This window comes from Miscanthus floridulus, chromosome 14, assembly GCF_019320115.1.
Source record: "Miscanthus floridulus cultivar M001 chromosome 14, ASM1932011v1, whole genome shotgun sequence".
Classification (NCBI taxonomy): Eukaryota; Viridiplantae; Streptophyta; class Magnoliopsida; order Poales; family Poaceae; genus Miscanthus; species Miscanthus floridulus.
Genome location: NC_089593.1, coordinates 79143093 through 79210996, shown reverse-complemented (window position 1 = coordinate 79210996; position 67904 = coordinate 79143093). Strand labels below are relative to the sequence as shown.

Sequence of the window (67904 nt, the reverse complement as noted above, 5' to 3'; positions counted from 1 at the left end):
TCCACGTCAGCCATGACAGCATCACCAAAGACAGCGAAACCGCTGAAGAGCACGAAGCTCATCTAGCGAAGAACGCCGATCGCCAACATCGCCAAGATGCAGAAGTAGCCCAAGCGGCCGACGAGGATGGTCACGGCCCACCCCGCCATCAATGTAATCTAGAAGAAGCATTCAACATGGTGGGCGACCAGCCAGTCTACCAGACCCCGAACGCCAATCTAGCCGTCGCTTTCAACGAGCTCGACAAACTCCCTCACACTCCAGAAGTCGAGAAGGTCCGAGCACATATCATAGCTGCGCAAGTCCAAGTCAACAAGTTCCAAAACGATGCCTCGTCTTACTCTACCGCATCAACTCATAGCCGCCACTCTCACCATGATGGAGGAAGCCAGCAACACGGTGCCGATGGCCCTCGACCTATGGCCGAAGGTCCCTACCTCTATAGGGGATCCAGAGGCAACTATGAAGCTCATTCATGCCATGACGACCGCCCACCACGCCACCAGGGAGGTCGAGGTGGCAACCATAATCAGGAGGTCAATCAACCCCTCTCCCGTGACCTTCGTGACCACATCAACGCCGGTGTAGATGTCCGTGGCCGCATCGAAAACAGTAGGTCCACACGCTATGAAGCAGAGATGGAATGTCACCGGTAATTCAACACTGAACATGAGGGATTTGTTGCCCGACAATTACCACTTCCTATCGGCGTATCAGGACTTTGCCCTTTCACTGAAAGGCTTTGAGCCATTCGGTGGCCTGTTGGTTTCAAGGTCGTTGGTGTTAACACCTATGACGGAAAGGCCAACCCTGCTCAGTGGCTAACTCTATACGAGATTGATGTGAAAGCTATGGACAAAGACGAAGACGTCATGGTAAACTATCTTCCCATCATGCTTAACCAATCTACAAACAACTAGCTCCTCAGCCTATGGGAGAACTCCATCCGATCTTGGGACAACCTCAAGAAAGTCTTCACTAACAATTACATGCCCACATGCGAGCAGCCAGGCACCAAGTATGACCTAGAGAAGATTCATCTGTCCTCCGAGGAGCCCTTGTTCTTCTCAGTGCAGAGACCGAAGATGGTCAGGGTGGAGAAAGTTGTGCGGCGACTTATGAAATAGAAAGTTGTTTCATAGCTATTTTAAGGGAGATAGAAAGAGGGGGTAAGTTTCTTACTTATTTCAACCAAACAGCTTACAATTTTTGCACAACACATACATCATAATAGTTTTTTCACAGCTGATAGCTTTAGATTCGCTAGGCATCATTACATACCTGAAAATAATTATTTCAATGGTGATATATAAGCAGCTTTGTGGATCATTTATGCCTTTGCAGAACTCGGACAGCCTAATACGGTATTCACTAAATATGGCCAACGCGCACAGCGGTGTTTCTCGTCGAGATCACTTTCGAGATGATTTTGAAAATGCTCACAGAAAATCAGAAAATGAAATCAGAGAACTCAAGATGCTGAAAGATTCTACTCAAGTCCTATCTATTTTGGTTCGGTTCTCGTAGTAACTGTGACGTTTGGGGCAAATTTTGCGCTGCCAGGTGGCTATAGAGCTGATGACCACACTGACGGAGGCTCGCCAACACTTGACGGGAGGTATGCATTCCTTGCGTTCGTGATGGCCAACACTGTAGCCTTCATTTGTTCCTCAATAGCTACTGTTGGCTTCATGTATTCGGGGTCTCCTATGGTTCATCTGGAGATCCGCACCAAGTACATCGACGCATCCATATATTTCATGCAGGCTTCGATCACATCTTTGGCCGCTGCCTTCGCGCTGGCCATGTACACGGTGCTATCTCCAGTCGCTCCTGCGACAGCCACTACGATATGCGTCGTTGGCCCTCTTCTAGTTGCATACAGCACGGCAGAATTCTTGTTTAAAGCGGCTTTTCTTGTCAGAGCGTTTTGGGTTAGAAAGGGGCCACTTTGGACTTTAGTATGCACCATGTTGACAGTGGTAGTGTGCTGCCTGGCTTTCTTCTGGCCAGTGATATTCATCTTCGGCTGGGCCGCATATCAAAGGGATCACCCGACCCCAACAATGGTACCAGCGGCTCAACCACCGATGCCGTTTCCTTGAGCTTGAAGAGGAATCAAACATGGAGCAGTGAGGACTGAGGAGAGGACAGGAAGGAAGCAAGTCAAAATACCTTCCTTTTTTTTCTTTTGGTTTTCAGTGAGTGGACTTCCATCAGTGTGGCACAATGCCTGGGATTTGATACAATAATAATCAGGCTGGTGCTTCTGTATTTTAATTTCCTTCTACTTTACACGAATTATCGGGCATGCATCTGGCTTCTGTCTTAAGTGAATACTACTCCTGCATGTTATCGGGGTGTACTGTATTTTTACTTTTTGGCAAGAATCGTCGAGCATTACTATATTGTATATCAAAGGGAGTGTTCGGCTGCCATTATAAACAGACTTATAAGTCATGGTGCAGTATTTTTCTCTCCCAACAAATTAGGACAAGCGGCTTTACGAGCAGCCGAACAGAGCCAAATAGAGCAGGGGTTACATCAACCTACACGATATGTGTGGCAAAATCTGGTATGTGTTGAAGTCAGACCACTAACGACATCTCCATATAGCCATGTTTTGCTAGAGCATGAGCTACCCTATTGCGGTCCCTGTTAGTACAATGTAAAGTCTCAAATGATGGATTTAATTTGAGCGTGCCTCATTTTTATTTTAACTAAATCAAATAAATCCTAAGGCCCATATCAAATACTAGGTGCAATACAGTTTTAGTTCTGTACGGGATTCTTAAAAAGACACTACAACATGACACCTCCTTTTGGAACGTAAATATACATTGCTAAAAGTCCATATATGTGTTGATAGGGTCTATACCGACGTATCTAGTATGCGTTGCCTAAAATGGCGTTGCAAGGATCTATTGCAACACTTATCTATGTGTTGGTAACCCATACTAATAACCGTTGTAAAGTTGCAACGCATAATAATGAGTTATGACAACATTTATATGTGTTTGTATAAACCATGGACGAAGGACCTCTATGGATTGTAGCAACATATAGATTTAGTTTTTCATAACACTTATATGTGTTGCAAGGAATAAACAGTTCAGTCATTAATAACATAATTATTCAGTTTTTTAGACAAATATAGAGATAATGCATCCACAATTTAATGAGAAATGCAAGACCATATGACACATAGAAAATAAAAGTTGAGAGAAACGATGGACGTGCCACTGCCACCTAGCTGTGGCGTGCACGGGCTCAGACTCGGGCGGTGCCACAACATGATGGTTTGTTTCGCTACTTGGGCTGTTTGATAAAGGCATCAAGTGAGGAGTTAGCGGGAGGTGATTCCGTCGCTCCTCGGTCCCAATAACTCCACGGTGTCTCGCGTGTACGCTTGAACACCAGAAACCACACCCCTCTCTTCTCTGATCTTCCTAGTTATCCTTATTCCAGCCCTTGGGCTCACAGGCGTTGCAAGAGCAGGCACCTGCTCGGATGTGCAGACATTCATATTTTTTTAAGAGCGCACAGCGCGTTCCTGTTCCTGGCATCCAGTACCTCTGCGACGTCTTCTTCCAAGCGGCATCAAGTGAACAACAACTTCGTCTACTTGCTGGTGGAAGTTTGTCAGACTGCATTATGAACCTCTTCCTACATCGCCTATGATCCACTACTTCACATAACGTACTATGTCGACTAATATGAATAGCGCCGCCGGTGCCTTCGGCCCTTGTCGCGTCCCTAGGTATACTGTTGTACTCACATTATTTGGTGTTTTCAGCACTATATTTGCTATGATGAGTATGTTCATCATTTATGCTTCTGTGAATAGAACACAGGTGCACATATATATTGTCACAAATCTATTGCTATTTTTACATTAAAATATACATTAGATTCTTAAATTTCTAACATCAACCTCTCTAAGCTCATCAATAAACACTGCTGTCTCTTCGTCCAGGAAGCAAATCAACCCTGGATCGGTTCTCATCGCCCTTTAGAAGCACTTTCACTTACACTTACTTATGGCTGTGCAAACCGTCAAGCAATCAAACTCAGTCCCTATTTGGTTGAGCTGTGATTTTTAGAAAAGTAGCTGTGAGCTATGGACTGTGGAAAAGCTACCGTGAGATATGAGCTGTGAAAAAGTTGAAAGCCGTTTGGTGGAACAGCTATGGCTTTTGTAAAACACTTAATAGCGGACCCCACATGTCATTCTCAGTTCACCCCACTCAACTCTCCCCCTCTATCACTGACGAGCAGATCCCACTCATCATCTGCTTCCTTCTTCCTCTCGGCTTTTTGCATATGCCTTTTCCATTTATTTTGCCTGGCTACTAGTACTAGATAACAATTTGCCGCAAGCAAATTGTTAAGGTCATACACCACTAGGAGCTTAGACATTCGAAACAAAGGGGTGAGGGGGTGACAACACTCGGTTGTGGGCGGTGGGACGAAGGGCAGAGGAACCATTCAATGCCTTGCTAACAATCTTAATGTGTTACTGCATAAGCATTGCTAATGTCCCATACATCATAGCTCACTTACAGACTTATTTAATTTGATGCATTGCTAACAATCTTAATGTGTTGCCACAATATTTTTCAAACTTGTATCTCATCTTTTCTATAAGTATTGATAGTATATATTCATGTCCAATGATAATAGAAAAATATTTAGGTCCACTCACACTATCTATTGAACTAATAAAATTATGATTTTAGGTGAAATAAATCGATCCATTCATCCATACATGATCCCAAAAATTAACCTTGAGATCACAGTGACAGGACAGGACCGGATCTAAAGGCAGGACCCCGGTCGGCCCATCCCATCCCTACGAGGCTACGAAACGGAGGCGAGGGAGCGTCGAGTCGAGTGCGAGAGCACACTGCAACAGGCATCAGGCATGGCCGCATCTTGTTTCCTTACAGACCTGCTAGTCAGTTGGGCTGCAGTGTGTTTCTGGCCCATATTTACCTATTTCCCTTGGATCCAGTGAAGCCCATTGAACCACCACACGTCCCACAATCCAAGAGGTCCGGAGCCGAAGGTGCCGCTGCCGGTGATTCCTGGTTCAGCCATGCCAGCGCCCGTCCGTCCGACGTCCGCCGCACATCTGCGTCTGCACTTCATTTGGCGCGCCCCACGCGTAGGCCTGCGTCGCCCAACGTCACCAGCATCGAGAAATGGAGGAGGGGGCGGCGCCCACATGTGCCTATGGTTCGGAAGGACCCGCGGTGTGCCTCGGCCGTGGCGTCGTATCAGATGCCTAGTCAGGCGCCGGGAGGAGGAAGAGACACTGAGACGAGGCAGCGGAACGCGAGGAGGGATATGCAACGTCTTATCTACTTTTGAATCATCCAGATATAGTATTTGCAACATACGTCTGAAGACAGATAAAACACTTGCAAAAACACCCAAAAAACTTGAAACCATTATAAACATACGCAATATCCATATAAAACACTTGCAACATATGTGTGAAACATATGTAACATCTAGGTAAACACACTTGCCACATACGTCTAAAAACAGATGAAATATTGGGAACAGAAGGTTGCAACATACGCGTGCAACCATTGCACCATATGCAACATCCCGATTTACTTTTGCAACATCTATATGAAACACTTGCACCATACCTATGAAACACTTGAAATATACGCTTGCAACATGCGTTTTTCACCCTTCTTCTTCTTCCGTACGACGCAGCGCAAAGCGGGGGAATGGCCAGTTCCGGCGAGCCGGCGGCCGAGGATGGGGGCGCGGCCAGCTGTGCTTGCGCTTGGCCTAGGCCCGAACAGCGACAGCCCCCTCTCCTAGCCGCCTGGCCACACGTGGTGGGCGACGCCTGCTCACCTACGCGGCAGCTGCTGGCTTGGCCGGCCAGCCAGCTGCAGTGGCAAGCGGTTAGACCCCGGCGGTGGCGAGGAGGCGCAGCGAGGCACGAGGAGTGTAGTGGCACGGCAACTCGGGCCTCTGCTCTCCCCAACCATGGCGGACACAAAGAGAGAAACGAAGAATGAGAGAGATACCGGTTGGGGGGGCGCACGGCGCACCAGAGGGAGCAGGGGCGTGGCCGGAGCGAGGAGCGAGAGGCGCGGGTGGGGCTCACGACGGGCGGGGGCGAGGAGCGAGCGGCGCGGGATGGGGCGCACGGCGGGGGAAGCATGGCAACAGCGAGGCAGAGTGGGCGCGTGGCGTCCGGATGGACGGACGCCTGCGTCCTATCATTATCGTTCCCGGTTCTCCGTCCAAGCGCTAAGGTATGTATGATCGTTCATCGAGATGAGCAAAAAAATGACAGGGGCTGTTCTGAGGCTCGTTGTTCGGTAGCTGGGGCGACCCTCCCACCTCGCCTATAGGGATTGTAAGGCCAGTGCAGTTTAATCAAAGTTTTGCTTATACTTAATAAGCTGTCGTATATTCTCTCCGTCCTGAAATAAATGTCGCTACGGTATTCATGGCAGTCAAACTTTCTTAAGTTTTTTATGATGGGTAAGTTTGACTAGCTTTAGAAAAATATTAGCAACATTTATATTTTTAAATAAGTTTATTATAAAAATAGATTCAATTATCTATCTAACAATACTAATTATGAATTATTATAAATATTAATATTTTCTTATATATATTTGGTCAAACTTGAAAACGTTTGACTCCTCAGGAAGCCTCAGGAAGCAAGAACGACACCTATCTTAAGACCAAGGGTGTAAGAGTTTTTGATGATGTGATAACGTTTTTAAAAAGAGAGAGAAGAAGTGAGTTTTATGGAATGCATCATAAAATTAAATGTCTATGTAACCATATAACGAAACTTTCCATTAAGCAGGTGTTTCATCCATGTTTCCATTCTATATGATATGGACCAGACCTAATATCCTGTTTTGATGCATATGGACCAGGACATTGTCCCTCAAACTAAAAAAACAGTTTTTCAATCGGTTACACTAAAAGGTCAGCTTCTACTTTCCACCTAGCAAAAAACAATAAAAACCACTCCTAATAGCATTTCCGACAAATCATCAATGCAACTCTTCCAATAAAGTTGTACCTGCAGGGCGCACCAATATTATTTTTCAGACTTATTAAAGAAAACAGATCACCAATATGTTAGTTGGGTGAATGAGAGGTAGTAGGGTAAGGTCCATCTTTTCCTCTACTTCGGGGGTGGAGGGGATTAGGGCATATATTGGTGATCAACATTAAAAAGATGGAAATAAGCATCTGTTAAAAGTAAGAAGAAGAAACCTTAACTCCAATTTGGTAGTTTATTTTTAAGTAAAGAGGATCCGATAGTATTTGCATTTTATTGGATTTATTATTGGGATTTAATGGTATTCTTCTAATGTGCCCTTCGAACAATGTTGTTCTTGTAATGATAGACGACATGCTCGTTGTTAGTGTTTCGAGTAAACACCAACGAGTAAATTTGTATTATTACACGTCTGGCTCGGATGGTGTGCTAAGAAGACACGAGGTTTATACCGGTTCGGGCATTATGTCCCTACGTCCAGTTCGTTGCTGTTGCTCGTGTTACTAGCACTTAAAAGTTCGTAGTAGGGGTTACAAACGGGCGAGAGAGGGACAGGTCCTAAGTCTCTGATGGAAAGAACGAATGGGAGCCCAGAGCTTCGTCACTGCTCGACTGTATGTTCGAGGTTCGATGCTAGTGGTTTTGAACTGATCTGATGCGGTGTGATCAGTTCTTGTGCGATGCGATGCGATGCCCCTCTAAGGGACGCCATGCTCACGAGTTACAACGGGAGAAAAGAGAAGAACGAGGGGGAGAGGAAGTCCTTCAGGGTCGTTGGGCCTTTCCTTTCCCTTGTGTGGGCCCTGCTGACATGGGCACCGGTGACAAGGACAGCCCCACACCGGGCGCCTATCCTCCTGATGATGCCATGCCCTGGCGTTGTCAGCGGGTTGCGACGTCCCATCCCGCCCCTGCGGGCGACGCGGTGAACCGGCGTGCTGATCAGCGGCCATACTGGGAGTAGGCAGCATAGTGACCACGCGTCCGTCACTATGGGCGATGTGAGTCCCCTGGAATGACATGTGACGGGGATGGGTCGTGTTGAGACATGACCGCTCCCTGCACGATGCCGAAAGTTTGACCTTGGGTTGTACTTTCTGGCCCGTAGTGGTTGGCGACGACATGAGCTTCCGTCAGGTGCCATGCTCGAGGGATTGGGCGAGGCGGAGCCAGCCCTCAGACGTCGGGCAAGGCGGAGCCAGCCCTCAGATATCGGGCGAGGCGGAGCCAGCCCTCAGACGTCGAGTGAGGCGGAGCCCGCCCTTGCGAGTCGGGCGAGGCGGAGTCAGCCTTCAGACGTCGGGCGAAGCGGAGCCCGTCCTCAGACGTCGGGCGAGGCGGAGCCCGTCCTCAGACATTGGGCGAGGCGCAGCCCGCTCTCGGGGGTCGGGTGAGACGGAGCTCGCCCTCAGGCGTCGGGCGAGGGGGAGCCAGCGGCCTCGGTATCGGTTGGAGCTATAGTCGCACCCTTGACTGCCTGGAAGGAATTAACGTATGACGACCATTAGCCCCTCCTCTTTGAGTACCCTAGTATTGGTCCCTAACACTCATAGACAACGAGGCATCTACGAAATTAATTTTGAGATTTGTCGCCTCAATGTTTAGGAGGTGTTCTAATGAGTATGGTGTGTATATATCCATAAGAGTGAGTATGCGTACATATAGTTTATATCTACACTGTGATTCGGAAAAATAACCGCCGGAGATGTGGTTTGAAAAAAGAACCTTTCGAGATGTTAAAATATTAAAATATGATAATAGGCAAAGGCAGCTTCTGCTTTCCATGTCAGCAGCACAGAGCTCAGCTCATGGTTCGCCCCATCCCTCTCCTATCCCTCTTCAACCAAACATAAAATAGAGTCTTTCTGTTTCATAAACCAGAGACAGGACCATCACATTCCACTTTAACCTCTAACCAAACGCTACCTTATGACATGTTTGGTACAGCTTATGGAACAGCTTCAAAAAGCTGTTTTTCAGCTTCTCCTACCAAACGATCTTTTTGAAACAGCTTCTCCCTAAAAGATGTTGTTTAGCTTTTCTCACATGTACAAGAAGCCTGGTGAAGCTCAAAATACTAGTCTCTCCCAGCAGAAGCTGTTTTACCAAATATTTTTTTAAACAGTTTTAGCTTCACTAGGGAAGCCGCTCATGGAACGGAAGCAAAAAAAAAATGCTTCACTTCCTTATCCTGACAAAGCTCAGCTCAAAAAAGAAATCCTTTTGACCCCGTTCGCTTCACTGAAAAAATAAGCTAAAACACTGTTCCGACTGATTTGTTGTGAGAGAAAAATACTATTCTGACTAAAAAATAAGCTAAAAAGTACGAATTATAAGATAAACGAACAGGGCCAAAGATCAATCACTGGATGCTAACATATATGCTGGAGCGAACTTACGTCAAGACAGTCTCATTCTTGCCCGATTTCAAATGCGCCAATTCTTCTCTAGCCTCTTTTCCCATTTGAAATCCGTAAATACTTATGTAAGAACATCTCTGTGTCCTCTAAGGTAGTGTTTGGTTCTGAGGATGGGGTAGGATGGGGATGGGATGGATCCGCTTTTTGACTGTTTGGTTGAGATATCCCACCTAGAGCATATCCATGAAATATTCGGTAAAATCGGGACCGAGCCCGTTCTAGAAAAAAACGCGGATGGGTCATCCTCTTGCGACGGCGTGGGATGGCGTTAGCATCTCCAGATGATGACGAACGGGCGCGCGGCCTCCTCCGGCGCGGCGTGGCGCGGCCCCAGCTCGCGGGCTCCGGTGCGGCAAGGCAAGGCACAGCCCCAGCTCGTGGAGCTCCGGTGCGGCGCGGCCCCAGCTCACGGAGCTCCGACGCGTGAGCGAGTCCGACGAGCAGCAGCCATGGCGCATGCGAGCGTGAGGGAGTTCGACGAGCAGCAGCCATGGAGCGTAGGAGCGTGGGGGAGTCCGACGAGCAGCAGCAGCCATAGCGCGTGCAAGCATGGGGGAAGCCATAGCCTAGGCGAGCGTGGAAGAGACCCATCGAGCGGCGACCGTGGCGCTTGCGTGCGAGCGTCGGGAGGCTATCACGGGGAAGAAGATAAGGCATCACGCCTGGAAAGAAGATAGGAAGAATAAGAAATAAAAAATTAAAAAGATTATGACAAGTGGGTCCCACTAAACAGTAGCTGACGTCATCAAATTCACCCTCATCCCATTCTTATTTATCCCTTCAACCAAACACAAAATGGGTTGATCCATCCTTATCAACCAAACAGAAAATAGAGTCGTTCTGTCCCCGTCCTATCCTAGAAATTAGAGACAGAACCGTCCCACCCACTTTGACTCCCAACCAAACTGCTACCTAAGGGTCCAGACACGAATTTGTATGCCCACGATTTTCACAGAATGCAACAGTGTGTAACGTTAGGCCTCCTACTAATCTCTGTAATAATAAGACAAGGGGAAAAAAAGGCTTTTCATTTCAGTACAACTGCTGGAGGAAGCAGCCTTTGTCATAGATGGTTTTGTCCCGTTGTGAAGACCTACCGGAGCGGCGCGCTTGACCAGCTTCCCAAAGCAGGCGGCTCCTCCGTCCGGTCTCCCCCCTCTGCAGCTGCCTCCCAACAGCCCAGCTGCAGCTTCCATTCCTGGCTAACCACCACCACCCCCAAAGTCCGCTGCAGCACTTTGGTCACGTGGCCACTGCACACCTGACACTGACATGCATGGCCGCCATGTCACGCCACGACCACGACCACGACCACGACCACGACCCGACCCGCTTCTTTTCTCCTCTTCTCTTCTCCTTCCTTGTCAAGACTCGAGACAAGATCAAACCGACGCGCTCCCTCTCTTGCACAAGCAGAAAACCCCGCAGGCCGCAGCGCGCGCCAGAGGAGGGGGAGGAGACGCACGTACAGACACCCACCCGTCGTTCCGCCATGGATGGACAAGGAGGAGGATGGCTTCCGCTCGACCTGTCCCTGGCCACCGCGGGGCCGTCGGCGTCGGCTGGCGAGCAGCGGCCGAGGGCGCGGCCGAACCGGCGCACCGTGTCCTCCCTCTACGCTGAGCTGGGCGCGATGCTCCCCAACCTCCCCACCGACCGGGTGAGTTCGTCCCCTGCCCTCGACGACCCTGCTTCTTGGCTACGCCGGCGCCGGCGCGTCCTGTCGCAAGATGAGCTCTTTTTTATTTAATCACCGCCTGGGCGTTTTGTTTGACCGACGTCGTTTCCTGGCAATCGTCGACGGCGCGCGCGCAGCCGGCGAGCAAGGAGGAGATCGTGGAGGCGGCGGCGGCGCGGGTGAAGATGCTGGAGGACACGGTGGCCGTGCTGGAGACGTATCGCGCGGTGCGCGGCACCGTCGGCGCCGGCGCCGCCTCTGGTGCCGGGCGGCAGCCCGAGGTGTCCGTGGCCGTCGGCGCGGTGTGCTTCTGCGCGCGGCTGCCGGCGCGGAGCCCCGGCGCGCTGGCGCGGGCGCTGGAGGCGTTCCATCGCCGCGGGGTCGAGGTCCTGGTGGCCACGGTGGGGCGCCACGGCCACGGCGCCGGCGCCGCCGTGCTCACGGTCACCGCCGCCTCCGCGCCGCCCGAGGTCCTGGAGATGATCAGGGCCGACATCGCCGCCATCTACTGATGCTGATCCATGGATGATGGACTTTCTGCCTCGCGGCGATTGCACCTCTCATTCGATGGTCTCCTCAGTTGTTTCAAGTACGAAATTAGCTAGATAGGTGAAATGGCTAGTGCTCTAATAACAGCGTCAAGGCAGACATTTCCGATTCGGTAGTTTCAATCTGCGGACTGATGATATTTTGAAGCGGCCATATGAACCTGTTCGCTTGATCGTTTATGTGGCTTATAAGCCGGATGATGATGTTTTGTTGCGAGAGAAAAACATTGTATCATAGCTGATAAGTATGGCTGATACGATCAAACGAACAGGTTAACAACTCTGATTCGATCGACGAACAAGAGGCTCCTGTTTTCATGTGGCAAACTCGCCAGCTTTGGCCTATGATGGAGATGTTCTTCTTTTCATACCTTTTGGCATCTTTATTTGCATTTAACGAAATGCAATGCTTCATGTTGTTATATGAGCATGGAACTTCAAAATGTCATGGTTAGAAGAACAGGCCCGGCTGCTACAACATGAATACACCACCTCGTGTTTTTGTGCCTGGAGGGGATGAATATAGGGCCTGTTTAGATGGTGACTGCCAGACAACTCAGAAGACAGGCAAGAATGCCAGGCGTCCGATTTCTTGTGCCTGTGGCCAGGATGCGTTGCCTGGCAAGCAGCCAGGGGCCAGTGCGTCATCCAAACAGGCCCATAAAGCTGGAAGAGAAAATGGATATGACTTTGGGTTCCTGCACATAAAGGTAAAATGCATATTCAGGTTCTTTTTACTCATACTGACTATGTGATTCTGATAGCTCTTATAATGTCACTACAGGCCATTGATGATGCTGGTCATGATAAGGCTGTCAAGTTAAAGGTACGGGGTCTAGAAGCTGTTGATCGTGCTATTGGTCAGCTTGCAAGGCTTCTTTGGGAAGCTGAAAAGGCCGGACACTACCAGTACTTTCTTTGTGTCACCGGAGACCATTCTACTCCTGTTGAATATGGTGATCATAGCTTCGAACCTGTCCCATTTGCAATATGCAGACTCAGAGATTATGCAGCAGCCATTAGGGAGGATAATGTTACAAACACACAACTTGATGATTTCCCCCTCCCTTCAGTAAAGTCCGGAGAAGATTTGTTTGACGATATAGAATCACTGGAGCGCAAGCCTGATCAACTTAAAGCTTTCAGTGGTGATGCTTTGTGTGAGTTCAACGAGGTTGCCACTGCGAGGGGCTGCCTTGGACGATTCCCTGGAAGTGAGATGATGGGCATCATCAAGAAGTTTATTAAGGCGAAGAATGATTAATGTTGGTTCAAGTGCTAACCTTTTGCGTAATCAATTGACCATAAGGCTTCGCTATGTAATAAACTAATCGAATGCAGGAACATGGAAGAACCATCTTGATCCGAGATGAATAAGAGATGCCTTGGTGAAAAACAATGATATCTGCTCATGTACATTGTACCCAGTGTTGGGTCGCTTTCTGGCCACATGAATGAGAAATTTTGATAGAGTGGTTTTATGGGCATGTCTAGCTGTTTTTTGCATTGTTTCGTTCAATCCTTTTCTCCTGTTTTATTTTTTGCGGGGTGTGGGGTGGATTAAGGAGTCCCAGCCTATGAAGGTTCTTGCTTAGCATTGTCATGCAGAATATTTTGACACATTTTATGCAATTTTGCATTCTTACAGCTCCAACGGTGCAACAATAATTGCTACAGCATCCGGCATAAATTTCACTTTATAAATACCCTGAATTACAACAGGAACAGGAGTTTTGGTCACTGAATATTTACATACACCTTGTATACTAGCCATCAGACAGAGACAGTAGACACAACTGCAATAGCTTAAAATTATGGCATTCAGCAGAATATGCATAATTTCAGCATGAACCCAATACTCTCAAAGAGGGATCGATAAAAGAAAAAACAAGAAAAACGAACCAAATAATATTTGGAGCAAGAATAAAATATATGAACCAAAGACTTCTTCGAACCAGAAATGAGGCTGTTAATAAGCTAGCTCTGCTATATGTTCACGCATGCGACCTTGTAAAACATGAATCAGAAAAATAACTCAACTATTTATGGAATCCAGTTTTTGCAGCTAACAAGGATACGATCATAACACAATCCACAGATATAAACATGATGTCAGTGACATAATCAGTCATACATCAGGTAATATTTATGAAAAGAAATTGTATACTCTGCATGTTTTGTGTTACTTATAGGAAGACAAGGCAAAATGCAGATGATCTGGACAATTGTCACAGCAATGCAGAGGCGCTGAAGCCAGGCGGATAGTTGAATCCATTGAGTGCCCAGCACAATCACAGATACCCTTCAGAGGAGACCCCGTCGCCGTTTGTAATCACTCACACTCAGGGTTAAAGCATGCCTCCTCCCATCGTTGTCAGGCACTTTGTACCCCATTGTAGCTTCTATCTTCTGCCTCCTTGCCATGTAACCATCGAACAGGCCCTTGGCTCCACCAAATTCTTGCAGAGAAGACAATGATATAGGAAGCTCAAATGTATGCAGCACATTTGATTCTGTTCCCAGATCCACTGGTGCATTGGTATCGATGAGCTTCCCGGCGTCAGCTGCTGCCACTTGAGCTGCTGTTGTGGCTGCTGTACCAGTTTGAGCCTTGCTCTCCATATCTTCATTGCTAGGCACTACATTGCTACTGGACCCGTTGGCAGTTTCTTCAGCATTATCTCCTCCTGGCTTCGATGCATAATAGTTTCTTGATCTTGTCCACCTCCTTGAGAAAGGGTCATATCCAGCCTCTCCTGCCTTCAAAGATGTATTTACAGGTTTCAGTTCTGAAGCATTCTTGAAGTTATCAGCACGGTTCTTCCGGTTCATAGCCTCCAACTTTGCAGCCTTATCATCTTTTGAAACTGGCTGTGGCCCGTTTTGCAGATTTTTCAGCTTCGCACGAATCCTCTCTGCTTCAGCTTCATTCCTACGGCTCAGAGCCATCTCCAACTCACTCCTCAACCGATCCTTCTCAGCAGCAACATTGATAGGGCGTCTCACAGCTGATTTCTCTTTCAGCATCTGCTGTACAGTTTGTGCTGAATACACAAAGTTATAGGCCTCCTGAATGGCTTCTTTCTTATCCAGCACTTCCTGACGAGTCGGTATACGCGCACCATTCTTCTCAGCCTCTTGCAGCCATTCCTTGAACTCTTCTTCGTTGGGTGGGGAGTCTGATACCTGAGTCATCTGCCACCGGGCAGCATCAGCCTCACTACCCCAGACAACATTGAGATATTTGCATGTCGTGTAGCTCTCGAGTCTGTACTTCCGATCCGGATCGCTTGCATCCACATTCCTCACTATGCACAGCCTGTATCTCGGGTTCCCAGACTTTGTCTTGCCAATACCTAGCCGCACAAAACACCCAGAAATTAGATCATCAAAGAATGGTTCCATGAACCATTTCACCAGCTTTGACCTCCTGAGGGTAATACTCTTCACATCATCAAACTTGAGTGGGTCAAGCCTACTCGGCGATTCATCAAATTCATCATCCCTGCCATCATCAGAAATCCTCCCATGATCATTCAGCCTACCCCTGTTATCACCATCGTTGCTCCCATCACTTGGGGGGCTCCCAGCCCTACGCCTAGTCGGTGAGCCACTATGTGGGAGCAGGACATTGAACCTGTTGCGCGCCTCCGTGTCCTGTTGCCGCATAGTCCGCTTTGCCCGCAGCTCGTCCAGCGCGCTCTTGGCGGCAGATCCAGACTTGTCAGTTCGGGTTGAAGACCGCATCCGGCTTGGCGGCGGGGGTGGGCTGCTATCCTTTCGCGCACCCACCTTGTCCGTCTTGGACGAGGACGCACGTGCCCGCTGCTTGAGCTTGTAGTCGTCGCGGCGGGCGCCCCGGTCGTGCAGGATCATCTCCCTTTGCAGCTCAGACATGCTCTCTAGACGCTCCTTGTCGTCCTCATCCTTGTATAGGTCACTCCCGACTGAAGGGGCGCTGTCCGAGTCCTCCCCGCCACTCCGGCGCCCATCTTCGTCCTCATCCTCGTCCTTCCACCCACCGCCGCCACGCCGGACGCCCTTCTCCGGCTGGTGCCGCTTCTTGAGCGGTACCTGCGAAGGCTTCTTCCTCGAGTAGGTCGGCGCGGCGTCGGAGTCGGAGTCGTCGTCGAAGCCGTCGGAGCCGCTCCCCCCAGAGTTCCACCGCTGGTTGCTAGGACGGGACTGGTTCTTCCCCGTCCGGCCGGCGGCCTGCAGAAGCAGATCATCTAGGTTCGACTTCGGCTTCGACATGGCGAAGCCCGACCCTCCTCCTCGTGCAACCCCTACACAACCAAAACAACCCATAAAAACAAGATCTTTCCACACCTCCAAAATGCTAGATAATAAAACAGGAATCGCCGGTCCGTCCTGGATCTGGGTGAGGAACCACAGCTGGGAACAGCTCCGAGGAGGATGTATAGGACACGCACCTTGAGAGGCAACAGAGGCGTCGGTCGGCGCAGGTAACGATGACGGCTCCCTCCGGGGTATGAGGGCGAAGGCGGCGCAGTTGATCGACGGAGACGCCGCCGGAAGAGAAGAGGAGATGGGTTCGCCGGCCCTAGCCGCGACGAGGGGGGAGAAGACGACGATTATGAGATCGGGGTGGGCCGTGAGGGCATTGGTCTGCTATAGCCAGCGTTGGGCCCGTAGAAAGCCCGGTTGCATCAGGGCCAACCATGTCCACCTGTATAATTTCCTCAAAAAAAAAGTCCACTTGTATAAGGTTCCTACCTCCGTGTAAAAAATGGTAATTCTACGTGCTTTCTTGTTAAATTATCTAAATTTAATCAAATATATAGATAAAAATATTAATATTTATGATATTAAATAAATATTCTATAAAAAATATTTGATGGCAATTCTAATGATACTTATTTAGTATGATAAATATTAGTATATTTTAATATTTAATCATATTTGGCATATTTTGACGTAAACTCATTTAGAATTGCTCTTTTTTCTTTGAACAGAGAGAGTACTATGGTCCATGGGCATTTGGCAACTCAGTCATATGTTTCTTTGTTTTGGGGAAAAAGCACTATTTACCTTGCTCAACTATTGTGATCGTCGATTTCGCTCCACACGAGCTACAAAATTGGGGTTTTTTTACCCCGCTCAACTTTTGAAATTGCATCTTGGGTGGTTTTTTTTATGTGGGGACACATAAAAGGAAGGTACATCAAACTAAGTTTAAAGTTTAGGGAGGTTAATTGGACTAAAAATTGTTTAAAAAATATTAAAATAAAATAATTTTTTAAAAATCTATATGAATACTTTTACATGAAAAATAATGTAATTAAAAATCCTAAAATACGGTTTAATCTTATAAAATTGGTTTTACCTCAAAAAATTGTGAAACTAGTTTCAGAATTTGTTTTCTAAAATAATGCTCTATTTTACTGTGTTTAGCTTGAAATTGCTTGAATCTTAGACTCATTTTTGTGCTTATTTGCTAGTAGAAGCTCTCATTCTCCATTATAATTAGTCAATGTTGATCAACATCAACAAGTAAACATTAGGGCCTGAGGAGGTCATAGAGCTGCGCATGAGCGCTAGATTGGCTCAACCAAGAGAGATTGAGGAAGACGAAGAAGTAATAAATGATGAAGAAATAAAGTTTGAGTCTCATCAAGATGAAGTTGTCATAGTTGGTTATAAGCAGGAGCAAGAAACAGAGATTGATGATTGATCTTGATGCCTTGAGGCACTCCATTCTCATGATATCAATTTATCATTTATTAGTTTATCGATTTATTGTGCACCCAACATGCTTAAGAACTTTAGCCTTTTCACATTTTGTTGTTAGGATGTGACCTTTGACTCTTTGAGCCTTTGACTTTGAGAACCATTTATTTGTGCTATGCTGACGGTGATATGTGTATATGACTCTTATTTGTGTAAGGGCTTGTTTGGATGTACTCAAATCCATGTTAATCCACGTGTGTATTGGAGTAGATTGGGGTAGAACTTAAAACTATTTTCCACCTCGAACTACTCCAATACACATAGACTGAGGTGGATACGAGTGCATCTAAACAACGCCTAAAGTGTGAACTGAAACACTGAATTATGATGTGCTTGTGGTATGTCTTGTGAGAATTATGTGTCAAGTGTGAACTATGCATGGTCTAGTTATCTACTTATTATCGATATTTGTTATTTTATTTGGACTAGCAAATTTGCCCATGCGTTGCTACGGGTCAAAGAAATCCATGATATGTTTTTTATCTGGAGTCGTACCCATACGTTACAACGAAAACCGATACATCTTGGAGTCGGACTCTGCGCCATTGCTCCTAGACACGATTTATTTTAATTTTTATTAGCACACGTCTTGAGTAAGAGTCATGTCGAGGATTGCATTTATATAGATATACAATTTCAGTTTATATTTGATTCGATAACAAACTGCTCACGTTTTCTGTTTTTGCAATGGTCATTTAGCACTTTTGCTAGTCGAGTTTGAACTGTAGCTATTTTTCGAATTAAACAAGTACAAAAATGAAAATGGTATATATAAACATTTTGACATAGTACAAAAATAGTCTAGCTTCTTCCAATTGTCGGGTCAATCAAATTGATGGCTACTTGACTTGACAATAATGGCTATGTTCGGCTTACCTCATATCCGGCTTGTTCGGTTTTTTTAGCTGGAACGGTGTTTTTCTTTCACAATATTTCAGTTAGAACAGTATTTTTCAGCTACTTTCAGTTAAGTTTTAGCGAGTCGAACGAAGCAACGGTATTTCAGCTTTCTTGGCTTTGCCGCAACTTCTATTTTGCACGTCTCTTCTGCAGTTCCGTTTCCGTGCATAAACCCAAAACTATCGTTTCAGCCAGATACGACTCTTTTCGTTCTCCAGTTATCCAGGTCATAAATGATAAATATCCGTGTCTTGAGAAACAGTTGAGATGTACGTACACGTCATCGTGCAAATCCAATCCTCCCCGACCCGAGCAATCGAGCCACCAGCGTCCAAGAAATCGAGAATCCTCGTTTCCCAGTTCCCATTTTGTGGCTGGCGCGAGCGGCGAGCGTGCAGCGTCAGACATTTCCGGACGGACGCTTTTCTACCCCAAGCCTATCTATTTATCGACTCGACCGCCGCACCACGCTTCCACTCCACCGCTGCGCTTCGTGATAGCTGCTGCTACTAGCCTACTACTACTGCAGCTCGCCTCTCTTTACTCTTCTTCCGCCCCCGATCCGAGAGCGAGCATGGCGCACTCCCTCGCCGCCTCCTTCTCGCCGGCCGCCGCCCGGCGCCAGGTCCGCACTTCTTGGACTTCTTCTTGGCTTGACCTCGTAGCTCGTAGCTTGGCCTATAAGGCTGTGTCACTGTTTCTTGAATCTTGATGCGAGGAGCGTACGGCGCCTTCAGTTCATTCGTGCCGTCTGGTTTGTGATTTGTCGGGTTCTTGGGTTGATTCGCTTAGATGGATGGGTGGATTGATGCCGTAGCCGTAGTTTCCGGTGATGCTGGGGGTGCTTTGTTGGTTTCGATTCGGTTGCATGATTGCGATTAGATTCGAGCTTAACGAACAAAGTTCCCTTGATCTTTAATGTCAAATTTGCCTCTGAATAGTACTTGTTGAGCGCACAATGCTATGGATGCATGACTCACTCTGGTTTTCCTTCAAATCGCTGCAGTAACTTAGAATCATAGTAGTAATTTTGTGACAGATTGACTTTATTAAAGCTTAGATTAGTGTAGAAAACTTGCATGTATTAATTTCTGGGGTAGCACTGAGAGTTTATTACCATCTGTCACGATGGATGATGAACAGATGGTGACAATTTTGCATATTTTAGTGCAACCTGCAAAGATTCCAAAATTGTTGTGACTAAAGAAACCAGCACCGTGCCAGCTCGGTGGTTCATATGGCTTATTTTAAAATGAACCTCTGCTAGTGAAATGTTGCAGGATCCCACAAGGTGCAGGAAAGGTCCAGGGGTGACCCTAGCACAGCAAGTGACAGCACATGCCTCAGATCTTGCTCAAGTTAATTAAGGAGCATTTCTTTACCAGTGCTTTACTTCTGCACATCGATGTTGCTGTGCTAGGCCAATAGAAAATGCCAGCTTTCTTGATAGAAGTGTATGCTGCCATGTGTTTTCTTGCTTGATCTGAAGTGTCCTGCATCATGGTCATGGGATCTCAAAACATATAGTTGGGTTCCACACATTTATATCTGGATTTAGACATGGCTTGAAAAACTTTGTTACATCTTGATCCTTGTCTATTACTGGACTGATCTCCTAGTTTAGGCATTTCAAAATCCCTGGACCAGATCAGTTCCTCAAAAGTTCTGGTCCTAGTTCCTTGCCAGGAAGCAAGGCAGTTGACTTTTTAGAAGTGCCCCCCCCCCCCCCCCCCTCTATATCTTGTCTACATATATCTATATTTTTCTGAAAAAAAAAACTGGTACAGGCATGTGCAAATAAATATAAAAAACATAATGTTTGAATACCTGAAATAGCAACCAGCTGTCTCTCAGTTTAGGTGAACATACTTCATAGACATCACAGGCTTAAATCATGCTACTAATATAATATGTGTGATGTGTTAGCTTCACTATATTCTCTTGATGTACACATTTTAGTATTTATTTCAGATTTCTAAGGACTTCCCATTCCAAATCTGCTGTTTGGTTTTAATTTCATTGAACATCCAGTACGAGAGTAGGAGCAGGTTTTAACTTTTTTAGAAAAGGGTATTTGCACTACATGCACTATGTCAATCTTGTTTCAGTGTCAATTGCCATTCTCTCATTATTGTACTCTATGCTGTTCTGTGCATATGAACAATCCACTTATGGGGACAATTCTTGGTCCATTTCAGGTGACAAATGTGATTTCCAGCCGGAGCTCGGTTTCCTTCCAGAGCTACAGGATGACTTCTGTATCCATCAGTTCAAGACCAAGTTCTCTTCGGTTTAAGATTTGCTGTTCGGTATGCATCATTTTATTCTTTGTTGCTAGCAACACTTGTTCTGGTTCTAAAAGTGTTTGGTGGATAAAGAAACAACCTATTTGTAGTAGCTGTTCATATTTCTCATGGTTACCTTCATTCACTAACATCATACAAGATACTATAAGTAAATTAAATTCTTTGTATAGTTAGCAAAAAAAAAGGAATTATTTAGTTATTTGTTATAGAAAGTACAAGAAGGGTGGGCCTGGTGCAAGCAGTAGAGTCTTACCGTCTGTGACCGGAAGGTCCCGGGTTCGAGTCACGGTCTCCTTGCATTGCATAGGCGAGGGTAAGGCTTGCCACTGGCACCCTTCCCCAGACCCCGCATAGAGCGGGAGCTCTCTGCACTGGGTACGTCCTTTTATAGAAAGTACAAACTACTAGATAGTGTGAAGAGTGTGACCTGGTTCTTGACAGCTATATGCCTGTTTCTGAGATTGTCGGCATGCGCTTACTGTACTGTCGTACGGTTGTGAAGTAGTAACATCTTTTTGAAGAGCGATCTGAAATATCATCATTCTCTGGTTTATTGATTAGGCTAAGAAAGAGACAGTTGACAAGGTTTGTAGTATAGTGAAGCAGCAGCTGGCTCTTCCCGATGGGACTGCTCTCACTGGCGAATCAAAATTCGCTGAACTTGGTGCTGATTCACTGGATACGGTAATCCCTCTGTATCAAAATTGACTGTAGCTCCCAAAAAAAATAGCAGCATTTTAACATCGCCAACTTTCTCCTGCAGGTTGAGATTGTGATGGGCCTGGAGGAGGCATTCAACATAACTGTCGACGAAACAAGTGCACAGGACATTGCAACGGTGCAGGATGCCGCGGACCTTATTGAGAAGCTTATGCTGGAGGCACCTCCGAAGGTCGTCTAGATCCGTCAACCTTGTGATCGACGACTTTGCATTCGATCTCTGTTCTATGTTAAATTGTTCATGTTACCTTCTTTCTTGTTGATTCAAGATGAGATTTTGTATTGATGTTGCTGAGGTAAATTAGATGCTCCGTCAACATGATGCAGATGAAGACAAATGTATTCCACTTTCCATTTGTATGTTGTACTATTATAGAGAAACCAATGAACTGTTATGAAGAGTCACTGCTACTATTGCTTTTGATTTTTGGGAAGTCACACACATGAAAGTCTGTATCAGATGCAGTAATTGTTGAGCTTGGGATGCAGATTTGCAAATACCAGGTTGTCAGGTGCTTCCCCATGATATTGTTAACTGCAACCACAAGCTTTAATGAATTTTCAGCTTTGTGGTTGCTCGATAACAACTTAGAGTTATAAATCAGATTAAGGGTATGTTTGGAACGAAGGAATGGAAAACATTGGAATGGAAAAAAATGTAGGAAAGGAAGGTGAGTGTAGTGGCAAAACTAAGGAAAGGAAAAACACAGGAAAGAAATAGGAGGTGTTTGGAACATAGGAATTTGTAACACAGGAATTTCAAAGCATATGACTGATAAAAGGCACTTAACACATAATGATAAATCTTTGTAAAAACGTACAATGATAAACTAATACCCATGTATGATTGATTATTTTTATTCTTATTTAATGGGTGGGAGAAGCTACCCTGAGGTACAACATATGGCAGCATATGACCTTAAAAAAATGACCTCCAAAACGTATGGCAGCATATGCCGGTCTGGAGTAATCTCGCATTGATGTGCTCATGCTAATCACGCTGCACGCCTCAGGCTTCTGCGAAGAGAAGAAAAACCAGAGCACAAAGTGGAATTTTTCATTCCTGTGAAATCTTGAAGAGACTACAGTATTCCATAGGAATGGAAAGGATATTTTCCTATGTTCGGAACAGCATATTTCCTTTCCTTTCCTTTCCTCCGTTTTAGTTTCCCGTAAATTTTCTACGAAAAACCTACAATCCAAATAGGCCCTAAAGACAGGATTAAGAACAAAGTTTCCAATGAGAGAAAACTAGGGCTAATGGAATACATTAAAAATAATTTTACCCATCTGGGAAATTTTACTGTTACCTATAAAATCATCATGATATCATTACAAAATTTCAACTTTCAGCGAAGAACTGTAGCATCGGGCGCAAATTGTCACGGGAGAACAGTGTCACTCAACTTCCGAAGGATCCAGCACGGAAGGAAGCTTGGAAGGTGACAGTCTGGATTTGAAACAAATGAAATCCACAATTTTCCCCTGAAGAACGCAAACCACTGAAAAGTATAGACAATATTTTTTTTTAAAAAAAAGAAAAAGAAAAGAGAGAAAAATGTCATCTTCTACCTCCTTGGCTGCCCTTCTCCTCCATGGCCGCCCCCATTCCCCTTCCCCTCCAAAAGCGCAACTTTTCGTAGCTCTCCCCAACAACCCTACCCGATTCCCGGCCTCCGCCTCCGTCCGGGCCGCCTATCCTCCCCGGTGGCCTCTCCGAGCCGCCGGCGGGGAGCAGGACAGACGCGTGCAGGAGCTGAGGGTGCCCGATTCTTGGCTGACGCCTGCAGGAGCAGCGCAGGTTCGGTCCCAATTTGGTCTTTTCTCTGAATTTTTCCACCGATTCTTTTCGCAGCCTCGTGGTGGTTGCTATAGCTCCCCCTCCAGTTCTTAGGTACTGGTATTCTGGTAAACAATCTAGGGTAGTAGTGTTGAACAGACTACGCTCAAGGGGCAGATTGATGCCTCTCACTTCAAATGAAATTTGCAGGGGCTATGTTGTAGGATGATAGTATACCGTCACATCAAACCATCGTGCACGGCTCAGTTCGTGCTGTTCATGTGTAGACTCCAGACTTCAGATACCTGTGTGTATGTGTCACTGTGTCTTGGGTTTCTGGCTGCTCACATTTGCCCCCTTATCAGGCCATGTCAATGTCTCTTGGGATGTCTCAATTCACGGTGTGGATGGGGAAAGTCGAAGCTAGAAACCATATGGCCACATTGCATTAGAATCAGTTGACAGAACTTACTATTTCATTGCACATGCACAATATAACTTTCAGTAACTGAACTCAAGTAGAATGTTGCAGTGCTCATAAGTGAAGGCGTTTATGTGCTTTTCTTTGAATGTTGATGCTTCAAAGTTCAAATCCTTGTTCTGGAGAGGCGCTTATACAACAAAACTTGATTTTTTCTTAACTAAAAGCCTATCGTGCAGTCATGAAACTAACATCCTTTGTGTTTTTTTCTCAAACACACGGAACTAACATGCTTTGTAATAGCACACAAAGGAGAAAAAAAAAAGGACTATGAATTCCTGTCTGCCTGATCATGGATTATATGGAACTTAAGCAGCAAAACTTGGACTTTTTTTTCTGAACTAAAAGCCTACCGTGCAGTACCGAAACTAACATGCTTTGTTTTTTTACTCGAACACACAGAACTGACGTGCTTTGTAATAGCACACAAAGGAAAAAAGGAAACAAAAAAAAAGATTACCTATTCCCGTCTGCCTGGTCATCATGGGTTATATGGAACTTAGGCACTGCTACGAATTCAGAATCCCTGAGGAACTTACCTCCATTTTGTGATGATCATCACCAGGAATCTGAATGGCTGAGGGAGACACTACACAAGTGGCTCGACGACGAGTACTGCCCAGAGCCGTCCAACGTGAACATCAGCAGCACCGCCGCAGGGGCGTACCATGAGTCCCTGATAGCGGGGCAGTCTGACCTGGGAGAGATCTTGCTGAAGATGGTGGGCGACCTGGATAAGCTGTCGTACAAGGAGAGCTTCCATGGCCCCTTCTCGGCCGCCAACGCTGCAGTTCGTTTGATCACTCAGAGGATGGAGGAGTCACTGCCTGATGAATGATGGTGGTGTGTGAGCTGCAGTTTTATATGACACGACTGATCCAGTGCAACTGTTCATGGGTGTTGTCGACAGGAAATGGTGAAAATAGGCTCGAGACTTCGTTTTTTCTCTGTTGAAATTCGACAATGTACCATTCTGCTATCAGCTTGTGTATTTGCAGATGAAACGAGCGATGAAACGTGAACGAGATGGGTGGACAGTGGACTTAAGGGAGTGTGTAGCCTGTTCTGAAGTTGTTTTGGGTGTGAATTCGCAGTTGATGCGCAATTCTGGTCTAAAATAAAAAAGGGTTCAAATCTCTGGTTCTTTTCTTTATGGTGGGGCGATATTTACTAATTTCCATGGGTTCTAACAATTCTTCGGTCTGTGATGGATCTATGCCATAGTCACATAAAAGGGGTCGAAGTTTTATAGTATTATGCGTTGCATCTCCAAAACAACTCAAATATTTAAAACTACAATTTTTTTTTTGCAAAAATAAGTCTATGAACCCATATTAAGGGTGTGTTTGGGGCTGCTCCACGAACTCTGTTTCACAAACTCCACCGTAGAGCGGCTTCACAAAAACCTGAAGTTTGTGAAGCATCATTTAGGTGCTCTCATAACTCTACTTTTTTTTTCTTGGAGCGGAGCTGCATGGAGTTGGACCTGTTTGGCTAAAATGTGTAGCGGAACTGAAAAACATGGAGTGGAACAGTCCCAAACATCATCTTAAAAACTACAAGAATTATCTCCCCCAAGAGAGCCGCCGACGTTGGTGGCCATTGGCGGTGTCCATGCTAGTAAAAAATGTTTGGCTCCATCCGATCTCTATCGTCGGGCTAGAAATGTCATGCAGTCTGTTCGTTTTGTCGTAAACGATAGTAGATTATTTACTGCTGGCTGGTTTGGTGTGAAAAAAAAACTGTTCCAACTTATAATCCACGATCGTATATGAACAAACGAACATACTGATGGAGTGGGTACAACTCATGTTATCGACTGGCTCCATCCAATCTCTATCGTCTGTCTAGGAATGCCATGAAGTGGGTACAACTCACATTATCGACCAGTAGTTGGCTAGGAGCTTCCAGGGTACTTTCGTACATCCACGCACCACTATCTTAGCAATTTAGCATGCCCCAGTGGCAAGAATGGCTACGCTAGGAGCTTTCAGGGTACATCTGCGTGCCACCGTCCTAGCAATTTAGCATGGTCCAATGGCAAGAGTGGCCATCTCCTTGTGCCACTATCTCATTGGCGCGGGCTCTATACCATGCTAGGAGTGTGCTGTGTGCAGCCTCTTGGTAAAAGGGTGGATTTTGTCTTTCCACTGGTATCTGTTCTGTTTTACTGCTCTCATCACATTGGCCTTGTTTGCTTCGCTGAAAAAATAAATCGAAACACTGTTCCGGTTGATTTATTATGAGAAAAAAATATTATTTCAGCTAAAAAAAAGCTAAAAAGTACGGATTATAACGAGCCAACAGAGCCATTATGTTTTCTTTTCCTCCTCTCCTGGGTTTCAGATTTGGCTGAGCTTTCTTTTGCTTTTTATGTGCCTACACTTTCTTTTGATTTTGATGGGCAACCTCCATTCTACTTCCTTTTGATGAGCAACAATCTCGTTGCCCGTCTAGTCGTGACAGTCCCACTTCAGCACGTCAGTCCTCTTAAAAACAAAAATGAGGTCCCACCTCCAGCCAAAAAGAGCCGGCGGGGGCCGGCTGCCAAAACCCACGTCGGACTTCGCCGCCGCCGCCAGGCGCTAGGGGAAAAGGCAACGCCGGCCGGCACATTTATATATGGTGTACCAGGCAGCCCAGCCCGCCACGTGTACTCTTCTGCCGCAGAGCTAAGCGCGCTCCTCCGCGGCAAGCTGCTCCTACCAGCCACCGCTCCGGGTGCCAATGGCGACTGCAGCAACCTCGACGCCGGCGGCGTGGCAGCCGACGCTGGTCTGCGCGTCACTGACCGCGGCGGCCGCGCTCGGTGCCGACGTGGCGGAGCTCCAGGTTGGCTGCCTCGACGGCTTCGAGCCGCGCAGGGACCTGCCCGTGCTTCTCGTCCAGCCCCGTCCGCTCCCCGTCATCGTCTCCTACAGGTTCTTGCATCGCATCTTCTTTCCTGAGACACACCTCCTTGGCGCATTCTGTGAGAACTGGCTGGTTTCAGTAGAATTGAATCAGAAAATTGGATATTTGGGACTCCAAAGATTGACTCTTTGATCATGTTGACACTCAGGTGGATGACAAATGGGTCCATCTGTGTCTATGAATATGGGTCCAGTGTCAAATCTGCAAACCACCAATGTTTCGAGTCTCATTTTTGCAATTGTCTCAGAATTGAATGGGGGGAAATGTTTGTTCCTTGTAAATTTCAGATTGTGTTTCTATTGTACCATCAGAGGAACAATATGTGTTTGCCCAGTTAATCTCGTATGAAAGTAATGTATATTTCTTGGTTTTGGTTGCGCAGGCCGAAATGGGAGGGCGGTCAGTACGCAGGCGAAGATGAACCACGGTTTGAGGCGCTTCTACTGGCAATGGAGCTGGGAGCTGAATATGTTGATATCGAGTTCAAGGTTGGCTCCGTCCTCACTCCTTTTAATTTCATTTCAGACTATCACAATTCACAAGACTAGCTTGCAGGGCAAAAAATTTCTCCTTATCCAGTTGATTTCAGAATCATTTTGTGAGGCTTGGTGAATTCATAGCTTTATGTGTGCAGTACTACTGAATTGGATATCTGAGAGTTCAGAGTTGGATTACATTTCGATGCAGTTTGCTTCTTGTGCTTAAATACATGTCTTCAGGACAAGTGAATCTGTTTCCTTTTGGTCACTATTACGATGCTGCTCTGCAGGTTGCCGACAAATTTATGATTTTTTTGTCAGGGAAGAAACCTCAAAACTGTAAGCTCATCGTTTCAACATACGACTACGAGAGCACTCCATCGGTACATGAACTTCTGAATTTGGTGACTCAGATACAAACAACATTGTGAAAATTGCAACCACTGCTGTTGACATTGTAGACACATCAGGAATGTTTCAAGTACTTGCACATTGCCAAGTGAGTTTCAGTGTATCCAAGTTTTTTTCCATAGCATGCCATCTAGTGCTGACCCTTAGCTTAGGTTCATAAAGATTATGTGTCCTTAAAAATCTGCTTGACTCAGATATGAACTTTTGCTAAATTATCCGTGGCACTCCCAGGTTTGTGCTAATTCTAAAACAATCTAGTGCACTTCCAATCTCCAGCAAGTACGTTGTTGTAAATATAGCTGGTTTGCTGGTGACTAAACACGGATTATAATTGGAGAGCTAGGGGCTAGGCTGCTACACTTTCGGATTTCCTCAGATCCAACGCTCACATTTCAAGACTGCAGTAATGAAATCTCTGACCTGTTATGACTAAGACCAAAAAAGACTATATTTTAGGAGAAACCATTCAGGGAGGCCCCTAGTGTGGTATACATGAATAAGATAAAAAATATGAAGTCATATACAAAATGGACAAATAAAGCCATAAAGGATATACATTTAGCAATTCACATGATGACTGTAGGCCTGTAGCCATTGAACTATTTATTTTCTGAGGGAATATTTCACCCGAGGGAAATTTCTTTTTCAAAGCCTCCTTCCATGAATCATATATCTGATGTTAAGATTGCACTAGGGATATGCACAAATGATGGTGTAGTGGTTTCCACACAAAAAGATATTATCCTATGTGTTAGTTTCAATGCTTCATTTTTCAGTTTCTATGATTCCCAGTTCACATTATCTTTTTATTTGAATAATGAGCTAGGAAAAGCAGGTGCCTATCATTGGGCTGGTGATGAAAGAATGGGGTTTTATTTCTCGGATGCTTTGCGCAAAATATGGCGGATACCTTACTTTTGCATCTCTTGAGAAAGGAAAAGAATCTGCCCCCGGGCAGCCGACGGTATCAGACTTGATAAATAAGTACAAAATTAGGCAGATAGGCCCAGATACTAAGGTTTTTGGTATTATTGGAAATCCAGTTAGCCATAGTAAAAGCCCAATTGTGCAAAATCAAGCTTTCAGATCAGTGGGTTTCGATGCTGTATTTTTGCCATTTTTGTCAGATGACTTGGTTAAGTTTCTTTCTACCTTCTCAGCACCAGATTATGCCGGCTTCAGGTAAAATCATAATTTGTTGCAATTATTTTTTGCTATATCCTTATTTACTCAATTTTATAGTCTATCCCCTATGTCTGACCATCCAATACTTTCTTCGATCCAGTTAATTTAACTGTAGTTGCACAATGCCCCATAAGGAAACAGCACTTAGGTGCTGTGACGATGTCGACCCTATTGCCAGGGTAATTTCATTCCCATTTCTTCCCCTATGAATTCTATGAGAAAAATACACACACCAAGAGTAACATTTGTAAGATGGCCTGATGGAAAACTTGTAGGATACAATACGGACTATTCTGGTGCTATTTCTGCTATTGAGGATGGAATAAGAGGTTTCCACATGCCACCACTTACAATATTGTATTTTGCTGATCTATATATGGTTCGTGTAACTGCCTTTTAACCCCATTTGCAGTATCACAGCCAACAGATTCGACCACTTCGCTACTGGCTGGAAGGCTTTTTGTTGTTATTGGGGCTGGTGGTGCAGGGAAAGCACTAGCATATGGTGCAAAAGAGAAGGGAGCAAGAGTTGTGATTGCAAACCATACATTTGGTATTTACTTCTTCAGGATGATTCTACTCAACAAATTTAAAGCTAAGCATTCACATTAGATATAACTCCTCTATGACTATGACAACTTGTGCATTTGATTTTTAAAATGAGGCCACGATTTGTAAGTTAGGCCTTGCAGACCTTAACCTATTTTGGGTCCAAAATCCAAACTCCAAAGTTAGCGATTATTCCCAGTTTATAGACTAGATGCTTAGGGTGCGTTTGGTTGGGCTTTTGGCTTTGGCTTTTAGCCCAAAAAGCCAAAAGCCCAACCAAAGGGGCTGCTTTTTCAGAAGCAGATGCTTTTTCGTAGTACATTTTTGAAAGCTGGTTTGACCTTGCTTTTGGCTTTTGGCTTTCTGCTTTTCGAAATTGGTGGCATAAAAAGCTTTTTCATAGTTGTTTCAAGAGAGATAAAGATAGAAGGTATATTTTATACTTGTTTAACCAAACAGCTTTCAGCTTTTCTACAGCTCACAGCCCACAGCAGCTTTCCCACAGCTCACAGCCCACAACAGCTTTTTCCCACAGTGACAGCTCAACCAAACACACCCTTATTCAATGTGCACTTATTAGCCTTTGGAATTTCCATTATGTTCTAGTCATGTTTTCTAGCATTTTATTTGCTCTGAAACTTTTCTTGGCCGCCTAATATCCTTTTGTAAGATAAAAATGTGATTGATTGCATTGAGATTTCAAACTTTTCAGCACGAGCTCAAGAACTTGCCAACATAATTGGTGGGACTGCATTGACCCTGTCAGAGTTGGAAAACTACCATCCCGAGGAAGGGATGATTCTTGCAAACGCAACATCTGTGGGGATGCATCCAAATGTCGATGAAATTCCTCTATCTAAGGTCTCAGACTCGCTTGCCTAATTGAACCGTCAACTGTTACCAGTATATTCTGGCTTTTTCTAATTTCGTGTAACAACGTATGATAATCCTGCAGGAAGCACTAAAATCCTATGCCGTTGTCTTTGATGCGGTCTTCATGCCAAGAGAGACTAGACTTCTCCGAGAAGCTGTAGCGTGTGGAGCCACGGTTATTGACGGCCTGGAGATGCTAATCAGGCTAGTGATGGTTCAGTTTAAGCTTTTCACAGGGGGCATGACAGGTACTTCTCACTCCACTTATCGTTGTCCAGAAAGATAATATTAGTTCATCTTATGAAAATTTCCCAATTAACTCACCCTACAGCTCCAGAAAGGTTGATGCGTGAGGCTATCCTGACAAAGACACATTGAGGTTTGTCCAAATAACAAGGTCTCTGCAGATATCATGGTTTCTGCAAAAATGGTTCCAGTTGGACATATGTCCTCCTTCCTGCTTCTTCCTCGATGTCTGGGAAGCACCGTATTTGATTGATGATTCTTCAACACAAGCAGAGGAGATGCAGGTTTCGGCCTCATCGACGTTTTTCTCCTACTGCCTTCAATGGTGCAGTGTCGTTTTCATCACATCACATTCCTCCAGGGTTTTGGACTTGCCTGTTGTTCAGTAAACAATATGCTCTAGTTGAACAATGTAAAGATGTTTTGGTTTTCAGGTTGATGAATTAGTCGAGAAAATTGCTATTATAGGACGCGAAACAATGGGCTTCGCTATTATAGGACTCCCTTGCAATAGATGATCCCTTACAATATTTGTTGGTTGGATGATTGGAACTTGATTGCTTACACTTGCTTGATCATTGGGTTGAGATGATGTACTAGCCATTTGATCTTGTTCATTGTCATGAGAGCCACTTGTACTAGCTTGATTTGTGTCATCTTGCACATTTGAGTTAGAGAGCACTTGCACTTGATCATCTTCATCATCATTTACTTGCCTAGGCCTCAATTCACCAGCATCCATGTTCTTCATGGCATTTGAAAGTTGAATGCCTCTAACATCTTCCAAGTTCTCATTTTCTACTTGTGAACCCTTGGTTTCATCAAATTCAACATCATGAACTTCCTCAAGAGTGCTACTATCCAAATTCCAAACTCTATATGCTTTGCTTATAGTGGAATAGCCAAGTAGGAATTCTTCATCACATTTCTTGTCAAACTTGCCCAATCTAGTGCCTTTCTTCAAGATATAGCACTTGCAACCAAAGACCCGAAAATATGCAATGTTGGGCTTTCTACCATTCAAGAGCTTATATGATGTTTTCTCTTTCAATGGGTGACAATAGAGGTGATTGCTACAATATCAAGCCGTGTTGATAGCTTCGGTCCAAAAAGATTGATTCACATTGTACTCACTAAGCATAGACATTGCCATATCAATGAGTATTCTATTTTTTCTCTCAACAAGGCCATTTGATTATGGAGTGTACTTGGCCGAGAATTGATGTCTAATTCTAAATTCATCACACAACTCATCAATTCTAGTGTTCTTGAACTCACTACCATTGTCACTTCTAACTCTTTTGATGGTTGTTTCAAACTCATTGTGAATGTCCTTGACAAATGATTTAAATGTTGCAAACACATCACTTTTGTCCACTAGAAAGAATACCCATGTGTATCTTGTATAATCATCCACTATCACAAAGCCATATTTGTTACCACCGATGCTAGTGTATTGTGTTGGCCCAAACAAATTCATATGCAATAACTCAAATGCTTTACTAGTGCTCATCATGCTTTTCTTGGGATGGGTGTTTCCAACTTATTTTCCGGCTTGACAAGAGCTACAAAGCTTATCCTTTTCAAACACAACATCTTTCAAGCCTCTAACCAAGTCATGCTTAACCAATCTATTCAATTATTTCATTCCAACATGACCAAGCCTTCTATGCCATAACCAACCCATGCTAGAATTAGTGAACAAGCATGTAGATAATTTAGCTTCACTAGCATTGAAATCAACCAAGTATAGATTCTTATATCTAAAGCCTTTGAAGATCAAATTAGAGCCATCTACACTTATGATTTCTACATCATCTACCCTAAATATGCATTTGAATTCAAGATCACACAATTAAGCCACGGATAGCAAATTAAAGTTTAAGCTCTCTACTAGCAACACATTGGATATGCTCATATCATTAGATATTATAATCTTACCAAGCTCTTTAACCTTGCCTTTGTCATTATCACCAAATATAGTACTATCATAATCATCATTGCCATTTGTGTTGATTGAGTTGAACATTCTTGCATCACCGGTCATGTGTTGAGTGCACCCACTATCAAGAACCCAATACCTTCCTCCGGCTTTGTAATTGACCTACAAAAGAAGATCAATTCTTTTTAGGTACACAAACTTGCTTGGGTCCTTGAAGATTAGTTACTAAGCTCTTTGGTACCCAAATGACTTTCTTCTTTGAGCCCATCCATGGTTTACTAATGAACTTAGCCTTTACACCATTTACACCCTTGTTAAGTATATAGAAAGAATCAAGATTAATTGAGGATACATTAGTATTTTTGCTCTTGTTTTTGCATTCATGCTCTTTATGACCAACTTGCTTGCAACTAGTGCAAAATCGATCATTGTTCTTCACAAAACTAGTCTTGTGAGGAGCAAAGGCCGCCTTGCCTTTTTTAGAGGTATAGCCCAATTCCTGTTTGTAGAGAAAAGCTCTTTGGCTACCCAATCATATAAGTAAACGGTCCTCACCACCATAGGCCTTAGCCAAAGTGTGAGTGAGCTTGTTAACCTCCTTCTTGAGATTCTCATTCTCAACCACTAGTGAGGCATCACAAGTGAGATCATCACTACTAGATGAGGTGGAAGTTGAAATACTACAAGAAGGGTTAGTGGGAGCAACAATGATAGACATAAATAATGATTCATCAATTATATTAAAAGTTAAGCCTACATTGCAAGTTTCAACATGCTTCTTTTTATTTTGCTCATTAAGTAAAGAGGAATGAGCTTTTTCATGCTTCTTGTGAGCCTTGCCAAGCTTCTCATGGGCTTCCTCTAGCCTCTCATGAGTTGCTTTAAGCTCACCAAGGGCTTGCTTAAGGGCTTTTACCTCCTTATTCAAGCTCTTGCATTCACTTCTCTTAATATCAAAATGTTTTTAGCATTTTCTAGCATGTTAAATAATTCATCTTTAGTAGGTTCATCATCATCACTATCACTATTATTTTCACTATCATGTTCATTTTCACTTCCATTATCACAAGTTTGTACCTTAGTGGTCTTAGCCATGAAGCATGATGGAGTGTCAAAGAGAGAAGGCTTTTCATTGATTGCAATGCTAGCAAGTGCCTTCTTCTTAGTGGTCTTGTCATCATCACTATCATCATCATCACTTGAGGAAGCATCACTATCCCAAGTGACCACATATGAACCATCCTTCTTCTTCTTGAAGGTCATCTTGTCCTTTTTCTTTCTTTTCCTTCTTGTCCTTGTTTTTCTTGTTTTCATCATTATTATCGCTATTGTATGGACATTGAGCAACAAGATGATCTTTGCTTCCACACTTGAAGCACCTTCTTGACTCTTCTTTATTCTTGGATGAAGACTTCTTTCTGCTAGCACGGTAGCCCTTCTTCACCATGAACTTGCCAAATCTCTTGACAAAGAGAGCCATCTTCTCATCATCATCATCATCATCATCCCATGAATCATCATCTTCACTTGTTGTTTCTTGCTTAGCTTTGCCCTTGGATGATGTGGCCTTGAATGCCACGCTCTTCTTCTTGTCATCCCTCTTCTCATCCTTCTTCTCCCTCTTTTCTTCCTTCTCATCATCATCTCTATAAGCATCATCGATCATAATATCTCCCAAGATTTGGTTTGGTGTCATTGTGTCCAAACCGGTCCTCACTAGCAAGGTGACCAACATTCCAAATCTTGTGGATAAACATCTCAAGAACTTATTAGAGAAGTCCTTATCCTCTATCTTCTCACCAAGTGCTTTGAGATCATTGACAAGCACTTCCATCCGATGGAACATGTCCGACACACTCTCATCCTCCTTCGTCTTGAAGCTTGCAAACTTTTCTTTAAGAATGTATGTCTTTGCACCCTTCATGGCTTGAGTGCCCTCAAATGATTCCTCCAACTTCTTCCATGCCTCATGAGCTCTCTCAATGTTCTTGATTTGCTCAAATGTTCTCTCATCCAAAGCATCATGGATGGCACTAAGAGCAATGCCATTATTTTAAAGTAGTATTTCTTCGACGGCGGTGGGAGCCTCTTCATCTTCACTCTCAATCTTTGTCTCTACCACCTTCTAAACCTTCCTATTGATTGACTTGATATAAGTTGTCATCTTAGCTTTCCAATAGAGATAATTTGAGCCATCAAATTAGGGCGGCTTCTTGGTGTTGTTAATTTGAGCCATTTTTACACCGAAGGTTGTTAAACCTCAAATCACGGTGACCTCGGCGCCGATACCACTTGAAAGGTCCTAATGGCTAGAGGGGGGGTGAATAGCCTAATAAAATTTTCTACAACAACACTTAGCAAACCGGTTAGACAATTATGAGGCGAAGCAAGTATTGCGCTAGCCTACTAAAAATGCAAGTCACCTACCATAATTCTAGTTGATATAGTTTCTATCCACACAATAGCTATGTCACTACACTAAGTTAATGTGCTCTCAAAGGCTAACTAAAGAGCCACACTAACCAAACTAACAAGCTCTCACAACTAGATACACTAAAGAGCTTGGCAACTAGTTTGTGGTAATATAAAGAGAATGAGCAAGAAGGTTATACCGCCATGTCGAGAAAGGAGCCAATCAATCACAAGAATGAATAACAATGAAGACCAATCACCTCGGAATCAAATGATGAACACAATGTTTTTTACCGAGGTTCACTTGCTTGCCGGTAAACTACTCCTCGTTGTGGCGATTCACTCACTTGGAGGTTCACGCGCTAATTGGCATCACTCGCCAAACCCTCGATAGGGTGCCGCACAACCAACACAAGATGAGGATCACACAAGCCACGAGCAATCCACTAGAGTACCTTTTGGCTCTCCGCCAGGGAAAGGTCAAGAAACCCTCACAATCACCATGATCGGAGATGAAGACAATCACCACCCTTCGCTCGACGATCCTCGCTGCTCCAAGCCGTCTAGGTGGCGGCAACTACCAAGAGTAACAAGTGAATCCCGCAGCGAAACACGAACACCAAGTGCCTCTAGATGCAAACACTCAAGCAATGCACTTGGATTCTCTCCCAATCTCACAAAGATGATGAATCAATGATGGAGATAAGTGGGAGGGCTTTAGCTAAGCTCACAAGGTTGCTATGTCAATGTAAATGGCCAAGAGAGTGAGCTTGAGCCGGCTATAGGGCTTAAATAGAAACCCCCATGAAATAGAGCCGTTGTACCCCTTCACTGGGCACAACGCGGGGTGACCGGACGCTCCGGTTGACTGGACGCTGGCCCTCAGCGTCTGGTCACATGATACACTCCACGTGTCCCCTCTCTTTGAATACTGTTCGCCCGATCTCAACGGTCAACAGTCGACCGGACGCAGCAGCTAACAGTGACTGGATGCTGAACCCCCAGCGTTTGGTCATTTCCAGTAAGCTTCCAGAAACAATTTTTCCCGACCGGAAGCGTCCGGTCATGCTTGACCGGACACAACCAGCGTCCGGTCACATGGTGTCTTCCTCTGTGCTGCCATGTCAGCATGACTGGACACAACCTTCCAGCGTCCGGTCGCTGAGCAACCCAGCGTCCGGTCATGAGACCAAAACACACGCCCTCTGCTGCCACTGACCGGACGCGCCGGTCCAACCGAGACCAGCGTTCGGTCACTTACAGTGACCACCGTCTTTTCTGTCTAGGGCGCCGGTGAAGTTCCTAACCTTTGCTCAAATGTGCCAACCACCAAGTGTATCACCTTGTGCACATATGTTAGCATATTTTCACAAATATTTTCAAGGGCGTTAACACTCCACTAGATCCTAAATGCATATGCAATGAGTTAGAGCATCTAGTGGCACTTTGATAACCGCATTTCGATACGAGTTTCACCCCTCTTAATAGTACGGCTATCAAACCTAAATGTGATCACACTCTCTAAGTGTCTTTATCACCAAAACAAAATAGCTCCTACCATTTATACCTTTGCCTTGAGCCTTTTGTTTTTCTCTTTCTTCTTTTCAAGTCCAAGCACTTGATCATCACCATGGCATCACCATCATCATGTCATGATCTTTATTTGCTTCACCACTTGGAATGTGCTACCTATGTCATGATTACTTGATAAACTAGGTTAGCACTTAGGGTTTCATCAATTCACCAATACCAAACTAGAGCTTTCAATGCACTGCTACTATCTAATTAATTTATGCCTCATTTTTGCAAGTAGAAGGTCCAGCAAAAGGTCTGGACGAGCCGACAGAAGGCATGTCCACTGCTCTAGCCCTAGCGAGATCGCTGCTTCCAATTGCTCCTCTTTCGACAGTAGAGTGCAACCTTCCTGTTCTTGAAGTGCAAAGGTATGTATGCTTTCTGTTTGTTTTTTACCACGATAGTAGTACATATTAGTTAAAGTTGATTTCACTTGTTTAGGTACCAAGTAGATCATATGGAAAATATGGAAAGAGTTGATTGGGATACGATACAAATAGTGGAGACACATGATGACGAAGGTCGTATTGCACTTATGAGTGAGTCGTAGATTTGTGAGCTTTTAGGCTTGACAGAGGAGGGCAAACAAATATACCTGCACAAGGCTTTGATTGCCGAATGGATGAAGAGGGGAATGATAATGAGATTGGGCAAGATACTGATGGTGCTGCCATTCCTACTAGTGATGTCGTACCAGGTAAGATGGTCATTTCATATGATAAGAACAACCCATCAATGGAGGTAGGAACACTGTACCCAACAATGGAGGAGTTCAAGCTAGCAGTGCGGCAATTTTCCATCAATAAGGAGTTCGATTTAGAAGTAGAGAAGTCATGTAAGATGAGATATAGGGCTTTTTGCAAGTCCGGTGATGAAGATTGCCCTTGCAAGTGGGTAGCTAGCAAGGCTGTAAGTATCTTTAGAGTTGATCCAAATATTGGTGCTAAGGAATTGCAAAAGAAGTTGGAGACAAATCACAAGTGTCAAATTGCATATGACACTGTATGGCGGGGTAAACAAAGAGCTCTTGAAGAGGTTTATGGCAAATGGGAAGAGAGTTTTGAGCTGTTATTTAGGTGGAAGGCCGAGGTAATAAAGCGGTGCCCCGGGAGTGTCGTTGAGATTGAGGTACTTGAGGTGGATGGTCAAATATATTTCCACCGTTTTTTCTGTGCTCTTAAACCATGCATTGATGGATTTTTAGAAGGTTGTAGGCCTCATTTGAGCATAGATGCTACAATACTTAATGGAAGGTGGAATGGTCACTTGGCCGCAGTTGTAGCAGTTGATGGTCACAATTGGATGTATCCACTCGCTTATGGCTTCATAGCTTCTAAAAACACAGACAACTGGACTTGGTTCATGGAACAATTAAAGAAGGCAATAGGTGATCCTCCACTGCTTGCTGTTTGTTCTGATGCTTGCAAGGGCTTGGAGAATGTAGTGAAGAATGTATTCCCAAATGCAGAGCAAAGAGAATGCTTTTATCATCTTGTCAGAAATTTGAAGAAGAGATTTAGAGGGTTTGGCCAGATATATCCTGCGGCAAGGGCTTACAGAGAGGACATATCTACGACAATATAGCAAAAATAGTAAGTGAATCAGCACAAGCAGTGAAATGGTTACAGACCAATCATAAGTTATTAAGGTATAAGTATGGTTTTAATCTAGAAATTAAGTGTGACTACATAACTAGTAATATTGCTGAGTCATTTAATAACTAGATTAGAGACCATAAAGACTTACCTGTTGCTGACCTTGCTGGTAAGATCAGAGAAATGATCATGGTACTTTGGAACAAGAGAAAAAATATTGCATACAAGCTACCTAAAGGCAGGATACTTCCAGCTATTATGGTTCAGCTAAAGGCAAATACTAGAGGCTTGAGACACTTGAAAATGGTACCATGTTCTAATTAGAGTGCAGAGGTGTGGGACCATAGCAGCCGAGCTGAGAGGCATATTATCAAGTTACACCAAAGGACATGTACTTGTTTTAAATGACAGCACACTGGTAAGCCATGTCAACATGCATTGGCCTATGTAACCTGCCATCGGGGAGTTGACCTAGAACAGTTTGTGCATGACTACTACTCGGTCAATAGATTAAGGGCTACTTATGGATACCTACAGCAGCAGCACAAAAAAAGAGCTGAGAGGCATATTATCAAGTTACACCAAAGGACATGTACTTGTTTTGAATGACAGCACACTGGTAAGCCATGTCAACATGCATTGGCCTATGTAACCTGCCATCGGGGAGTTGACCTAGAACAGTTTGTGCATGACTACTACTCGGTCAATAGATTAAGGGCTACTTATGGATACCTACAGCAGCAGCACAAAAAAAGATGACTCCAAAGAGAAAGCTACATATTGGATGAATTATTTTAGCTATGATGAGATGTAAACTCATGATTTATTTGATATGACTTTAATCTTATTTGGAATAATATTATGATGTGAGATGAATTCATGTGTACTTAATATTGTGTTATATGTCTAGAATTTTACTCTAATTTTCTTGGAATTTTTACTGTATTTTTGTGAATTTTAATAATGTGTGACATACCCGGCGGCGGCGGCAAGCGCGTCGCCGTCTGTGGCAAGCCAGCCAGCCTTGGCCAGGCGGCGGCGGCGGCTGCCGCCAGGCAGCCCACGCACCGGTCAGACGAAACGTCGGAAGATGAAGATGAAACGAAACGTGGTGACGAGCATTGGCCGTGATGACGAGGATAAGTAAAGGTATTTATGTATTTTTGGTTTTATAGTTCAAGAGGAAAAATGAAGTATATGACATAGGCATGATGTCATGATGCCGTCATCAAGCTAACAGCAGGGCAGGGCACGAAGCACGCGGCGGCCGCGGCTCAGCCGTGCTCAGGCTCTCAGCCACAGCTTGCCGGCGCTGTGCAGCGAGCTGCACCGCCACCTCCTCCTCGTCGGAGTCACCATCGAAAGCATCGTCGTCGGAGTCCAGCGAGATGAGGTCGTGGCCACGGCGAGGAGGAAGAGTGGCAACGAGCGCGTACCGCCGCGGGTGCTCGTCGCGCTCTCCGGCATGGCGCGCTCGGCGCCACCCGCTAGCGCACAAGGCGCCGCGGGTGCTCGTCGCGCTCTCGCGTGCTGGGCAGCAGCCAGGCAGCCCACGCACAAGGGCAATACGGTCCTCCATGGCAAAATATATGTATTTGAAATGAGAAAAGTGATTAAAAGGATCAAATGTCATATAAAACAAAGTGACAACGTTTCAAATGTCGTTTTAGCGAAGTCGACGATTAAAGTCCTATAATAACGAATGCCATTGTTTTACGTCCTATAATAGTAATTTTCTTGAATTGGTCATGTTCAATAAGGAATGTGTTTTGGATCGACATTGCTAAGAATTTATCTGTCATATCCACGGGTTGGAGATAAAATTGGTTGGCAACCCAACATGTGCAGACGTGCACCAGTTCCATATTGGCCCCGTTCGCTTCACTGGAAAAAAGTCAAAATGCTGTTCCAGCTGATTTATTGGGAGAGAAAAACACTATTCTAATTGAAAAAACAAATTGAAAAAGACGGATCACAACACAAGCGAACAGGGCCGTTCCCTTCCAGATTTGGATTCAGAGAATCGTTTCCTGAATAAACAATTTTTTTTTTACTTTTGATTTGAGTATAATTTGATCGCGCACTTCGACGGGCGTGCCCATGTGTTCCATGCACCTACAATTCAAACCAATCGTGACGCGCCACGCCGGATTCCGCCGGCCCCACGACGCCAACGAAGCGGCGCCGGCGGTTCCCACATACTACTCCTACTAGACCATCCAGTCCACCTCCGGCACCAACCAAACGTGCAGCTAAACCCCCCTATTCCTCCCTCCTCGCACCAACCCCGACGCAAAGCCGCCTGCTTCCCCCGATGGCGACGGCGATGTCGGTTTCGGCAGTGACCCCGGCCGCCGCGGCGGTCGCGCGGCCGCGGGCTATGGTCTGCGTGCCGGCGACGGCGCGGGCGCCGCGGGAGATGGCGGAGGAGCTGGCCGCCGCCGCCGCGCTCGGCGCCGACGTGGCGGAGCTCCGCCTCGACTGCCTCGTCGGGTTCGCGCCGCGGAGGGACCTGCCCGTCATCCTCGCCAAACCCCGCCCGCTCCCCGCCCTCGTCACCTACAGGTGGGTTCGTCAGGGCCTGGCCTCCCTTTCTCACGGTTGATGGGCGCGCGGGGGTTAGGTTCCGCCTTCTCCTCGAAGACAGCTTTTTGGCGCATTCCGATTCCGGATTCGATTGGGGAATCGTAGGCAGTTACAGAGGTTTCAGCTGGTTTAGTTTAGACGTTTAGTGTAATTGAGTGGAGCAAAATGGGGGTTAATTTTGTATCAACATTTCAATTATTGCAGTGTTACTAAGCAAAGTGAGTGTGTTGCTTGATTTTGCTTGCACAGGCCCAAGTGGGAAGGAGGTGAATACGAAGGCGATGACGAATCACGCTTCGAGGCTCTGCTATTGGCAATGGAGCTGGGCGCTGAATATGTGGATGTTGAGCTTAAGGTTGGCTCCTCCCCTATTTTTCTTTCACTTCATGAAGTCAATAAAAAATTTTATTTCTATATTTTACTGCACTGGTGCAAGCGGTAGAGTCTTACCGTCTGTGACCGGAAGGTCCCGGGTTTGAGTCGCGGTCTCCTCGCATTGCACAGGCGAGGGTAAGGCTTGCCACTAACACCCTTCCCCCAGACCCCGCACAGAGCGGGAGCTCTCTGCACTGGATACGTCCTTTTTTTTTACTGCACTATTTTTTTCTTGGTGGCTCAGTGCCGACAAATATAATCTTGTAACTTGGGTGTAGTGCAATTCTAGTTGATTATTAGGTATTTGAGATTTCGATATTCTCATGACTTTCAACCCTATGAGACAGGCACTGATCTGAATCCCTGTCCACAGCTGGTCAGTTGTTAAGCTTGTTTGGTTATCATGTGTCATTAAAAATACTTGTCATTAAAAATAATAGTCTTCTGATAACCAAGTTAGCGTAGGCTAGAGATGAAAGCCAACAAGAGCCACTTGAAAAAAAAAAGATAGTAATGATATGAAACAGGTACTAAAATATTAGTAACAGATGCTCGATATTCATGTACTGATAATGTCAATTAGCCCTGCTATCCTTTAAACCAGTGAGGGTGAGTCTGGAGTTGATCATTACATTGTGTTGTGCAGGTGGCTGACAAATTTATGAAACTTATTTCTGGGAGGAAACCTGATAACTGTAAACTTATAGTTTCATCCCACAACTATGAGAGCACTCCATCATCTGAAGAACTTGCAAATTTGGTGGCTCAGATTCAAGCAACGGGGGCTGATATCGTGAAAATAGCTACAACTGCTACTGAAATTGTTGATGTGGCAAAAATGTTTCAAATACTTGTTCATTGCCAGGTGATTTAGCATCTGACTATTTTTCACTTCTGCATATATGAATTTTGTTCATGGAATTTCAGTTTGCATTTCCTAGGAGTTTAGTCTATCTCACTATTGTTTATTGCTCTGTGACGTGCAATTTGCTGCTGATACTTTGTTGTCATATTATAGTGTTGTGTCAACAAATACGTACTGTTCGTAGCCTCCCAGCAATCTGCTACTTTGAGAAAAAGCTTCTTAGCTACCATTTTATCAAGTGAGTTGTACTATGATAAAACCATTGTTACTGCTGCCCAATGAACTTGAATTTCAATGGGAACTAGACTGAAATTACACTCTGTATTTAACTTAGCTAAAATTTCAATTTCTACCCTTTGGTGCAAATATCTGATTTGTCACCTAAAAAATTAAAGATATCTGCTTGGTGCTTTGTTTCTACTGTAACGGCTGTTAAAAGCAATTGCATATTTTGATATCATAATCTTTAGCACAGCAGCACAAGACGATTGGTGAACTTCTTAATTAAGAACACACTTATGATGCACAAATATCGGTTTAGAGCTTTTCTCTTGACAAAGGTTTTGTGCTGTGTGTTGATTTCCATGCTTCTTTTCTCAGTTGCCTTTACATAACTCATAGCTCATGTTATCTTGTATCTGAATAATGAATTAGGAAAAGCAGGTGCCAATCATTGGGCTGGTGATGAATGACAGAGGTTTTATTTCTCGGGTTCTTTGCCCAAAATATGGTGGATTCCTTACTTTTGGGTCTCTCAAGAAAGGAAAAGAGTCTGCACCTGCACAGCCAACGGCTGCAGAATTGATAAATCTGTACAATATTAGGCAGATAGGCCCAGACACTAAGGTCTTTGGTATCATTGGGAAGCCAGTTGGTCATAGCAAAAGCCCAATTTTGCATAATGAAGCTTTCAGATCAGTGGGTTTCAACGCTGTGTATGTGCCGTTTTTGGTGGATGACTTGGCTAAATTTCTTAATACATACTCTTCACCAGATTTTGCTGGCTTCAGGTAGTTAATTTTTTGGTGAGCCAAATCATATGTTGCAATGATGTTTGTTTTAGCCAAATGTACCTCATATCTGATCAGACCTTTTTCTTTTCTTTCCGTCCAATCAACTGGACCACAGTTGCACAATTCCCCACAAAGAAGCTGCTGTTAGGTGCTGTGATGAGGTTGATCCCATTGCCAGGGTAATTTTCTTTTGCTTGTCACATAAAGAATTGCTGAACATTTTAGCACACCTAGGGTTACATTCAAAAGTATGATGCTTTATCCAGGCCATCGGAGCTGTTAACACAATCATTAGAAGACCTGATGGAAAGCTTGTTGGTTATAATACTGACTATGTTGGAGCTATATCTGCTATCGAGGATGGAATAAGAGGTTTCTACACGTGACTATAGTATTGGTAAATTGTTGCTGGTCGATGTTGAGTTCTAATTGGCCGATTTGCAGCATCTGAACAAACGGATCCAGACACATCACCACTGGCTGGAAGGCTTTTTGTTGTCATCGGGGCTGGCGGTGCGGGAAAAGCACTGGCATATGGAGCAAAGGAGAAGGGAGCAAGAGTTGTAATCGCAAACCGTACTTTTGGTATGGGACTCTTGTGGACACTTCTGCTTCATCGATGTTTATCATTAATTTGCACATACTTATTGCTGTGTTGTGAAAATGTGATTTGTGAAAATGTGATTGAGAAACATGTATACATTGAGAACTGAGTCAACTCTTCCACTTTCCAGCACGTGCACAAGAACTTGCCAACTTAATTGGTGGGCCTGCGTTGACTCTGGCGGATTTGGAAAACTACCATCCAGAGGAAGGGATGATTCTTGCAAATACAACAGCCATTGGAATGCATCCAAATGTGAATGAAACTCCTTTATCTAAGGTCTTAATCTAGGTTACCTGTTTTTCTTTTTGCCAATTTTAATCGAGATATTCTGTCTTTTTTCTGCTAGTCTAATGACTAAATATTATCTTGCAGCAAGCACTCAAATCTTATGCTGTTGTGTTTGATGCGGTCTACACACCAAAAGAGACCAGACTTCTCCGAGAAGCTGCAGAATGTGGAGCTACAGTTGTTAGTGGTCTGGAGATGTTTATACGGCAAGCTATGGGTCAGTTTGAGCATTTCACGGGCATGCCAGGTACTTTGATTGGCCTTTTCATATTTCATTTCATTATTAAGCAATTAATAGTAGTTAGTACATCTTACACCATTTCTCACGTGGCTCGCCATACAGCTCCAGATAGCTTGATGCGTGATATTGTTCTGACAAAGACATAGTAAGGTTTGTCCAAAGAGCAAGCTTCCCTTCAATCGTAGTTTCTGCACAATTGATTCCAGTTGCGTCCCCTCGTCCTTCCAGCTTCTTCCTCAACCTGTAGAAACCACCCCTTTTTATCTCAGGTGTGGACATAGGTTTCATCTTATGACATTTTTCTTATTACTTACCAAGATTCAGTTCCATTATCTTTGAAAGTTTGAAGTATTTCAGTTCTGTTGTTTATTCAACAAACAATAAACTGTTTTAACATTTTTAAGAGTTGTTCCTCGGTTCCTCCTCTCATCAAGGCTGCAAGCACTGTTAGATCTTTGATTTGTGCAAGAACTGTGACACAATCAATTTGATATATGCTGAGATCAGTTTTATCTGGGCCGCGTTTAGTTCGGCCACCGAATGGGCGCTGCCGGATTCGGGTGGCACTGTAGCTACTGTAGCGTTTTGTTTTTATTTGGTAATAATTGTCCAATCGTTGACTTATTAGGCTTAAAACGTTCGTCTTGTAAAGTACAACTAAACTGTGCAATTAGTTTTTGATTTCGTCAACATATAGTACTCCATGCATGCACCGCAAGTTTGATGTGACGGAAAATCTTCTTTTTGCATAGTGCCAAATTCTGGAATTTGGGCAACTAAACATGGCCCTGGCCACAGTATGCGCATCCACTGACTGACCATAATGAATGACAGCTACTTAATAGTTCCTTCTTCCCTTACTTTCAGTGGATGATTACAAATTCCGAGCAATTGCAAGTTCGTTGGACAACCGTAACACCATGAAGCCTCGTCTGTGAGAGATTCATCCATGCCCAAGAATGTCCTTATTTTTTTTCTTTTTTAGATTTGGATTCTGTGACTAGTTTGCCTCTCAGCCATTGTAAATTAGATGTCCCTAGCTGAAACATTTTGGTGTGCGTTACTTGTATGAGCATAAATTTTGCGTTCCCCTAGACCCCTACTGTGCACATCAAAGAACAGCAAGGAAGCTTTGCTTGAGATTCTGTAGTAGGAAATATGTGGTTATTTGGTATCGGTTTGCAGAAATATGGCCGGACCCCTACTGTGCAGAAATATCGGTTTGCATGTACCAGAAATAAATGCAGGAACCTTAGCCTCATTTTTTTTTTGAGGAGAACCTTAGCCTCATTTTTTTTTGAGGAGACCCTTAGCCTCTGTTGAGCAAGTGAAATGTACAGTTTTCTTCAGCTGGATCAATTGTAGTATTCCGTTAGATTTACAGTTCGAACAGTTGCAAACATGAAATGCGATGTCGCTGTAGGAAATTGTGAGGCAGGCTATCATTCTTACACTTTCCAAGAATGGGTCAAGTTAGGTTAACCGTCTATCTTGAGGTGGGAAAAGGCTGGCTGCTGGTTGAAGGACTAGAATAATAAAAAGAGAGAATCATACCACTAGACCAAATGCCCTTGATACACCACGTTTATTACATGTCCATAGATAACTAATAGATCTTAGCCCTTGGATGGCCTGTTCGCTGGTCTGAAACTGGCTGAAAAATACTGTTCTGGCTGAATTATTGTGAGAGAAAAACAATGTTTCGACTGAAAAAAGAAGTCGAACAAGCCGAATATAGGGTAAGCCGAACGGGGCCTTACTCGTCACTTTAGTACTTTACTAGTGCTATGTTGGCTTGGCTGATAAGCTATGGCTGAAAGTACTGTTAGCTGATTTGTTGTGTGAGAGAAATATTGTTCGTTGGCTGAAAAAATACGGCTTATAAGTCGAGCGAACAGGGCGTAGATCGATAACCAACAAATCTTATTGCCACATCTTGAGTACGATGAAAAGGAAGACGATGCTTTGGTCATTCAGTTCTCGCACAGCGATCAACAGCCATCCCTAAAAGAGGGGGCAACTTTAATTTAATCCACAACATTGCTGCCGAAAGGATTCACATTCACTTCGCCTTTCAGCAACCTAGCTAGTACAGTAACAAACGCAGGCAGTCTAAACCCTGAATATGGCAAAAACCTATGATGATGATAATTGATAATGGATAATGGGGAGAAGCCAAGATGACGACGGCTATGGATTGAGCCTGTGCGGATCGCGGGGGAACAGCGATGTCATCGTGATGTTGTGCAGTCCACAGAGGAGCATCACCACCCTCTCCAGCCCCACCCCGAAGCCTCCATGTGGGAACAACCCGGATACAGCCTGTTCGTTTCGACTGGATTGGCTTATAAGCCATGGCTGAAAGTACTGCTGGCTGGTTTGGTGAGAGAAAAAAATTGTTCAAGCCATAGATTATAAGTAAGATACGAGCAATCCAACCGAAACGAACAGGCGGATAGCTGGTAGCTGCAATGCAATGAATTCAGTCAGATATAGTTGTTGACGAGCTGGCTGTCCTCGTATCACGAGCTAAAGAGGCCGGACAAATCTAAGGGGTTGTTCCGTATTTGGTAGTTGATGGATTTTCGGTCCTTCAGTATGCAGATGACATTATCATCTTTATGGATAATGATCTAGAGAAGGCAAAAACATGCTTTTGAGCAGCTGTCAGGACTGATCAATTTCCATGAAAACGAAATGTTTTGTTATGGAGCGGCCAAAGCCAGACAAAATGAGTATGTACACAATTTTGGGTGTGATATGGGGGCTTTTCCTTTTAGATATCTAAGAATTTCTATGCATCATAGAAAACTCATGAATAAGGATTGGAAACATATTGAACAACGATTTTAAAAAAGGCTAAACTTTTGGAGAAGTAAGATGTTGTCGGTAAGAGGGAGGCTTGTTTTGATTAATTCTGTTTTGAGCAGCCTCCCCATGTTCATGTTTTCCTTTTTTGAGGTACCTCGAGGGATTATGAAAAAACTAGATTACTTTAGCTCTCGGCAAAAAAAAAAAAAATATAGATTGATTAAATAGGAGGTAGTACGTATGTCAAAAGATCAAGCAGGGTTGGGAGTCTTAAATTTAGATGTCCATAATAAGTGTCTTCTAAGTAAATGGTTCTTTAAGTTGGTAAATGGAGATGGGGTGTTTGGCAACAGATGCTTAAAAATAAATATCTAAGGGACAAAACGTTGACTCAGGTTCAATACATGCCTGGAGATTGTTTTGGGTTGGCCTTATGAAGGTAAAGGGGGGAGTTTCTTTCGCTGGGTAAGTTTAATCTAGCTGATGGGTCTCGAGTGCGATTTTCGAAGGACGCGTGGATAAGACCGCGTCCACTAAAATTTATCTTTCTAGCACTATATAATATTGTTAAGGAAAAAAGTGCATCTGTAAGAACGGTGCTATCCATGGTACCGTTGAACGTAGCCTTCAGGAGATCGCTGGTAGGCGTTAATTTACAAGCATGGCACGACGTGGTTGCGATGGTTGCCAATGTACAATTAACAAACCAAAGAGATTGTTTTATGTGGGGGCTACAACAGAATGGATTGTTTTCAGTTAAATCTATGTACAGAGCATTATTGATAGCAAAAGTTGTCCCTTATAACACCCTAATATAGAAACTGGAACTATCTCTCAAAATCAAAGTCTTTATGTGGTATTTATATAAGGGAGTAGTTTTAACAAAGGATAATCTAGTACGGCGACGGTGGCAAGGAGATAAGAAGTGTTGTTTCTGTTATTCAGATGAGTCTATACAACATTTACTCTTTGACTGCCATTTTGCTAAATTTATATGGAGAATTGTCCATGTTTGCTTTAATTTAATACCTCCAACTAGCATTCATAATATGTTTATAGGTTGGTTGCAAGGGTTAAATAGAAAACTGAAATCTCAGATAGTTGTGGGAGCTAGTGCATTATGTTGGGCGTTATGGCTAACTAGGAATATATTGTGTTTGACAAGGTCCTAGCACCATCTTATCTGCAGGTTATGTTTAGGGTGACCTACTGGATTAGGTCCTGGTTCCTATTGCAGGAGGAGGAGGATCGCTAGATGATGAAGATGGGTTGCAGGAATATTGAAACAACCGCGATGGAGGTGTTTTCAAGACATGGTTGGAGATTCAATAATAGAATTGGTTTTTAGATGTGTCTTTTAGAAACTTTAATTGTGTTCTATTTGCCTCGAAACTTTGTTTTTGAGATTTCTTGGGCAAAAGTACTCTTGTGTGTAATAAGAAACAGCTATATGCATTAGTCGATGCAGAAGGTAGGATATTAAATATATTCTCTTTTCTAAAAATGTTTTGACTCTCTAAAAAAATTAAAATGACTTATAATTTAGGATGAATGGAGTAATTGTAAAGCTCCAATTTTAACTGCAAGGAACATCAAAGGACTTTGAACTCCCTCTATTTATCCAAGAGATGGAATGACAGAGCTTTTAATTCACTAAAAGGTTCTTCTAACGTAATGAAATAACCTAAAAAAGTGAAGCCACTAAGCCAGCCCTCACCCCTTTTAATGCTTAGAATGAGAAGTTCACATTCAAATATTTTATACATTCTAATTTTCATGTCACCGTAAGAGATACCAATCAATGGTTGATCGTAATATAGTGGATTTATCACATAATGGAAAAAGTGGATAGGGTCTTTCTGAAACGCTTCGCGCCTCGCATTTAATGGACGGAGTTCAGATCATCGGTCTTACAATCTCTGTCCGCCACTCACCTTGCTCGGATTAACTCACCAAAGTCCACTTTCGCCCACCTAGTTAGATAGCCGAGTGCCTATGTAAGTTAGAAATAGATGCGGTGTCTATAATACTCTTTTTTCTTTTTCCCCTTCAATACACTCCTAGGGACTTTATAGAAAGAGAGCATAAATATAGATAGACAAATACTTTTCTTTCCATCCACAAAGTTATTTATCAATCCTCACTTCTATTTCTTTCTAGTCTGTTTTATTTAACTTATGCTAAATTATTGGTAGACCCGACGAAAAGGATAACTGCCTAACTTGTATCCAACCAATTGCGAATAATTGTATCCGAAGGAATCACCTTTCAAGACAAGTGTTGAAATATATTTTTTTTCAGAAAAAGAAAGGAGAGTTTTCATATATTGAAGTAATTGCCGATGCGACTGAAAAGAATAGCAATAAAGACGTTGCGATTGCAAATGACGCAATCGATACGTAGCACGTGAAAATTCTCTCTTTGTCTCTCTTTGGCATTTTTTTTTCGCTCCTCCCATCGAATTAGCAATCCAAGAGTCGCTGGCCGCCGTCTCCATTAGCGCCAAGATTCTCGCCGGCGTTCTCTTTCAAAGGGTATCTGAACTGAGGAGGGAGCCGTGATGCGGCCGGGGTACGGAGACGCACGACAGCCGCTGCCGGGGCGGTACGGGCTGTACCACTTCGGCACCAGCGGCGCCGCCGTCGCCGCCGCCACCGCCGTCACTCATCCGCTCGGTCAGCTACGTGCTCTTCCTCTCATCTGTTGCTTGTTATTTTGGGTAATTTGCTATTCTTGAGCTGCCTCTGGTTTCGATTGGGGAAGGACAGCAAGGAAATAGGCATGTATGATTCGGGTGCTAATTCTGGATTTCGTTTTAGTTCCTCCAGTCAGAAGTTCTCGCCTCAACTCTCTGCTTAGGGAATTCCTTGCTAGTTAATATGAGGCCGGCTAGATAGTGTAGCAGCATATACTAATTGGGAAAATGTGCCTAATAAAAGGTTTTAAAAAATGTGCCTAATAAATGCAACTAGGTATTTTCCTGCAGGAAATGAAATGGTTTTAGGTTTCAGTTGTAGTTCAGGTATAACTTCAACGGTGTTACTGTCTGTGCCAAAAGAGTGCTCATGGGTATGGAATGGTTTTGCTTTATGGTGAAGCATATATATGATTATGATCATTCTTGGCAGGTTGATGCCTTTCTTCTTCCATTAGAAAAAGATTTAATATGCCGCTGGATTCAGCCACTCAAAACATTTAATATGGGTTGATCCCCCCTTTTCAAGAAGGCGACAAATAGTCACGTTATCTGGACTGGAGTATATAACAGTCGTATGAAAAAAAAAACAACAACCACATATGGATGAGGAGAATGTTATACTAAATGTACAATGTTTGAGTAATGTGATAATGTCAAGGATGGCGTACAGGAAAAATTGCACAATCTTCATCCTCAAAGAGTTGGTTATTAAATTCGAATTGCACATTCTTTGATTTTACAGGGTATTTGGTAACTGGTACCAGGACCAAGAATTGAGTACATAGGTCTAAATTGACTTGTATAACAATTATTAACTGTACATTTCTGTGCTTCTAATTTTATTACAAAATACAATATATATTGTTTGTCCAGAAAATAAGTTACTCTTTATATAGGTCTACCACCATTTTTGTCCTGCAGATGTTATCAAAGTCAGGCTTCAAATGCAGCTTGCTGGGCAAAGAGGAAACTTAGTTGGAATGGTACTCACAGCACCTCCAGGTTTCATATTTTTCACTTATTCTGATGTTAAATTCATTTCCTAGTTATATGTGTATTGCGAAATATGTTAGGGAACAATATTTACACAAATGGTTGAAGTGGAAGGGACTCGATCACTCTACCTGGGACTTGCACCAGCGTTGACAAGATCTGTTGTGTATGGTGGCCTTCGGTTAGGGTTGTACGAGCCCTGCAAGCATGTCTGCAGTTATGCATTTGGTTCAACAAACTTTGCTTTTAAATTTGCATCTGGAGTCATTGCTGGGGGCCTTGCAACTGCTTTAACAAATCCCATGGAGGTTTTGAAGGTACTCTATCTTGATATGAACTCACTTCAGAAGTGTGACTTGTTTTATGTACTGGATCTGAACTGAACACATACTGTAGGTGAGGTTGCAGATGAGTAAAATCAGTACCAGTACAACAGGAGAGATGAGGAAAGTTTTAGCGCATGAAGGGTTCAAAGCACTTTGGAAAGGAGTTGGCCCAGCAATGGCAAGAGCAGGTTGCCTCACCGCATCACAAATGGCAACTTACGACGAGGCCAAGCAGGTCTTTATTATCTGTGTTATATATTTGTTATAAAGGAATAAATTTGTTGTTTACTTCAATATGTCAGTTCTAAGATCTTTCCTCATCTGTATTCATTATAGGCCTTAATGAAGTGGACACCACTTGAAGAAGGTTTCCAATTACATCTCATGTACAGTGAATTCTCTATTTCTATATTATGATATCTATCCTTTAATGAGATGAATGGATGGCTAATCTTTATCTGCTTGGAAGCTCGAGTTGCATAGCTGGAACAGCTGGTACTCTTGTGACCGCACCTGTAGACATGATCAAAACACGGTTAATGCTGCAACGGGAGTCCAAAGGTGCCAGAGTATACAGGAATGGATTCCATTGTGCTTACCAGGTGTTGATCTTAATCTTTCGTTTTGATGTTTGTGGTATTAGGAATTGCTCCTGGTAAAACATTGCTAAAATTACTTTCTATAAGTGCCTGAAAGCACTGCCAAATTGTTAGGGCCTGTTTGTTTGGGCTTCTTGGGAGCTTTTGGACCTTTCAAAAGCCAAAAAAAACTCCCGGATGCCAAAAGCCATGAGCTCCTGGGCTTTTGGCTTGTGGGAGCTGTTTTGCTTTTGGAAAGTCCAAAAGCTAATTGTCTAAAAATGGCCAAAAGCTCAAACAAACAGGGCCTTAAGCTACTACTTAGTAGTGAACTATTGTCACAAGATGAGAAAAGGAATGTTACAACTGAGGAGATTGGAAATACAATACCTTGAGCACCAACAACATAAAGGTATTCTTCTAATATTTATTTCCATTCTCTTGGCTTGCAGGTTGTGGTGACAGAGGGTGTGAAGTCACTTTATAAAGGGTGAGAACTGCATGTACCACATTTATAAGTTTTATATTGTTATGACAATGGTTGTTTACTCATCAGCTTGATTTGTTAAACATGCTATCTTTATTTGTACTTAATTTTAGTTTTTTAAACAAAAAATGAACATGCTAGCTTTACCAGCATATCTTGGAAAATGAGCTAATGAAAGACCAGCAAAGTATAATGCTTCACAGATTATCAGCCACAGTTTGCGTCAGAATTATTTAAAGCATTATATTTGGAGTCGAAATTCATGCTGTCTTTCGTTGTTAAATCTCTATATATTGGAAGTGCTTTAGTACATGATTCGTCATGGCACTTGCTATTTCAGCTAATACAAATCTTGACTTACTCAACTTGCATTAATTTTACAGCTTCCCCTCCTAACAAGCTCGTATATTTTCAGCGGATTTGCCACGTTTGCGAGATTAGGACCTCAGACAACGATCACCTTCGTCGTGTGCGAGAAACTGCGTGAACTTGCAGGAATGACTGCTATCTAGTACCACCCAAAATTGCATAATGTTGGGAGTCCAACAGTTGAACGGCATACTCTAGCCGAATTTTCACATCATTTTTCATTCATCATTCGTGATGAGAAGGGAGAAGATAAGCACCCACTGGGATGTTTAAGGATTGGGAAGCCGAACTACAGATTTGCCATACCACATTCTAAATTTTGAAATGACGTGATTGTAATTATTATCGGTACAATTTATACTTGGCTCTCTCAAAGGAAAAAATTTGTTTCACAAACATAGCATATGAACGGATAGTTTTTTATGTACTCATCTGATGTGGCACCTAAAACAGTTCTCAATACATGTGACCTTGTGTGCAATCAGATCATAGTCTTGCATTATTCTTGAGAGACCAACATTTTGCATTCAGATCATCTGCGTACCGTGTGGCATTGTCAATGATAGTAACATGAACGCTCACTGTGGATTCGCACTGTGACACGTTTTTTCCTTACTGTGTTGTATCAGCATACATTCAAATATCCTTTTCTCCATATTGAGGATTGAAGGATAACCTGAAACTGATCTAATATGAATTCATTTGGAACACTGAGTATCGAGATCTGGACAACATGTAAACCTGTGCAAGGAACATCAAATTCTCTTGCTTCATAGATGGATCCAGAATTTTAGTGATATATGAACAACCCAAGCCCCTGAAACTAGCTCAATTCTCGGATGTAGTTTTTGGGGGTATTTGGAAATTAGAACAGAATTAAGACTCAGCATAGCCTTAGAGGATCATATCATCTGATTGTACCAAAACACAAACACCATAGAAAACACTATAATGCTTCGATCATCTGATGAAATATGTACATGGACAGTGCGAAGTGTGAACAATGGCACAAACTGACTACTGCAAACACAAGAGTCATCATATTCTATGCTACCAGCAAAAACTTAGGGGTCTCATAAGGTGATTCTGATTCATCACCCAAAACGTTTCTTGCAAGAATCTAGATCCGAAATGTTTCTACGAGAATATGGATCCATACCAAACGGGCCCTTAGCGAGCAGCATACAACACATAATCTTTATGAATTACAAGATATGGTTGTACCAATTGGAACGGGGACTTTTTTCTCCCCCCCTAAACAGAATGGAAAACGTGACAGAAACAAATGGTGCATTTTCTAGATAAAAAACCTTTTTAATGGATTTTACATATAAAGAGGCAAAATTTAGTTCATGGTATAACAGGAACTAGCTGCTTCTATCTCAACCCTACTTTCAATTTATCTTTCACAGCTTCCCTGACATTCAATTGCAATTGAATGTCAAAGATGATCAGATTCCGAATAAGATAGCATTAAAAAAATCACTCCATGAGAGTTGTTGCATGTATCTGAAGATTGTTAATCTCCTCATCTGTGAGCGTGAACGTTCCATTGACCCAGTGGCGGATGCACGATGCGGGATAAGGGGGGGCTAAAACAATGGAGATGTTGATTTGCATGAAGATTTAATGGTGAAATCAAGCTTTTGCTACAGTGATTAGGCTTGAAATCAAGACATTAGGGGGGGCTGGAGCCCCCCCAGCCCCCCCTTTGGATCCGCCACTGCATTGACCTATAGGCTATTCTGTAGCAATGACTTGTAATGCTTTTCTTGTTGATGAAATTATCATTAAGTTTTACCTTCAAACAAAAAAAGTTAATCTCAAAATACTCTGAAGAGCTTTTAAATTCCATTATATGACCAAACTACAAATATTCTAGATTGGATGCACAGATTAGGATCCTCATATTAACCAAACGGATGTTGGTTTTTGAAGGTAACGAGATCAGAAGTCCTTATCATGTCTGAAAAATGTGATACCTCCTTTGTTTTATGGTGGAAAAAGGTAGATGAAGCAGCCAGCGGCTTAATCAAGGGCGGGGTTAATTCCACTATAATTCTTGGTGCTTGGACTCTATGGAATCATCGGAATCACTGTGTGTTTGATGGAGCAGCACCTAATCTTGCTGGTAGATTGATGAGTTTTGCTGACGAAAGGCGTCTCTAGGTGATGGTAGGAACTCGAGGAATATCCCTCTTGACTGCCCCCCTCCCTGGAGATTAGGGTTACACTAGTAGAAGGTCAGATTTTTCTTTTGTCCAAGGCGCGAATGTAAATTTTTTTATGGTGGGTGTGTGGTGTGAGTTGTATAAGGGCTCTTGCCCTACTTTTTTCTTCTTAATACAAGGAAGCATAGCTCTTCTGCGTTTTAGAGAAAATATCATGCCTGAAAAAGAGTTACCCTATACACATGTATATATGTGGGCACTAGGAATCGGCTAATCATTTAGAGCATCTCATGGAGTTTTGAAAAACAACTCCCTGTTTTGATTTTTTAGCAAAATGGAAAAACTCATCCAACAGTTTGGTAAAAGAGCTCCTTAAAAATAAAACTTGTCAAATATCCTCTCCAACTCGTAAGTTTTCACGGTCGATAAAAACTCCATATCTGCTCCCTATTTGGCGTTTTTATCAGGAGATCGGAGTAAATTGGACGCATGAGTAAATGAAAATAAAGAGTTCTGAGTGACAAAAATGTAAGAGACAAAGAAACTATTAAAAGATGGGTTCATGTGGGGGATATACCCTGGGTACCACAAGATGATAGAAGATATAATTTATTAGGACTCTTATAGATGTTGTAATCCAAATAGAATACCTACCATATAGCCGACTAGGATACTTTGTGTCGGGTACCATAAATCGGGGTACCCCGAGCGTACACCAAAAGAGTCACTTAAATCTCATCAACAAACAAAGCCAGAAGGTACGTCATGGGTTCACCACCAGCCCCGTCCGAGCCCACTGGCTCTCCGCCTCGCCCGAGGCCTCGCACGGGAGGTCTCAACACCCTGACGAAATCTCCGCCTCGCCCGAGGCCTCCCACGAGAAGCCTCGGCGAGGAGCCCAGTTTCCGTCTCGCCCGAGGCCCCGTGCGTACAGCCTCGGATGAGACAGCTATTCTCCGTATCGCCCGAGGCCGGCTTGGCAATAACCCGTCGCTCCCGCCTCGACCAGTCTTCCCGACAGCATGTCACGTCCCATTAATGCGTTAACCACTTCCGCAATCTCAGCCGGACGACAGCTCGACACCACGGAGTGGCCGACGGGACGAGGAGTCGCGTCAACACCATACCGGCTAAGACAAAGCATGACGGGGATTACCGGCCACTGTGTTCCGGCGCTGTGCCCACGATCAGCGCCGGCGCTACGCTGTGCCCCGTAACACCCACCCCGAGGACAACGCGGCATGGGAGGTCTGACCCAGGTCATCATCGCCTCCGAACCAGCGCACCGGACCGACCGCTCCCTCCGAGCCTCGGCACCCTGCATCAGGGCCTCGGCCATCTCGAGATTCACGTCTGCCGAGACCCCACCACGGTTCGGCCTCGGCACCGACCGAGCCTCGGCCTCACGTGCAGTCAACCCACAGTGACCTGCACATTGACCGCCACACCCACTTCGAGGTAGCCCTAGAGCTTCCATGACGCACAGGATCGGAAGTGACCAGCACGTTGCCCCAGCGCTTCAAGGACGAACCACTCCGACGACCATACCACCACAGGAACAGGCTACAGAGCTCGGACACGCCGCCTCCGTTCACACGACGCCGTATAGTTAGCACACGTACTACCCTGGTCCTCCCTTCAACTATAAAAGGAAAGGACTTGGGCTGTTTCTACGGGAGAGGAAGACAGGCACACACAAAAACAACACCCTGTGACACGCATACTCACCTGCTGTCTGAGAGCAACTTCTCAAGCAGCCCCCATCACTCTGTGCCGAGATCTGGGACTAGCTCCCTCTCTCACCCAGCTTGTAACCCCCTACTACAAGCACCTCGGTGTAAGGAATACAAGATCAATCTCTCAGAGTGGATGTAGGGCACCGATCGCCTGAACCAGTGTAAGCCTTGTGTCTCTTTGCATCACCATCCGGGATCGAGAACACGCAGTACAAATTCACTAGTTGGTTGAGGACCCCTCGGTCCGAAACACCGATAGTTGGCGCGCCAGGTAGGGGAATCTGCGTGTCAGTTTCGTCATCCCAACAATTTCTGGATGGCAGACCCCGTACGACCGTTGCGTCTCGGCACGGTGATTTGGTTTGGGAGCCTAGAGTTCATGTCTCTAGGGCATGAGTACGACATGGTACTCCTCATGCCCCGAGCCCCACCAACCGACGATGAAGTCACGCACCGGCAGCCCAGGCGCAGGCGGCGCCCGGGCGGCCGCTCTCGCCGCGTTCGCCAGGCACGACGCGAGCAGGATCACCCCAACGCTACGCGAATCTAGGGCGACACGCCACTCTCCGCCGGTATCCTACGACCAGCTGTTGGCGCAAGGTCCCTGGTTGGCGACCTGTCTAGCCTGAGCTTGGACAAGGGAAAAACGCCGGTGGCACGCGGCGACGCCCAGTCATCAAGCTCCGCCCCACCACTCCTTGAGGAGCCAACTCCGGCGGAGTAGAGACCGGTGACGGCACCATCCCCATACCCCTTTGGGTTGAGAAATGCCACCGCCTCTTATGCTTACGCTTACACTTCCACTCACGAGGATCCCCTAGGACGCCGCCAGCGCTTCGCTCTCAACCTCGACACCCATGCCGACTCCTCGGAGGAGGACGAGGCATGGCCCAGAGCGGATTTCTCCGGACTCCACAACCCTAAAGCCATGCACCGCTTCTTGGCCGCAAGCGACTACTGCTTCGGCTACTCTGACTCCGACGACGAGGGCACCTACGACCCCACTCGCGAGTGTTTCCACGTCGGGCTCAGGATGCCGAGGGCGGGCGAGGAGGACGAGGGGGCGGGTAGCCGTTCCCTGCTTCGCCCGGGTACAGGCGCCGTCACACCTCCGCGCATTGTCCTGCTGGCAGCACAGAACGAGAACCTCACCCTTGCGCGACCTCAACGCCCAGACCTGTAACAACTCCGTGAGCTCTAGGCCAAGGTCAAACAAGACCGACTCCTTCTATAGCAGCTTCGAGACTCTCTCGAACAGGAGCAGTGAGGTCGCGGCGACGGCGGAGGAGCCCGATGGAGGGCCCACAATGTGCATCACCGCATCCACGACGACGAAGGGCGCGAGCAACCCCCAGTCTTCAATCGCGCTAGCCAGAACATCGCGGCTGCGGCAATGCTGGTCCGCGCGATGCCCGAGCCTTCTACCACGGAGGGGCGACGGGTCCGCGGCGAGCTCCGAGATCTCCTAGAGACCGCCGCGGTGCAGTAGGCCGAGAGTTCCACCTCCCGACGGCACGGGGGCACCTCGAACCTGCCCGCAGCACCGCCTCGGTAGGATAGGGAAGCCTCGGCTCGTCCCGAGCCCGCTCGAGCACCGATAGCCCATAGGGTCCCCCTGCTGCTTGACCGCCTCGGCAATCGACGCGAGGCGTAGGGAGACCATGAGGTGGTCAGCAGGCGACGACGCCACGACAACGAGGGGCCCGCCCGGGGCTACCACCCACACCGAGGTGGCCGTTATGACTGTGAGGAGGACTGCAGTCCTTCTCCTGAACCGCTAGGCCCTCGGGTCTTCAGCAGAGCCATCCGCGCTGCTCATTTCCTGGCCCAGTTTCGGCAACCAGCCAATCTTGCGAAGTATAGCGGCGAGACCAACCCTGAACTCTGGCTTGCCGATTACTGCCTGGCCTGCCAGCTAGGTGGTGCGGACGATGACCTGCTCATCATCCGCAACCTCCCCTTGCTCTTGTCAGACTCGACGCGAGCCTGGCTTGAGCACCTTCCTCCCTCACAAATCCACGATTGGCGCGACTTGGTTAGGATCTTCGTCGGGAACTTCCAGGGCACATATGTGCGCCTTGGGAACTCCTAGGATCTTAAGAGCTGTCGCCAGAAACCGGACGAGTCTCTCTGAGACTTCATCCGGCGCTTCTCCAAATAGTGCACCGAATTGCCCAGCGTCGGCGACTCGAAAATCATCTAGGCTTTCCTCTCCGGCACCACCTGCCGAGACTTGGTCCGAGAGTTAGGTCGGAACGTGCCGCGCTCAACTACCACGCTCCTCGACATCGCCACCAACTTCGCCTCGAGCGAAGAGGCTGTTGGAGCCATTTTCCCCGACAGCAACGCCAAGGGGAAGCAGAGGGACGAGGCCTCCGAGGCCTCAGCCTCCCACCTCCCCAAGAGAAAGAAAAAGGGCCGCCTGGGGAAGCAGGAGGTCCTAGAGGCCGATCTGGTCACGGTCGCAGAACGCAAGAATCCCTGAGGCCTCAAGGGCCCTAGGCCCTTCGACAACATGCTTAGGAAACCTTGCCTGTACCATCAGGGCCTATTAAAGCACGCCCTCGAGGATTGCTCCATGCTCCGGCGTTACTACGCCAAGCTCGGGCCCCTCAACAATGACACCAAGCCAAAAGGGGCCGGCGACCGGGACGATGACAAGGACGATGGGTTCCCCAAGGTTCACAACGCCTTCATGATCTTTGGCGGACCCTCGGCGTGCCTCACCACGCGCCAGCGGAAGAGGGAGCGCCGAGAGGTCCTCTCAGTCAAGGTGGCCACTCCCCGATACCTCAACTGGTCTCAGGAAGCAATCACCTTTGATCGAGATGACCACCCCGACCATGTCCCGAATCTCGGGCAGTACCCGCTTGTCGTTGACCCGATCGTCGGCAACACCCGGCTCACCAAGGTATTGATGGACGGAGGCAGCGGCCTCAACATTCTCTACGCCAGCACCCTAGAGCTCCTAGAGATCGACCGTTCGCGGCTCCGGGGTGATGCCGCGCCCTTCCATGGCATCGTGCCAGGGAAACGCACGTGACCCCTCGGGCGCATCGACCTTCCCGTCTACTTTGGCACCCCGTCCAACTACTGCAAGGAGGTACTTACCTTCGAGGTGGTCGGATTTAGGGGAACCTACCACACCATCCTGGGGCGGCCATGCTACGCCAAGTTCATGGCGGTCCCCAACTACACCTACCTCAAGCTCAAGATGCCGGGTCCCAACGGCGTCATCACGATCGAGTCCATGTACGAGCACGCATACGACTACGACGTCGAGTGCATCGAATACGCCAAGGCTCTCGTGGAAGCCAAGACCCTCATCGTCGATCTCAACCGACTCGGCAGCCAGCTGCTCGAGCCCAAGCGTCGAGCCAGGACATTCGAGCCCACGGAGGCCATCAAGCTTGTCCCAGTCGACCCTGGCTGCCCCGACGACCGGGCGCTGAGGATAAGCGCCACCCTCGACATGAAATAGGAGGCTGTGCTCATCGACTTTCTCCGCGCAAACGCCGACATGTTCGCGTGGAGTCCCTCGGACATGCCAGGCATACCAAGGGAGGTCGCCGAGCACGCCTTAGACATCTGGGCCAGCTCCAGACTGGTGAAGCAGCGCATGCACCGATTCGACGAGGAAAAACGCAGGACCATCGGCGAGGAGGTGCAGAAACTATTGGTGGCCGGGTTCATCAAGGAAGTGTCCCATCCAGAGTGGTTAGCTAACCCTGTGTTGGTCAAAAAGAAAAATGGGAAATGGAGGATGTGCGTAGACTACACCGATTTGAATAAAGCCTGTCCAAAAGTCCCCTTCCCATTACCTCGAATCGATCAAATCGTTGACTCCACTGCAGGATGCGAGACTTTGTCTTTCCTTGATGCATATTCTGGTTACCATCAGATCAAGATGAAAGAGTCCGACCAGCTCGCGACTTCTTTCATCACCCCATTCGGCATGTACTGCTACGTGACTATGCCTTTTGGCCTCAGAAATGCAGGGGCCACTTACTAGCGGTGCATGACCCAGGTCTTTGGCGACCACATCGGGCGAATCGTCGAGGCCTATGTGGACGACATCGTGGTCAAGTCCAGAAAGGCCGAGGATCTCGTCGACGACTTGAGGATAGCCTTCAAATGCCTTAGAGAGAAGGGCATCAAGCTCAACCCCGAGAAGTGTGTGTTCGGGGTCCCCCGAGGCATGCTCTTGGGATTCATAGTCTCAGAGCGTGGCATCGAAGCCAACCCGGAAAAGGTCTCGGCCGTAACCAGCATGGGACCAATTAGAGACCTCAAGGGAGTATAGAGGGTCATGGGATGCCTTGCGGCCCTAAGCCGCTTCATCTCGCGCCTCGGTGAAAGAGGCTTGCCTCTGTACCGCCTCTTGAGAAAATCCGAACGCTTCTCTTGGACCCCCGAGGCCGAAGCAGCCCTCGCCAAGCTCAAAGCGCTGCTCACCAATCCTCCTGTCCTGGTACCGCTGGCCAGGGACGAGGCCCTCCTACTATACGTCGCCGCAACAACCCAAGTGGTCAGCGCGGCCATAGTAGTAGAGAGGCAGGAAGAAGGGCATGCTACCCATCCAACGACCTGTCTACTTCATCAGCGAAGTGCTCTCCGAGACCAAAGCATGCTACCCCCACATCCAAAAGCTTATCTACGCCGTAGTCTTGGCTCGACGCAAGCTGCGCCACTACTTTGAGTCCCACCCGGTAACGGTAATATCATCTTTCCCCCTAGGAGAAATAATCCATAACCGGGAGGCCTCGGGTAGGATAGCCAAATGGGCCATCGAACTCATGGGGGAAGCCCTGACCTTTGCGCCTCGGAAAGCTATCAAGTCTCAGGTCTTGGCCGATTTTGTGGCTGAGTGGACCGACACCCAACTGCCACCTGCTCAAATTCGGACAGAGTGCTAGACCATGTACTTCGACGGGTCCCTGATGAAGTTCGGGGCAGGCGCGGGTCTGCTCTTCATCTCGCCCCTCGTAATACACATGCGCTACATGGTTCGGCTCCACTTCGCCGCCTCCAACAATGTGGCTGAGTATGAAGCCCTCGTCAACGGCTTGTAGATCGCCATCGAGCTTGGAGTACGGCGTCTCGATATCCGGGGCGACTCACAACTCATCATTGATCAAGTCATGAAGGAGTCAAACTGCCTCGACCCCAAAATGGAGGCATACTGCAAGGTGGTACGTCGCCTAGAAGACAAGTTCGATGGTCTCGAACTCAACCACATCGCCCGAAAATACAACGAGGCCGCGGACGAACTGGCAAAGATGGCCTCGACACGGGCTTCGGTCCCCCCAAACGTCTTTGCCAGGGACCTCCACAAGCCTTCCGTTGACTACGCCTCGGCAGCAGAAGAGGGCCCACCGGCCGAACCCACCGCGGGGCTCGATGCCTCCTCGACTGCCAAGACTCCTTCAGCCGAGCCCAAGGTCATGGAAGTGAGCGCGGAGCCTCCCCAGAGCAACCAGAACATGGACTGGCGAGTCCTGTTCCTTGATTGGCTCGCTCAGGGAGAGCTTCCTAGCGATAGGACCAAAGCCCGATAGCTTGCGCGACAAGCCAAGACTTACGTCCTCTGCAATCATGAATTGTATAGGCAAAGTCCCTCTGGCGTCCTCCAACGATGCATCACCACCGAGGCAGGCCAAGCCCTACTTTGGGACTTGCACGCAGGGGCCTGCAGGCACCACGCGACGCCTCGGACGCTCGTCAGAAATGCCTTCCGCCAAGGGTTCTACTGGCCGACGGTGGTTGCCGACGCCACCAAGTTAGTACGCTCCTGCGAGGGATGCCAGTACTATGCACGGCAGACGCACCTCCCGGCCCAAGCCCTCCAAACCATCCCCATCACTTGGCCATTTGCCGTATGGGGGCTCGACATGGTCGGGCCTCTGCAGAAGGCGCCCGGGGGCTACACCCATCTCTTGGTAGCAATCGATAAATTTTCCAAGTGGATCGAGGCTCATCCGATCAGTCAAATCAAATCCGAGCAAGCAGTGCTATTCTTCACTGACATTATCCAAGGTTCAGGGTCCCAAACACCATCATCATCGACAACGGGACACAGTTCACCGGCAAAAAATTCTTGGCATTCTGCGACGACCACCACATCCGTGTGGCTTGGTCGGCCGTAGGACACCCGAGGACAAACGGCCAAGTAGAACGTGCCAACGGCATGATCGTACAAGGCCTCAAGCCAAGAATTTACAACCGGTTGAAGAAGTTTGGCAAGAAATGGCTCGCCGAACTCCCATCGGTCACCTGGAGCCTGAGGAACACTCCAAGCCGAGCCACGGGGTTCACACCTGTCTTCCTGGTCTATGGTGCCGAGGCCATCCTCCCCACTGATTTGGAATATGGTTCCCCGAGGCTACAGGCCTACAACGAGCAAAGCAACTGCACCGCCCGTGAAGACGCCCTCGACCAACTAGAGGAAGCCCGAGACGTTGCGCTGCTACATTCGGCCAAGTACCAGCAAGCCCTATGGCGCTATCAGGCTCGGCGCATTCGAAGCCAAGACTTGAAGGTAGGCGACCTGGTGTTGAGGCTGACACAGAGCAACAAGGGCCGCCACAAGCTGACCCCACCATGGGAAGGGCCGTACATCATCACCCAAGTATTGAAGCCCGGGACCTACAAGCTAGCCAACGAGAAGGGCGAAATCTTCACCAACGCTTGGAACATAGAATAGCTACGTCGCTTTTACCCTTAAATTTCCAAGCATTGTATATATATTGTTTCTCGGAATACAATTAAGAAGCGTTCTTTAGTTGTTCTAATTTTTCGAGTAACCCCCCGAGCCCATCGTGGGTCTCGGCAATACGATAACACTGTAAGGGAGACTTGGCTCTGCCTCTGCAGAACCAAGCCTCCCTCGGGGGCTAGATGGGGGACTCCCCCTAAGTCCCACGCACCATTCTTCAGTCGTTTTTCGAAAAAATTCCTACGCCAAGTCTCTCTAGCGCGCTCTGACGAATCGGTTGTAAAAAACCCATGGACCGAAAAGTCTGTTTCCTAAATAGGAGGCCGGTAGAGTCACGAGATGGCCTACGCCTCCGGGATACGGCAGTCCCTCACCACCTCTCGCCTAAGGGACGGCTTAAACTCCAAGAGGTTTTTTGCAAAAGAAATATGATCAGAGGCAACAGAGGGCAGAGGCTCGGAAACACGAGAAAAACAACTAAGAAACACGAATACTTCAAAAAGAAAGGCCTCGACGGCCACAAGCGTTATGATACAAAGATAATTCCTACTCTATTTTACATGGCCCCTTGGGCCCAGGTCAAGGCTCAGGGCCTCTAGCATCAGCAAACGGTAGGGGAGGGACCACCTCCTCTTCGAACAATGTTGCCAGCGCCGTGCCAGGGCCTTCTGCTGCCTCCATCAGCTTCGTGACCGCCGCGTCGGCCTCCTCCTCATCATCAGGCAGGACATAGCCATCACTGATGGCCGGGAGGTCGACGCCAATGTAGTGAGAGGCGATGACGGCCAATGCGCGCTTGACACCCGTGTGCAGCGCTCCTCGGAGCCGCTCGCGCATCTGGCTGCTCAGCGCAATCAAACGGCTCCCAAGGGAGCTGCCTGACTGAACCCCCTCGACTTCCAAGGCCTTGCAGGCAGAAAGGGTGGCACCTTTCAGCGCCTCGTGCTCCCCGATCTTGGTCTTGAGCACCGTCTGCACCGCGCTGGAAGCCTCAGCCACCCGGGTGACCTCCGCCTCCAACTCTGCACCCAAGGAAACAGAGTAAGATTGAGCGTGAAGAAAAACAAGCCAAAAAAGGGACGGAAGCCTGCGGAACTCACCCCTAGCCTTCTGCTCCCAGCGTTGGGCCTCGACCCGAGAGGCCTCAGCTTTCTCTCCCCAGCGTTGGGCCTCGGCACGTGAAGCCTCGGCCTTTCCCTTCAGGCGCTGGGCCTCGACCCGAGAAGCCTCGGCAGCCCTAGAAGCCTCTCTCCCCAGCTCTGCATCACACTAGGGAGTTAGGAGGTGAACACAAGAAAAACGAAGAAGGCGAGGGGGATAGTACTCACCCTCGGCCTTCCCGCTCCAGTCCACAGCCTCGGTCCGGGAGGCCTCAACCGCCATAAGGGCCTCATCCAAGGCGCCTTTTGTTAGCTGGTGCGCACTCTACTCTGCCCCCAGCTGCCCAGCAAGGGCCTTGCCCAAGGCCGTCGCTTCTTCAGCCCGGGACCTGAAGGCATCCTGATCACCGGCGACGCGGGTAAGCTCCTCCTCCAACTCCTTGACCCACGCCGCCAAAGGGGCGACCTGCCCCTAGGCCGTGACCACCTCGACCTTCGCATCGGCACAATGAAGCCGAAGGTCCTCCACCTCCACGCTCCACGCCGCCAGAAGCTCGTTGGCACCCGCAAGCAGGCCCTTTTGCCGCTGGAGCTGGTCCTAGATGTCCCTCTCCCGCCGGAGAAAGACCAACTTCCCAAGGGACCGGGTCTCGAGCTCCTGGGGAAGCAGAACAGGGGTCATTCACTACAACAAAACTCAGAAAAAGACGACGTCGCACGAGAAAAGAAAGCGCGAACCTGGGCGACTCCGGGCAGTTCGTCGGCCACCACGGACAGCGCCGTCCATAGTGACCGCTCCGCCAGCTGGCGGTATTGCTCGAAGGTGTCCCAGCGCCCACCCTCGGCCGCGTCCTCGAGAGCGAACAGAGGCTCCCCCTCAGGGTCATCCCGGCTCCGCCACAGTACACGCGGGTGATCCCACCCGCGAGGCTCGGGTCGCACCCGCACAAGGGCCGAGCTTCCCTCGCCTAGGGTCAGAACCGGCTGTTCCACGGTGCTAGTCTCCTCGGCGTCAACCACCTCCCACGCCCGGGAAGTATCATCGGAGGAGATCGGATAGACCTCCGCCTCTGGGCGCTCTCTCGTAACAACGGCGGGCCCTGAACCAAGGGCGCCACCAAGGCCTCCGCCGCCTTCATCTCCACCTCCTGGGCAGACGACCTCGCCGCCGTCACGTCGGCCTCAGCAATCTCGGGGGGTCCAGCCTCCGCAATCATGGCCTTGGCGGTCTTGGGGGCTCCGACCTCCACCATCGTGGCCTCGGTGGTCGCGGAAACATCGACTCCCGCCGCTGCGGCCTCGGTGGTCTTGGGCGCCCTGGCCTCCGTCGCCTCAGCTTCAGAGACCCTAGGGACCTCGACCTCGGTGGCCTCGGCAACTAAGGGCACCCCGGCCCCGTCCGACTCATGAACCTCGCCCTCGCGGGGCGGGAGCACTCCCTCCCCCGTCTGTATCGGGGTCACCTCGGCAGCCCCTCCTTGGGTGGTTGGCTCCTTCGGGTCGGCCCTCGCCGATGCCGTGCCACGTTGTAGGGCGGCCTGCGCCTCCACCACCCAATGGGTGGAGGAGCCAGGGCTCACCTTGAGCGCCTTGAGGGGCGCCAAGGAAAGCACCTCCGCAGGTCGCTTCCGACTAAGGACAAATCACCTACAGGGTCAGCACGAGACCAAAAAGCAAACGGAAAACGCTGCGGCTCTACCCAAAAATACGCTTACCCCGAGCGAGGCTGCAGCCGCTTCGGCACTGCAACCCTCGTCTGCAAGGGCGGTGGCGGCGGTAGGGGCACGGCCTCCACATCCGCCGGCGCCGGCCGGTCCCCGACGGGCCCCGATGCTCCTTCGATCCTCTGCGGGGGCGGTGGCGTTGCACCCGCCATCACTTGCTCCACCACTGCCACCGAGCCCACCGGGCTGACGGCACGTTTGCCCAACGCCCGCTCCTCGGGCGTGTCGGCCACGGCCCCAAGGCGGGCAACCGCTGACCCCAGGGCAGCTCCCCCTCCTCCTCCTCCTGGGAGCACCGGGCTGCTTGCCAACGCCCCGGGCACCGTCTCCCCTACATCAGGGAGATGGTCCAAGGGACCCCACCCCATCTCGCCCTCGTCATCCTCGTCCGAGGCGTCCGTCGATAACGACGGTGATGGGGACTCCTCCAACGGGAGGCCATCCTTCCTTTGCTGGCGGCGACGCTCATCTAGTTTCTCGTGCGCGAGAATCTGCTTCGTACGCTTCGCCGCCTTGGCGTCTTTCCTCTTTTTCTGTGCCTCGGCGTGCGCCCGGTTGATCGCCCACCGCCTCGCGTCCTCGGGAACGGGCGGCGGAGAGGCTCGCACATCCCTCATCCCCTGCAGGAACGGTGATCGCACATAAGGGAACGAGAAATAATGGAAAACAGAGAGGGCTCGAGGGCTGCAGCGGCGCGCGACTTACCAGCGAGAGGAACCCCCGCGATGGGCGCATCGCGATGGGGGTCAGGTTGCCGCCTCTCAGCTTCGCCTCCACCGTCTCCCCCACCCGGCGAAGAATTTCCTCATCGGAAAGGGCGGAGGAGGACATCCGGATGCCCTCATTCGGCTCACCCGGCCTCATCTCGAACAAGCGCCGCCGCCGAGCCATCAGCGGCAACACCCTTCGGCAGTGGAAGGCAGCCACAACCACGGCCGCAGTAAGGCCACGGCTCCGTAGCCTCTCCAGCCCCTCCAAAAGCGGCTTTAGCTTGGGCTGATCCTCCCTCGGGACGCCGTACTTCCACCTTTCCAGGTAGCTCTCCACAATCCGCCCAGTGTAGGGGGGAAGTCCTCCGTCGTCGTTGCAAAGGTAGAACTAGCTCGTGTACCATCGACGATTGGATGACGCGAGCTGGGCCGGGATGTAGAGGTGCTGGCGGTCCTGACGCACTTGGAGAGTGCAGGCACCGGCCCTCACCGCTTTCCTCATGCCCGACATGCCCGTTGGCTTAGTGGTGTGCCCCGCCCGGAAGAGATGGAGCCACAACTCCCAATGGGGAGCAATCCCCAAGTACCCCTCGCAGACAGCGACGAAGATGGCCGCCTGTGCGATGGAGTTGGGGTTGAAGTTGTGGAGCTCCACGCCATAGTAATGCGGGAGTGCCTGCATGAACCGATCCGCCGAAACGCCGAGGCCGCGCTCGTGAAAGGAGACGAAGCTCACGACGTAGCCATTGCGAGGCCTCGGCTCCGGCTCACCCAACGGAGTGATCCACTCCGGCCTGTTGGGGTCCATCACCGGACGAAGGAGTCCGCCGTCGTCGAGCGATTGAAGCGTCTCCACGGTGACGTCAGACGGATCCTAGGGGTCCGCCTCGATGACAACGATGTCGCCGGCCATGAGTGTGGTGGAGGGTTCGAATGCGGTGGTGAGTTTGTCTCTCTCTCTCTCTCTCTCTCCCTGGCTCGCCTTCCTCCCTTCTTCTTCCCGGCGTCCGCTGCTCTAGCGATGGCTCGATGGGGGCAAAACTAACGCAGACAAGTTAAGGTGAGGAGGGGCGAGGCTCATTGCATACTTATGCAGGGTAAAGATGAAATGGATGGGCGATGAAATCGGGGAAGTTTCCCCCGAATCCAGTGCGGTTAACCCCGATCTGATTTTACCGCTCGCGTGCCCACCTTTTTTCTCATTAATTGAGGGAACAGTTACGTTCCATCCGCTGACACCACGTCGTACATGACCGCTGCGGCAGCAGGCGATGTTCTGTCTCCCTAGAAAACCACCTCAAAAGGCGCGCCCGCCGTTGCCGAGCCGATGGGGAAGATATTCCCCCGCCCTATTCCTTTCAGATGAAGGAACCAGGCGCTGAGCCTATTATGGTCCAGGGGTTCGAAGGCTGGGCCCCTAGGGGTTTCGACAGCTGCCCTAGGGCAACAGAGTCAGGGACGACCACAGGCGAGCCCATACGGGGCCGAGACCCAAGCAAGCGAAACGCTTGGGACGCCCAAAGTTGTGTCCGAGACTGGCAGGGAGGTCTCTGAATGGGATCCCACCGTAGGGAGGCACCGAGCCACCGGGGCCCAGTGAACGGCCCCGGCACCCACTAGAGAAACCCTCCGGTACTCTTGGAGTGCGTCTCTGGACCGCTAGCCGACCCTAGCGAATGGGGTACAGGCCTCC

General features: G+C 46.9%; 9 protein-coding genes and 1 pseudogene across 18 annotated transcripts; 8 read left to right on the top strand and 2 right to left on the bottom strand.

The window, feature by feature from the left end:
- The first annotated feature begins 10868 nt into the window (after positions 1-10868).
- On the top strand, positions 10869-12161 carry LOC136506154 (uncharacterized). Its single transcript, XM_066501272.1, has 2 exons — positions 10869-11134; positions 11290-12161. Exons 1-2 carry the CDS (start codon positions 10967-10969, stop codon positions 11662-11664), a joined length of 543 nt encoding a protein of 180 aa, XP_066357369.1. The 5' UTR covers positions 10869-10966; the 3' UTR covers positions 11665-12161.
- Positions 12162-12170: 9 nt separating this feature from the next.
- Positions 12171-13046, top strand: LOC136506153 (uncharacterized). Its single transcript, XM_066501271.1, has 2 exons — positions 12171-12410; positions 12485-13046. Exons 1-2 carry the CDS (start codon positions 12180-12182, stop codon positions 12962-12964), a joined length of 711 nt encoding a protein of 236 aa, XP_066357368.1. The 5' UTR covers positions 12171-12179; the 3' UTR covers positions 12965-13046.
- Positions 13047-13633: 587 nt separating this feature from the next.
- Positions 13634-16307, bottom strand: LOC136504507 (protein RTF1 homolog). The gene is made up of 2 exons (XM_066499445.1): positions 16134-16307; positions 13634-15986 (listed from the first exon to the last, which is right to left on the bottom strand). The coding sequence occupies exon 2, from the start codon at positions 15952-15954 to the stop codon at positions 14005-14007; it is 1950 nt and encodes a 649-aa protein (XP_066355542.1). The 5' UTR covers positions 15955-15986; positions 16134-16307; the 3' UTR covers positions 13634-14004.
- Positions 16308-18750: 2443 nt separating this feature from the next.
- On the top strand, positions 18751-21799 carry LOC136504731 (acyl carrier protein 1, chloroplastic-like). 3 transcript variants are annotated; one of them, XM_066499709.1, is made up of 5 exons: positions 18751-18976; positions 19632-19709; positions 20550-20660; positions 21219-21341; positions 21421-21799. In XM_066499709.1, the coding sequence occupies exons 1-5, from the start codon at positions 18926-18928 to the stop codon at positions 21556-21558; spliced, it is 501 nt and encodes a 166-aa protein (XP_066355806.1). In that variant the 5' UTR covers positions 18751-18925; the 3' UTR covers positions 21559-21799. The 3 variants fall into 3 exon arrangements, with proteins under 3 accessions (XP_066355806.1, XP_066355808.1, XP_066355807.1); XM_066499710.1 differs by having other exon boundaries at positions 18759-18976; positions 19619-19709; XM_066499711.1 differs by lacking the exon at positions 19632-19709 and having other exon boundaries at positions 18758-18976.
- A 1102-nt stretch (positions 21800-22901) lies between these two features.
- Positions 22902-24791, top strand: LOC136505500 (uncharacterized). Its single transcript, XM_066500659.1, has 2 exons — positions 22902-23178; positions 24204-24791. Exons 1-2 carry the CDS (start codon positions 22936-22938, stop codon positions 24474-24476), a joined length of 516 nt encoding a protein of 171 aa, XP_066356756.1. The 5' UTR covers positions 22902-22935; the 3' UTR covers positions 24477-24791.
- Positions 24792-26190: 1399 nt separating this feature from the next.
- Positions 26191-30845, top strand: LOC136504732 (bifunctional 3-dehydroquinate dehydratase/shikimate dehydrogenase, chloroplastic-like; annotated as a pseudogene).
- A 5996-nt stretch (positions 30846-36841) lies between these two features.
- On the top strand, positions 36842-37807 carry LOC136503839 (uncharacterized). Its single transcript, XM_066498788.1, has one exon. The coding sequence runs from the start codon at positions 36842-36844 to the stop codon at positions 37805-37807; it is 966 nt and encodes a 321-aa protein (XP_066354885.1).
- A 2263-nt stretch (positions 37808-40070) lies between these two features.
- Positions 40071-45271, top strand: LOC136504357 (bifunctional 3-dehydroquinate dehydratase/shikimate dehydrogenase, chloroplastic-like). 7 transcript variants are annotated; one of them, XM_066499267.1, is made up of 12 exons: positions 40071-40383; positions 40654-40759; positions 41426-41644; positions 42299-42654; positions 42773-42836; positions 42924-43029; positions 43102-43242; positions 43392-43540; positions 43637-43799; positions 43896-43943; positions 44022-44062; positions 44661-45271. In XM_066499267.1, the coding sequence occupies exons 1-10, from the start codon at positions 40133-40135 to the stop codon at positions 43937-43939; spliced, it is 1599 nt and encodes a 532-aa protein (XP_066355364.1). In that variant the 5' UTR covers positions 40071-40132; the 3' UTR covers positions 43940-43943; positions 44022-44062; positions 44661-45271. The 7 variants fall into 7 exon arrangements, 4 of the variants coding, with proteins under 4 accessions (XP_066355364.1, XP_066355363.1, XP_066355362.1 ...); XR_010770864.1 differs by having other exon boundaries at positions 42308-42654; positions 43896-44062; XR_010770863.1 differs by lacking the exon at positions 44022-44062 and having other exon boundaries at positions 43896-43998.
- Positions 45272-48967: 3696 nt separating this feature from the next.
- Positions 48968-52528, top strand: LOC136504433 (uncharacterized). Of its 2 annotated transcripts, none has more exons than XM_066499366.1 (8): positions 48968-49279; positions 50224-50285; positions 50376-50612; positions 50692-50856; positions 50958-51007; positions 51091-51223; positions 51652-51689; positions 52102-52528. In XM_066499366.1, exons 1-8 carry the CDS (start codon positions 49165-49167, stop codon positions 52196-52198), a joined length of 897 nt encoding a protein of 298 aa, XP_066355463.1. In that variant the 5' UTR covers positions 48968-49164; the 3' UTR covers positions 52199-52528. The 2 variants fall into 2 exon arrangements, with proteins under 2 accessions (XP_066355463.1, XP_066355464.1); XM_066499367.1 differs by having other exon boundaries at positions 49733-50285; positions 52102-52526.
- A 12223-nt stretch (positions 52529-64751) lies between these two features.
- On the bottom strand, positions 64752-66236 carry LOC136503838 (uncharacterized). Its single transcript, XM_066498787.1, has 3 exons — positions 66207-66236; positions 65493-66121; positions 64752-65409 (listed from the first exon to the last, which is right to left on the bottom strand). The coding sequence occupies exons 1-3, from the start codon at positions 66234-66236 to the stop codon at positions 64752-64754; spliced, it is 1317 nt and encodes a 438-aa protein (XP_066354884.1).
- Positions 66237-67904: the final 1668 nt, after the last annotated feature.

Bases quoted from the DNA above. Each gene is read 5' to 3' on its own strand.
- LOC136504433 (XM_066499366.1), top strand. From the start codon at position 49,165: ATGCGGCCGGGGTACGGAGACGCACGACAGCCGCTGCCGGGGCGGTAC. The intron at 51,008-51,090 runs GTACAGTGAATT...TCTGCTTGGAAG, and splicing joins GGTTTCCAATTACATCTCAT to CTCGAGTTGCATAGCTGGAA. The intron at 51,690-52,101 runs GTGAGAACTGCA...GTATATTTTCAG, and splicing joins GTGAAGTCACTTTATAAAGG to CGGATTTGCCACGTTTGCGA.
- LOC136504507 (XM_066499445.1), bottom strand. From the start codon at position 15,954: ATGTCGAAGCCGAAGTCGAACCTAGATGATCTGCTTCTGCAGGCCGCC.
- LOC136506153 (XM_066501271.1), top strand. From the start codon at position 12,180: ATGAATACACCACCTCGTGTTTTTGTGCCTGGAGGGGATGAATATAGG. The intron at 12,411-12,484 runs GTAAAATGCATA...ATGTCACTACAG, and splicing joins TTGGGTTCCTGCACATAAAG to GCCATTGATGATGCTGGTCA.
- LOC136504731 (XM_066499709.1), top strand. From the start codon at position 18,926: ATGGCGCACTCCCTCGCCGCCTCCTTCTCGCCGGCCGCCGCCCGGCGC. The intron at 19,710-20,549 runs GTTAATTAAGGA...GGTCCATTTCAG, and splicing joins ATGCCTCAGATCTTGCTCAA to GTGACAAATGTGATTTCCAG. The intron at 21,342-21,420 runs GTAATCCCTCTG...TTTCTCCTGCAG, and splicing joins GTGCTGATTCACTGGATACG to GTTGAGATTGTGATGGGCCT.
- LOC136504357 (XM_066499264.1), top strand. From the start codon at position 40,133: ATGGCGACGGCGATGTCGGTTTCGGCAGTGACCCCGGCCGCCGCGGCG. The intron at 40,384-40,653 runs GTGGGTTCGTCA...TTGCTTGCACAG, and splicing joins CCCGCCCTCGTCACCTACAG to GCCCAAGTGGGAAGGAGGTG. The intron at 41,645-42,298 runs GTGATTTAGCAT...ATAATGAATTAG, and splicing joins AAATACTTGTTCATTGCCAG to GAAAAGCAGGTGCCAATCAT.
- LOC136503839 (XM_066498788.1), top strand. From the start codon at position 36,842: ATGGATGAAGAGGGGAATGATAATGAGATTGGGCAAGATACTGATGGT.
- LOC136506154 (XM_066501272.1), top strand. From the start codon at position 10,967: ATGGATGGACAAGGAGGAGGATGGCTTCCGCTCGACCTGTCCCTGGCC. The intron at 11,135-11,289 runs GTGAGTTCGTCC...GCGCGCGCGCAG, and splicing joins CCAACCTCCCCACCGACCGG to CCGGCGAGCAAGGAGGAGAT.
- LOC136505500 (XM_066500659.1), top strand. From the start codon at position 22,936: ATGTCATCTTCTACCTCCTTGGCTGCCCTTCTCCTCCATGGCCGCCCC. The intron at 23,179-24,203 runs GTTCGGTCCCAA...GATCATCACCAG, and splicing joins CGCCTGCAGGAGCAGCGCAG to GAATCTGAATGGCTGAGGGA.
- LOC136503838 (XM_066498787.1), bottom strand. From the start codon at position 66,236: ATGCGCCCATCGCGGGGGTTCCTCTCGCTG. The intron at 66,122-66,206 runs GTAAGTCGCGCG...CCGTTCCTGCAG, and splicing joins CGCGGGGGTTCCTCTCGCTG to GGGATGAGGGATGTGCGAGC. The intron at 65,410-65,492 runs GTAAGCGTATTT...ATTTGTCCTTAG, and splicing joins CGGCTGCAGCCTCGCTCGGG to TCGGAAGCGACCTGCGGAGG.